The 60,948-nt window shown below is 44.3% G+C and overlaps 6 protein-coding genes across 6 annotated transcripts; 5 read left to right on the top strand and 1 right to left on the bottom strand.

The window, feature by feature from the left end:
* Positions 1–2,101: 2,101 nt before the first annotated feature.
* LOC114595313 (vitelline membrane outer layer protein 1-like) lies at positions 2,102–5,746 on the top strand. Its single transcript, XM_028725618.2, has 3 exons — positions 2,102–2,309; positions 4,082–4,185; positions 5,364–5,746. The coding sequence occupies exons 1-3, from the start codon at positions 2,139–2,141 to the stop codon at positions 5,656–5,658; spliced, it is 570 nt and encodes a 189-aa protein (XP_028581451.2). The 5' UTR covers positions 2,102–2,138; the 3' UTR covers positions 5,659–5,746.
* A 4,307-nt stretch (positions 5,747–10,053) lies between these two features.
* LOC114595312 (vitelline membrane outer layer protein 1-like) lies at positions 10,054–12,500 on the bottom strand. The gene is made up of 3 exons (XM_028725617.2): positions 12,259–12,500; positions 11,223–11,317; positions 10,054–10,425 (listed from the first exon to the last, which is right to left on the bottom strand). Exons 1-3 carry the CDS (start codon positions 12,406–12,408, stop codon positions 10,131–10,133), a joined length of 540 nt encoding a protein of 179 aa, XP_028581450.2. The 5' UTR covers positions 12,409–12,500; the 3' UTR covers positions 10,054–10,130.
* Positions 12,501–15,888: 3,388 nt separating this feature from the next.
* LOC114595311 (vitelline membrane outer layer protein 1-like) lies at positions 15,889–19,431 on the top strand. Its single transcript, XM_028725616.2, has 3 exons — positions 15,889–16,126; positions 18,080–18,183; positions 19,049–19,431. The coding sequence occupies exons 1-3, from the start codon at positions 15,956–15,958 to the stop codon at positions 19,341–19,343; spliced, it is 570 nt and encodes a 189-aa protein (XP_028581449.2). The 5' UTR covers positions 15,889–15,955; the 3' UTR covers positions 19,344–19,431.
* A 4,941-nt stretch (positions 19,432–24,372) lies between these two features.
* Positions 24,373–26,505, top strand: LOC144327375 (vitelline membrane outer layer protein 1-like). The gene is made up of 2 exons (XM_077926720.1): positions 24,373–24,543; positions 26,052–26,505. The coding sequence occupies exons 1-2, from the start codon at positions 24,373–24,375 to the stop codon at positions 26,430–26,432; spliced, it is 552 nt and encodes a 183-aa protein (XP_077782846.1). The 3' UTR covers positions 26,433–26,505.
* Positions 26,506–28,349: 1,844 nt separating this feature from the next.
* LOC114595310 (vitelline membrane outer layer protein 1-like) lies at positions 28,350–32,629 on the top strand. Its single transcript, XM_028725615.2, has 3 exons — positions 28,350–28,783; positions 30,357–30,451; positions 32,247–32,629. Exons 1-3 carry the CDS (start codon positions 28,610–28,612, stop codon positions 32,539–32,541), a joined length of 564 nt encoding a protein of 187 aa, XP_028581448.1. The 5' UTR covers positions 28,350–28,609; the 3' UTR covers positions 32,542–32,629.
* Positions 32,630–56,767: 24,138 nt separating this feature from the next.
* On the top strand, positions 56,768–60,070 carry LOC114595461 (vitelline membrane outer layer protein 1-like). Its single transcript, XM_028725736.2, has 3 exons — positions 56,768–56,965; positions 58,556–58,653; positions 59,773–60,070. Exons 1-3 carry the CDS (start codon positions 56,795–56,797, stop codon positions 60,068–60,070), a joined length of 567 nt encoding a protein of 188 aa, XP_028581569.2. The 5' UTR covers positions 56,768–56,794.
* The last annotated feature ends 878 nt before the right edge of the window (positions 60,071–60,948 follow it).

Genomic DNA, 60,948 nt, shown 5'->3' with positions numbered 1-60,948 from the left:
TACAGATGCTTCAGGTTACAGACTCCGCTAACCCAGAAATAGTACCTCGGGTTAAGAACTTTGCTTCAGGATGAGAACAGAAATCGTGTGGTGGCACAGCGGCAGCAGGAGGCCCCATTAGCTAAAGTGGTACCTCAGGTTAAGAACAGTTTCAGGTTAAGAACGAACCTCCAGAACGAATTGAGTTCTTAACCCGAGGTACCACTGTAAATACTTCCAGGTAGGGCAACTAGGTCAGGCACTGGCTGTAAGGCCCAGTGACTCAGAAGGACCTCTTACTGGTCTGACCCAACTGTGCCACCTTACTGTCCTCTCAGGGCCAGACTAATACATTCTGGCACTTGAGGTGAACTACAGAATCATGCCCCATTCCCTGCCACCACTTGGAAATATAAGAATAGTATGTTGGATCAGGCCAATGGCCTATCTAGCCCAGCATTTGCTTCTCACAGTGGCCAACCAGATACCTGTGGGAAACAAGGGAGCAGAACATGAGCTTTCCAGCAACTGGTATTTGGAAACATGGCTGCCTCCAGCTGTTGGAAGAAATTTAGTGAGGTGGAAGTGATGGTGTGGAAGCAATTCTACATGCTATTAGCCTTCCAATTCTTATACCAAGAAGCTCTTATACCAAGAATCCCAGCTTTCCCATAAAGCTCGCATGGCCAGCTTGAGCAAATTACAACTGCTCATCCTAACCTACCCTACTGAACTTAGTGGGACTTACTTCTGAGTAGACATGTAGACAGTATAAGGCACAATTTACAATAAAGGAACAAACACTCCACATGTTCCCTACAAAACCACCAGCTGCTGAACCATTGCAATTAAATAATTTAAAGTGTATCTGAAGAAGTGTGCATGCACACGAAAGCTCATACCAAGAACTAACTTAGTTGGTCTTTAAGGTGCTACTGGAAGGAATTTTTTTTGTTTTGACTATGGCAGACCAACACGGCTACCTATCTGTAACTTAAAGTGAATTGGTTATTTTTCCCTTCAAAATTAAAGGGAAGAGTAAATACAAAGTGCTTCGTACATCAGATTCACAATTTCCCTTCATTTGGTGCAAGTATTTTGTTTTCAGTATAAACAGGACTCCATTTTTGTAGCTGATTGTATGCGGCAATGCCCTCTTTGTGTACTCACATTGTGTAAACATTTCTGTTGTTTGTTAGATCCCAGCTTTAGGCACGTGCATGCATGCAAACACACACACACACACACACACACACACACCCTACACATACAAACACGACACACCTAAGCATCAGGGAGAAAGTGGGGAGCATCTCCCGACATTGCGCAGGCCGGTGTGGCCTACTGGAAGAATGCACTAGCCTGCGTGGTGTTGGGAGATGCGTGTGACATCACAAAACCTGCAGTGTCTCCTGACATTGAGGGGGCCAGGCACCCTTCAAGCAAAGAAACCTCAGCCCCCTAGAGTCAGTGAGCCTGCTGTGCGGCCACATTGCAGGCAGCAGATTCCAAAGGCACACTGGCCAGCAACAGTCTTTGTGGTTGTACAGCAGCTTAGTCAGTCAGGGCCATGGCAGTGGTGATGGTACAGGGTAGCCCTGAGAGCAGCAGATGGGGGGTGGGGTGGGGTGGCACCTGATTCACATGATTCACCCTAACCCTAACCCTCACCATCTTCCATCTAATAATTGTAGGTTCACGAGGGGATGCGGGTGGCGCTGTGGGTTAAACCACAGAGCCTAGGACTTGCTGATCAGAAGGTCGGCGGTTCGAATCCCCGTGATGGGGTGAGCTCCTGTTGCTCGGTCCCTGCTCCTGCCAACCTAGCAGTTCGAAAGCACGTCAAAGTGCAAGTAGATAAATAGGTACCTCTCTGGCGGAAAGGTAAACGGCGTTTCCGTGCACTGCTCTGGTTCGCCAGAAGCGGCTTAGTCATGCTGGCCGCATGACCCGGAAGCTGTACGCCAGCTCCCCTTAACGCTGTAGTTGCTATTGACACGTAATGCACATTCAATGCAAATAAACCTACTAGTGGTCTTCCTTTACCTTTTACAAGTTTAGAAAATATTTCATTGTCTCAGGATATGACCTGGCTCAGACCTCTGGGCTATAAATTCCCAAGACTGCTTTCCTTCAACTAGCTTCAGAGCAGAGATACCATGGATCTCACTGCCTCACCTGCGTTCTTCTTGATCCTCTGCTGCTGCCTTTGGTCTGTGGAAGCCCGAGACTTTAATTCCGTCCTTTCTGTGACAAATGGAGGATCTTGGGGTACCTGGGGGGTAATCCAGTTTTGCCCTCAGGGATATGCTTTTGGTTTCTCACTGAAGGTAAGGTTTCCTCCAGGGTTGCTGTCACCATTGGCTCACTTTGAAGTTCCTCCCTCCCTTTCTTTCTGAACACCTTCTGAAGATGGGGAAACAATATGGAACTGATGGACTCTTAAGTCTATTAGTCCAGAGGACTAATATGGGCAATAAGGGCCTCTTATTGCCCTAATATGGGCAATAAGAGGTTGAGTAGCCAGATGGTAATTTGGGCCACCAAGTAAAATATATTAGCAACTTATGCAGCAGTGCTATTTTTCTAGAAAAAGAGGTGTCTTGTTCTCTTAGAACGGCAATAGTGCCCGCTTGAGAGCTGCCGGAACTGAGTTCTGGCAAGTTCTGGATGGGAAAAAAAAAGCTCTGGTATGCGGGCAGATTATTTGGTGGTGGGGCAGTGCATCCTGTTTCACTGCTTGAGGCAAAAGGGGAAGATCCACTTCGTCCAACTGCTGCTGTCACTACCACCATGACCTAACTACTTCAGCTGACACCGCCTGCTCTGCTTCCACTGTGCTCCCAGCCATTGGGCTATGGGGGCAAGATTATGCCAATTTGGGGTGAGATCTTGCCCCAAATGTATGTGGTCTTGCTCAAAATCAGTGCCAATGGTGCTTCTCTGCCAATAGTGGAGACAGCAAGGGATGTGGGGCACCCTTGGGCATGCTACATTGGGGGTTTCTGGCACCTGAAGCAGCAGCCCCACCCTGCCTAATGACTGGGCCGGCTCTGTTTGGTGGGACTGCTTACATGTAGGATGTTTTCCAACATATCTCCAGATATGTTGGACTCCATCTCCCATCAACTCCAGCCAGCAAGACAAATGATCTGGGATGATGGGTGTTATCATCCAAAACATCTGAGAGGGATCAAAGTTGGGAAGCCTGCAGTATTGGAAGTGATTGCCAGTCTTAAAAAAAAAAATCACTCAAGGTTTATAATTACGGCTGAATGCAGTGTGTTTCATCGCTCACCCACAAAGAATTGGATTGTGCAATTCAAAAATAAACAACAAAAATACATACACTCACACACATACAAAACAATTGTTTTGCAGCAATGTCGTGTTTTGGTTTGCATGGTGCGCTTATCTTTTAGATCTACTAGCATGATTCTCGTCCAAGGTGAAGGAGATCCCGACTGAATTCCCTGGCAAGCAGTGAAAAAGTTGTAAAGAAGAGCACAGGACCTTTAACTAATTTTGGCTGTGGGGGAAAGGCAGTGCTTGGAATGAACTAATTTGGTTTAACCAAGCTGATTGAGTTAATGCAAAAATCTGCACATGAAAGTGATCCCCATAATTGCCAGGAGAACGAAACATGAATTAAACTATTTACATTCCAGTGTGTGCTTTTTTAAATGTCTTCAAAGATTCCTGAAGTATGTTTTATACTTCAGGACAGCAGCTTGCAACATTCTGAATGCTTAATTTTTATTATTTTTTTGCTGACGATCATTTCAAGGAATGAGTTTCACATGGGCTGTATGGCTGGTGTGATAGCTCAGTTGGTTGGGCATGAGACTCTTCATCTTAGGGTTGTGGGTTAAAGCATCATGTTGGGCAAATAATTGCTGCATCGCAGGGGGTTGGACTAGATGACCCTTGTGTCTTAAGAGACTTAAGAGAATGGATAATTCTAGCTGAAAACTGTTGCATCCATGCCACGTTAATTGAACTTAGATCTCATTGAATTCATGATTTACTTTTGACTTTGATTTTTGCAATCCTTGGTTTATCCTCAGATTTAACCCAGTCTCTTCATCTCTCTTCCCACTAGGTAGAGCCACCCCAAGGTGGTGGTTCTAAGGAGGATGATACAGCCCTAAATGGAATTCGCCTGCACTGCACTGACAGTTCAGTAATTGAGTCTGCAACTGGATCGTGAGCATCTCTCTGGATTTCATTTCTTTTTGGTTGCAATTTTTGGGAAGGTGTTGGTGGGAGGGGCTGAACTGAAATTTGTTATGCTAGGTTAGACCAGCACAAAGAAACCATAGGGTTCACCTTGCTTTTTCTGACCTCTGAAAGGGCACCAACTCTAGCTTTTTGCTGGCTTCCAACTCAACTTTGCAGTTGAGTTTTAGAGGTTGGCACTGTTGGTCACTTGCCAATCCCTGTATCCCAATAGGGGGCCCAGTACAGACACCTTGAGCTTCCTTTCTTAGTTGCAACTCTTGCTCTCTTTACAAGTTCACTGAATCTCTTTGAGCAAGGGACAGGAGGAAGGACAGGGAGCAGCAGCCTCTGGTTATCTTGCCCTCTCCCTCTTGGTCTGCCATAGATGTTGGACTCAGAGAAGCAGCTAAGTGAGAGGGCAGTGATGGGAATTAAGGAGGCAAACATTTTACCCAAGACTAAACCTGGATCTGTCTCTGCCTCATGGAAGCCAAGAAACAAATAGAGATAAATGGAAACTCCAAGTCTGTTCAAGAGAACAAGGATTTTATTCAGAAAACACCATATTCCAGTCGGGAGGGATCAGATATTTGTTTATTTAATATTTACAATCCCCAACATTTCAAAAAGCTCTATGCAGTATACAGTCTAAAACGCCAAACAATATATCCTTAAAACATAAAAGAAAACCTAAAACCAATAAAACAGGAAGGCACTATGCCTCAGAAGAGTTCTCTAGCTCAAAAGAGGTTGAGCCCCAATAAATGGATAATTGTGTGCTTTTTGAGACTCTCTCCTCTTTTCCAGTAAACAAATAATTGTTCTGGACCATTTCAGGCCCAGAAGATCTTAGGCTGTGTTGAGCAATACTTATTGGAAATGATACATTAAAGTGACAATTAACTGTTTCACAGACTCAGACAGCAACAATACCTGCTTCTGGGTTCCCGGAGAACTGCTTCTGCCCTCACCGGGAGAAGCGAGTGTTGGGGCAGAAAGGAGGGGCAGAGGAAATTGCTTTGTGATACTTTGGATGCAACAATGCAGAGCCCTTGAGACATTGGGGGCATCCTCTTGGAATATTCACATGGAGCTAATCCATTTAGATGTAAGCAGAAGGCTCTCCATGTTTTAATAATTAACACCAGTGTCTTCTTTGACAGGTGGGGAACCTGGACAGGGATTCAGTATTGCCCTCAAAGCAATCTGATCTCTTACTCTCTGAGAGTGGAAGGATACCAGGGCGATGGTGACGATACGGCCGCCAACAACATCCAGTTCACCTGTCAAGACGGAACTGGGCTGATGGGCCAGGGACTTAACTGGGGTAATTTTGGCCCATGGAGCAATCGCTGCTCCTCTGGTTATATCTGTGGGATCCAGACAAAGGTGGAGTCTTACCAAGGCAACGGCGATGACACAGCACTTAATGATGTGAAGTTCTTCTGCTGTGATTGAACCCAATGTACCTCCGCCCCTTACGGCATATCTCTGGTACTATTCGGCATTTGTGAAGGTTAACAACAATTAAATATTGTCTTCAGAATTCTGTGTGATTCTTTTGAACAGAATTCTGCACCTATCACTTCTGGATGAGAAGCAATGAAAAGTATTAAAGAAGGGGCACAACTATGCAGGTGTTGATTAACAAACAAAGACACAGGGTGCTGAATCACAGTCTGAATCCTTTCTGTTGGCCCCGAGACCTGACTCAAAAAGAGGCCACAGACATAACTGGTTATCCTCCAAATCAAGAGCCAAAACCTGGGTAAATAAAAATGCTTTTGTCTAGCACCAAGAGGGCTTCCTTAGCCCCACATTGAAATTTTGGGGTTTCTTTTTTTGGGCCTAGAACTGAACTTGTTTTTTTGTGGGAGGGGAAAGCAGTGTCATGGCTCTGCCAAGGCTTCGGGAAAGCTATTCATTCCCTGGTTGCAACAAGAGCAGAGGAAACAAGGTAGAGTCCTTCTTAAATGAGTTTTAGTCAATCCTAATAGCGAGAGACAAAAGAAAGCAACAAGCCTAAATATGGCATTACTCCAAACTGGGCTCCTCCTCCCACCTCCCTTACTGTGGCCACTTGTGGTCAAATGTCTCTGATTCCATTGTTCCTGCACTTTTAACAAACATCGTGTTCTGGGAGAAGGGGGATCAGAAATACTCTCTAGTGACAGCATGTCATCTGGCTGCCCTGCTACAGTCCCCTCCACTTCTTCTAACACTGCCCAACTCTCTTGTTCATCTATCTCTGAGCTGTGATTTCCCTCAGACTCCTCAAAGCCCTGCTGTAATTCAGTGCTGCCTCCCCCTTCTCCTGATGCTGCAGGAGAAAGGTGTGTGTGTGATCTCCACCACTCCTCCTCCTTCATCTCGCCCTCTTGAGTCCAATCCCTGACAAGCAGGGAATCACAATGCCTCTGTTTCAGATTTGAAAATAATCTGTGAGAGGATGCTTTTAAAGATGCCTTAGAAATGTCAGCTGGCAGAATGCAGCCGCCTGCTGGGAGCCAAGATGTTGGCACACGTAATATCAGTGCTGTATTTGCTGCGTTGGCATGCCCTCCAACATTCCTCGGATGAAAATAGAGACATTTTTTCTACATCAGTGTGCCCCCTCTCCTGATGGAATACGGGGAAAGAGCAGGGATGGCTGAGCTGCCCAAACAGCTGTTACCAAGAGGTGTATGTCACAATACCGTACTGGCAAATGTCTTGGTTATATGATACATGGTAAAACAACATGGTAAAATCAACCAGCTTTGGGTGTCAGAAAAGGCTTCTGCACCAGATGTTTCAAGGCAGCAATTTCTGCACCAGCAACATAGTCTCTATGGTCAGCAGCTATGACCCCTGCGCACCTGCGTGAGCCAGGCACACTTAGGCCTGTTGCTAATTGCAGATTAATTGCACTGCAGAAGGCATGCTGGGGAGACCACACATTCAAGAAACACAAAATAACTTTTGCTAGGTTTTAATAGCAAAAACAAAAACTCCTTTTACACTAAATTAAAATATAAAAATAAGCATGACCCATCCACTAGGGCACAGGCAGAGCTCCATACTGCTCTTTATATACCATACCCAACAGCTTAATTACCAAAACTTAACAGCACCTGCCATACTGCTTCACAGCTGTAAAACTAGGTCACGTGATTTGCTCTGGCCTTTAAAGAAATACACATCTTGTGAAGCAATAATGAACCCTCAAATTTAAAGAACCCTCAAATTCAACAAGGCCGCTCCTGCCACTACCATCACCCTGATCAGATGCGTTGAGCAGTATCAACTGGTGGAGCTGAGAAGTGGAGCAGCAACAACAACAGCTGGTGCCCAAACCCCTCTCCTTCCTGCAGGTCCCAGTGCATCACTGTGAGGGGTTGGGCCATCTTCTTCCCACACACTTGCCCTTCCCCACTCCCTTTCCCTGCTTGTAGAATTTGGGACTCTGTGCAAGGCTGGATTAAGTTTTAGGCAAAATAAGCACACGCTTATCAAGAGAAGGGGGGCACCACCGAAATTTTCCATTGCCATGGACCATATATTGCAGCTGAGGGCAAAAGGCTCCCACAATAAATGGAAGAATTACAGGTATATATACTACCACAATAGCAGTAAATAATAATAAACAATAATAAAATAGTAATAATAGAGATTAATCAATACAACAAAATTAGACTCTGGTAACTGGTAAAATGCCACTCGTTCCACCGAGGCTCACATGTTTATATTTTGAATGAGATATGTATGGGGGCACTCAAATCTTTTAAGTGTTTAGGGCAGAGCTTTCCAAACTTTTCATGTGGGTGACAAACTTTTGAGACTTGCATCGTTTCACAACACAACAATTCAGTTTTACTAGCAAACTAGCCCCTTTCCAGCCCTGGGAGGAGCGCGGGGAGCATTTGCGTGACATACCTACTGTCATGCGTCCAGGTTCCTGGCTTGATAGCACAGTAAGCGTCGTTAATTAAAAAGGAGGAATTATTGCAAAAACAAACAGATAGCTCCGGATTCCTGTAACATAGCCTCTGGCATCATCAATCAAGATGACCCTTCTGAAGTCTGTTTCTGGGTTTTGCAGAAGATATTGAATCTTTGGACCTTGCATCGTTTGTTTTGTTTCCTGTCTAATAGCCCACCCCTTAGCCGACTCTTAGGAGAGACTGGGTCAGCTCCAACCTCTTCCCGGTCTGACAGACTACTTCCTTCTCTGTTCCTGCCTGATTGACTTTGGCTGGGTTCCAGCCTGCTCACAGTCGTCCCCTTATCAACTGGCATTCCAAGGGGGGCGGGAGCTAGCTCTCTCTGCTCTTCCTCCTGCACGAGAGTAAACCCACTTTGTTCCTGGCTGCTTTCCTCAGCTGACTGCAAATCTTCACTGGGAGTTGTCTCATTCTTGACACCTACACACCGCAGCTGACAAACTAACGTGTCACGACACAAAGTTTGGAAAGCTCTTGTTTAGGGCTTCTAAAGGTCTTAATCTGGCCCTGACCCTGTATGACATAATGAAACTCTGAGATGGTTTAAGGGTTTTTGTGGTGGTCTCAGCATTTTCAGGGCAGTTGGAGACTGTGCATTGGTGACCTATTCATTTCTAGACCATTTAAAAAACAGGACACCAGCTTTAAAGCTCTAGTAGGTTTGGGACCAGGTTATCTGAAGGACTGCCTGTAGCCATTTGAATGTGTCTAGCCCTAGAGATAGGTTTCTCCCATTGAGATATATTGCATCTGTGGGCCGATGCCTGTTGGATTCTCTCAGTAGGCACCTAACTAGTGGCCCTAGACAAATTATTTATAATCCGGGGGGAGGGGAGAATTATACAGTGTCAGCTAAATTCTACATATCTTGTGTACATTTGAAAGAATGTTTGGTGAATTGTATTGAATAGACTTGTCTTTGATTTGTACTTCTTTTCTTTTTTCAAAATACCATATATAATAATGTAATGTTGTCAAGCAAATTTAATAAAACAAACAAACAAACAAAAAACAAAACAAAAAGCGAAACAAAAAATGGCTTCCTAAGACTATTGCCAGGCAATAAAATCTAAGACAGAAGAGAAGTCAAAACCTCATAGAAGGCTCATGAGGCTCTTTAAGGGAAGCACTCTTTTCGCATTTAGAAATGGAAAACAAATGAATCAATAAATGTCATTCATTGAGGCCCATATTTACGTTTCAGGACAAAATGGCTTCAAATAAACAAATAAAATCAGCCCATGAGTACTGAATGAAAACATTAAAACTGATCCAGCTTCCCCTTGGTTTTTATTGTTAGAGGGTATGCTACAATAGTTTCATAATCTGTATTATATTATACACAATAGTCACACGCAAGCAGGAAGTATCTTCTGCAGACAATTTGTGTGTTCCTCCATCATTTATTGTCTCTGTGGCTTGCTCATCCAAACGCCAATCTGTGACTTTACTCACTGGCTAAAAATTGGAAGCAGGCTTATTTCTCACTAAGTAGTTGGACAGAATAGTGCCTCCACTTTCCCCCTCATATCTTGTCTTCTGGATATGCTAGATATGCTAGATCGGAATCCAGACTAGCTAATGGTCTAACAGGAAGTCAGTATGGCCATTGTATCAGATCTTCCCACTTAGCCGTGATGCTCACACCATGACCTTTGGCCAGTCACTCCCTCTCAGCCTAACCTACCTCACAGGGTTGTTGTGAGGATAAAATGGGAGGAGAGGAAAATGTCTGTGCCCCCTTGAGGTACGTGGAGGAAAGCTTAGAATTGGAGTGTGTGTGTGTGTGTGTGTGTGTGTTTCATTGCTTCCCACCCAGAAGTGATAAGTGCAAAATTAAGTAATTAAAATGAAAAGAATCACACACTACTTTCATGCCAATATTTAATTGTGGTTAACATTCACGACTGCTGAAAAGCAGCAGAGATACAGGGAGGTACTTGTGGTTCAGCCGCTGCAAAAGAACTTCACATCATTGAGGGCTGTGTCATCGCCCTTGCCTTGGGGAGACTCCACCCTTGTCTGAATGCCACTAATGAATCCAGTGTAGCAGCGACTGCTCCATGGACCAAAATTACCCCAGGAAAGTCCATGGCCCATCAGCCCAGTTCCATCTTGGCAGGTGAACTGGATGTTGTTGGCTGCAGTATCGTCACCTTTGCCCTGAGGTTTTTCCACCCTCAGAGAGAAAGAGACTAGATTGCCACGGGGGCAATACTGAATCCCTGTCCAGGATCCCCACCTGCCAAAGAAGACACTGACCGTTAATTAGAAATGGGACAGGAATCTGCTTGCTCCAAAAGGGATCAGGCCATTACTAGCATTGCAAGAGGAGGCTCTTAGTGTCTCAAAGGCTTTGCATTGTATTCAAAAGGTACCTGCTGCTCCTTCCTTCCCTTCTACCTTCCACTCCTGGTGAAGGCAGAGAAATAGAATCAAGTATTATTGGTGTGTGAGTCTATGAAACTGTTAAATTTCGCAGTCTGCAATAAATATTGTTTGACACAACCTAAGATCTTCAGGGTCTGAAATGACCCAGAATAATTATGTGTTTACTGGAAAAGAGTTGGGAAACCTGAAAGGGGGAGAAGTATCAGTTTATTGGGGCTCAACTTGTTTGTAGCCAGGTAGCTCTTCTGAGGAAACAGAACCCTGAGAGGATGTTGATAGGACACCAGAAGATGCAATGTGGGGCATGGGACTTTGGCCCTCCACTTCTTTCTCAAGAAGAATCAGAAACAGCAACTAGGGACTGGGCCAGATTCAGGGATCTCCTATCAACAGGATCTTGGAGAGGTATGGAATGGTGGGTAAGCGATACTATCTTAGAAGACAGGTGGTAGACACTTGATGTTGGTTGCCACTGCTCAACCACCCCCCAAAAGAGAACTGGGTAGCCATGTTGACTTGCCCTCCTATCTGGTGCTGATCTAACCCAGCCTAACAAATTTCACTTCAGCCCCTTCAACCATTATCTTACAACAATTATCTTACAATGAATTGAACCAAAGCGGAGAAGAATGCAAGAAAGCCACTCACAGTCCAACTGAAGACTCAATAACTGAACCATCCGTGCAGTGCAGGCGGATTCCGTTGAGGGCTGTGTCATCACCACGACCTTGACCTGGCTCTACCTAGAGGGAAAAGAGATGCAGAGTGTGATAAATTTTAACTGCTGAACTACTGACATCAATCTAGTTTATATTTTGGGAAATGGTTTTTCCATTTGTATGCTTTCTATGAGTATGGCCGCCTCTTGAGATATTTTCACCAAACCTGGCCCTAATGGTTCCTGAAGTGAGGGTCTTTGTGGAATTTTGGGTGCCAAGTGCCATTTTGAATCTAAATGGCAGACCAAAACATGACTTGATAATACAGCATTACATTTTTTCTGTGTTCCAAAATTTTAATAATTTCCATTCCATTCCACTGAGTTAAAATAACCCCTTATATAACAGCTACAATCTTGTGATTTCAATTAGTGTTGATATAATAGGTAATTTATAAAGTTTCAAGTGAGGAACTTTAGCTGTAATCCTTATTCTTTCCTGCCTGTGACAATTTTTCCCCATGATGCTTTCCCATCCATATATGGTGTTGTATCCTTTATTCCTGCAACTGTTCGTTGTTCTGTCATGTCTCGGGAGAAGCTGTTATCTTACAGTTTCCAAAACTCACTGCATCGCTTTGTCCCGTGATTCAGCTTCCAGTAAACAAGTCGTCTTTGCTGTTTTTCCATCCTCGGAAGAACAGTCTGAATCCAGACTGCAGATAGTTAATCCAAAAATTTCTCTTCTTGCAGCTGGCAGACTCCTTTCCTCCCTGCCTCTTATTTATGGCCATTCATCCTTATCTCCTTAACACATTCCTTTGTGGATAATCGAGGTTAGGGAGCATTTGATAACAATTCTGGCCATTTGGCCTAGCATCTCCTTAGTTAAGAGTCCATCCCTGTCCTATTGCTTCCCCACATTTCTTGTTGAGTTCAAAAACTGTGTTCTGGGGAGTGTTCAGACAAAAATGAAGGAAGGAGAGAGAGATCTGATTGTGAAAGCAACCCAACAGCAAACCTTACCTTCAGTGAGAAGCCATGAGCATATCCCCGTGGACAAAATTGGATCGTCCCCCAAGTGCCCCATGGTCCTCCATTTGGCACTGTGAGGATAGAGTTATAGTTCTTGTCTTCTGCATGGGCAAGGCAGCTGAAGAGGATCAAGAAGAGCATAGTAGTGATGGTGAAGTCAATGGAAAGCAATCTATTCTGAATCAAGGTAGAAAGAGTCCATCGAAGAATAACAGCCTTGAGAATTTATAGCCCAGAGACTTGGGCTGGGTCACATCTGGAAAACGAGGAAAATATCTCAGAAATAATAAACAAGGCGGCACCACTTGTAGATAGATTTGCATGAAATACCTATTGTGTGTCAATATTGGCTACGGAGTTAAGGAAATAGTTTGATTCTGATAAGCTTCTCAGAGTAGCAGGGTATTTGAGTTGGAACCTCTTCAAGCCAAAATAAACCTGTAAAAAGTAAACTATTCTGTCTTGATGACGTCCTGCAACTCACTTGGGTACTATATCCGTTCCCTTAGAACAGCTACAATGAGAATTCAGGACAGAGGAACTGTCACTAGATGCTGAACTTAGGAGGTGTGAACGTTCAGTGGAGACAGCCAGGAGTGGCCCCATATTCAGTCACTTAGATAGTGGCAGACTGAATGGCCAGCCAGCCAGCCAGCGGATCATGGGGCCACTGTTGTTGCTGGCCAGTGTGTCTTCTCAATCTGCTGCTTGCAAAGTGGCAGTGCAGGTCTCCTTCAGGTCCTTCCACCCCATAATTGCAATGAGAAATCAAGTAGGGGAGCAGTAGGTTGTCCCAGACTAGCAACCTTTCTTAACTTCTTACATGCTTATATAATGCAGCCATTTCCAGCCATTGTATATAAACACTTACATAAAATGGTAACACAGGCATTCTTCAGGGCGCCCTCACCCACAATGCCTCACTCTGAGGAAGGACCTGACGGAAACCAGCACTGCCACTTTGCAGGCAGCAGATTGAGAAGGCACACTGGCCTACTCTTTCCCCCTTCTAAAGGTAGCACTGAGTGGTGCAGCGGAAGCGGCAGGGATCTCATGCACTGCCTACCATTCCCGGTATAGATCATCCACCAAGGCCATTTCAGTCTGTTTGCGGGACTGAAAACCAGTATAATTCAGGAATCCCTGGAGTTGAGTCTTCACCTCTTGCTTGAACGCCTTCTCCCAAAGTGATATATTGAAGATTGGTCCTGCATCAGCCATGGCAGCAGTTCTAGCAGTAGAAGAACAAATGGCATGAAAATGGTCCGTTCTGGAGTCAGTTTGGGTGTACCATGGATTCTGTAAAAAGAGCATCTACTTTCTCTCCTCCACACCCTTCCCTCTGGCTGCAGGAGCTGCAGCGCAGATGTCATTAGATGTGTCGTGCCAGCTGAATTTACAGGTTTCTACTTGGTGTGCTTGCAGAGATCCTGCTGAAGCAGAAAGGATCAGGGAACCAGGGAGCAGAACTTGAGCACAAGAGCACGCTCCTCTTCTGTGGTTTCCAGCAACTGGTATTTGGAAACATGGCTGCTTGCAGCTGTGGATCAAATTTAGTGAGATGGAGGTCATGGTGTGGAAGCAATTTTGCTTTATCTGAAAAAAAGAAAAAGAAAACCAGACTTCTTCTACTTCTTCTTCAAATAAACACAAATTAGTAAAAACATATCTGTATGAGGAGATTCTCCGAATCTTGAGACTTCCCCCCATCCCATCCATGGAGTCTTATTTTAAGCATTTACAACTGCATATTCATTCATCATGAAAGCTAAAGGCTAACTGACATAAAACAACTTTTACAGTGAGTAGTACTAGTTTAATATTTGAACAATATCCTCAACAGGAGAGAGGGAGAAATATTATCAATTTCTGGAAAGATAAAAGTATTGCACCATTTTCAGCTGTTGTGAAATATGTTTGCAGAACTTCCTTCCCCATTGAAGGGGGAAAATAATCTTATCAGCACAATTGCTAAATATTTTTATTACTTTTTGAGTTTTGTAAGCCATAGTGACTTTTCATTTTGGAGCAAGCCTCTTAAAACGGGAAATCATGAGCACGATCAGGCAAATAGGGGAAAGTTAAAGGGTAAAGGGACCCCTGACCATTAGGTCCAGTCAGGCTGACTCTGGGGTTGGGGCGCTCATCTCGCTTTATTGGCCGAGGGAGCCGGCGTACAGCTTCTGGGTCATGTGGCCAGCATGACTAAGCCGCTTCTGGCGAACCAGAGCAGCGCATGGAAACGCCGTTTACCTTTCTGCCGGAGGGGTACCTATTTATCTACTTGAACTTTGACGTGCTTTCGAACTGCTAGGTTGGCAGGAGCTGGGACCTAGCAACTGGGGCTCAACCGCCGACCTTCTGATCAGCAAGTCCTAGGCTCTGTGCCACCTGCGTCCCTTGATCAGGCACATACCAGAGAGTAAATCCTATCAAACTCAGTGGGACCTACTTCTGAGTAGGCATGTAGACAGTATAAGGCAAAATTTACAATAAAGGAATAAACACTCCACATGTTCCCTACATAACCACCAGCTGCTGAACCATTGCAATTAAATAATTTAAATAATTTGCCCTTCAAAATGATAGGGAAGGGTAAATACAAAGTGTTTGTATGTCAGCTTCGCCATTTCCCTTCGTTTGGTGTAGGCATTTTATTTTCAGTATAAAACAGGACTTTGTTTTCATAGCTGATTGTATGCAGCAATGCCTTCTTTGTGTACTCACATTGTGTAAATATCTCTGTTGTTCGCTAGATCCTAGCCTCAGGCAGGTGTGTGCGTGCAAACACACACACACATCCCTACACATACAAACACAACACACCTAAGCATCAGGGAGAAGCTGGGGAGCGAAGGGTTGTGTGACGTCATGTGCGTCTCTCGACACTGCACAGGCCAGTGTGCCCAGTGGAAGGCTGCACCGGCCTGCATGGTGTTGGGAGATGCGTGTGACACCACAAAACCTGCAGTTTCTCCTGACACTGAGGGGGCCAGGCTCCCTTCAAAAAAATATTGAGAGGGCCAAAGAAACCTCAGCTCCCTAGAGTCAGTGAGCCTGATGTGCAGTCATATTGCAGGCCGCAGATTCTGAAGGCACACTGGGCCAGGAACAGTGTATGTGGTCAAATGGCTGCTTAGTCAGTCAGGGTCATGGCAGTGGAGATGGAACAGGGCGGCCCTAAGAGCAGCAGATGGGGTGGCAGCCATGTGAGATTCACCATCCCTCACCATCTACCATCTAAGAATTGTAGGTCAGTATGGTTCACTACAGGGACAGGCCCAGCAGTCACTACTTGAGTTTCACACATCCTGTCCTCAGCTTGTAATGACAGTTTCTTCCTCCTTTCACTTATTATAGCAGTTCTAAGGAATAATAATGCCCAAGTGAGCAACATGATGTCATCAAGAGGTCATTTTCTTCTGGTTTACTTTGCCTCAGACCAGTTCCAGCCAAAAATAACCTTGCAGCTCCGAGAGGTTTAGCAGAATCAAACTGCTTCCTTAATGCCATAGTCACTACTGACACGTAATGCACATTCAATGCAAATACACCTACTGGTGGTCTTCTTTTACCTTTTGCAAGTTTCGAAAGTATTTCCTTGTCTAAGGGTATGACCCGGCTTAGTCCTCTGGGCTATAAATTCCCAAGGCTGCTTTCCTTCAACTAGCTTCAGAGCAGAGATACCATGGATCTCACTGCCTCACCTGCGTTCTTCTTGATCCTCTGCTGCTGCCTTTGGTCTGTGGAAGCCCGAAACTTTAATTCCGTCCTTTCTGTGACAAATGGAGGACCTTGGGGTAGCTGGGGGGTAATCCAGTTTTGCCCTCAGGGATATGCTCATGGCTTCTCACTGAAGGTAAGGTTTCCTCCAGGGTTATTGTCAAGATCGGCTCACTTTGAAGTTCCTTCCTTCCTTCCTTCCTTCCTTCCTTCCTTCCTTCCTTCCTTCCTTCCTTCCTTCCTTCCTTCCTTTCTGAATGCCTTCTGAATGCAGATCTAGAACTCAACAAAAAAGATGGGGAAACAATAGGGAACTGACGAGCTCTTAAGTCTATTAGTCCTCTGCTTTATCTAAATTATGGACAATTTAGAGGTTGAGGAGCCAGGTGGTAATTTGGGCCACCAAGTGAAATATATTAGCAACTTATGCAGCAGTGCTATTTTCCTAGAAAAAGAGGTGTCTTGTTCTCTTAGAATGGCAATAGTGCCCACTTGAGAGCTTCCGGAACTGAGTTCTGGTACGTTCTGGCTGGAAAAGAAAGGCCAGATATGCAGGCAGATTATTTGGTGGTAGGGCAGTGCACCCTGTTTCACTTCTTGAGGCAAAAGGGGAAGATCCAGTTTGCCCTACTGCTGCCACCACTACCTCAACCACCTACCTTGCCCAAAATCTGTGCCAGTGGGGGAGGTGCTTCTCTGCTGATGGTGGAGGCAGCCAGGCAGATGGGGCACCCATGGGCATGCCACCTGGGGGGCTTCTGGCACCCGAAGCAGCAGCTTCACCCTGCCTAATGACTGGGCCGGCTGTGTTTGGTGGGACTCCTTACATGTAGGAGTTGTCCTACATATCTCCAGATATGTTGGACTCCAGCTCCCATCAAACCCAGCCAGCATGACAAATGGTCTGGGATGATGGGTGTTATCATCGAAAACATCTGAGAGGGATCAAAGTTGGGAAGTGTTAATCACTCAAGGTTGATAATTACGGCTGAACACAGTGTGTTTCATCACCCACCCACAAAGAATGGCTGGTGTGATAGCTCGGTTGGGCATGAGACTCTTAATCTCAGGGTCGTGGGTTCAAGCCCTATGTTGGGCAAATAATTCCTGCATCGCAGGGGGGTTGGACTAGATGACCCTTGTTTCCCCTTCCAACTCTGATTCTTTAAAAAAATTACGAATGGAACACAGTAACCAGGTTTTACTTGGTGTAGAATTCTTGAAATTAACACACCTGAGTCGTGTTATTACTATCAATGGGACTGCTCTGTACAAATTTTAATGGAATACTACCCTACGCCCTCCCTCTTAGTCATCTGCCCAGGGAAAGAGCTTTATCTCTATTGCTGCATGGTTAGAAATGGGTTGCATTCCTATCTCAGGCATGGAAAATCTACCCTGGACATGGTAATAGTAATAGTATCCAGGTGAGGCTGCAGACTTAAGGGCATGGATAATTCCAGCTGAAAACTGTTGCATCCATGTCAAGTTAATTGAACTTAGATCTCATTGAACTCATGATTTTGTCAGACTTTGGGGAATCGGATCCCTCCCCTGGTGGTAGTAAGTAAGCAGATCAAATGAAAGGAGCGTTCTTACCAGATAAGTTCTTTAATAATCACAGCGAGAAGCAAAGGGCTGTATGTCTCTCTAAATATTGGCGTTGCTCCCAGTAAAGGTTCACCCCCTCCGTCAGCATTAATCTACGCCACTCCTACATTGAGTAATCTGAGTTTGTTGCTGTTGCGCTTTCTTTTTTATCACTTTCCAAGCCTTAGGCGAAGTAGGGTCAGTAATGCTGTTCAAGGACACTGAATCTGCCAGCTGTCTCTTTCCTGGTGTTTCCTATTCTAGCTGTTCCTCACCCAGTATTTCCAAGCTTTTCCCCTCTGGGCTATGCCCCTCTGCAAACCACTGTTCTAAATCAATACTGTCCTCCTGCCCTTGGGGGCGGACAGATAAATGGGGGGGGGGGCTCCCACCATTCCTCCTCAGTCCAGTCCCTGACAGATTTACTTTGACTTTGATTTTTGCACTCCTTGGTTTATCTTCAGATTTATCTCAGTCTCTTTGTCTCTTCTCCCACCAGGTAGAGCCAAACCAAGGTGGTGGTGTCAAGGATGATGATACAGCCCTAAATGGAATTCGCCTGCACTGCACTGACAGTTCAGTAATTGAGTCTGCAACTGGACCGTGAGCATCTCTCTTGATTTCATTTCCTTTTGGTTGCAATTTTTGGGAAGGTGTTGGTGGGAGGGGCTGAACTGAAATTTGTTATGCTAGGTTAGACCAGCACAAAGAAACCATAGGGTTCACCTTGTTTTTTCTGACCTCTCAAAGGGCACCAACTCTAGCCTTTTGCTGACTTCCAACTCAACTTTGCAGGACCCCAAAATTGATAGCAGGCCTGGTTTTAGAGGTTGGCACTGTTGGTCACTTGCCAATCCCTGTATCCCAATAGGGGACCCAGTACGGACTCCTTGAGCTTTCTTATTTAGCTGCAATTCTTTCTTGCTCTCTTTACAAGTTCACTGGATCTCTTTGAGCAAGGGACAGAAGGAAGGACAGGGAGCAGCAGCCTCTGGTTATCTTGCCCTCTCCCTCTTGGTTTGCCATGGGTGTTGGACTCAGAGAAGCAGCTAAGTGAGAGGGCAGTGATGAGATTTAAGGAGGCAAACATCTCAGGCCCAGATGATCTTAGGTTGTGTTGAGCAATATTTATGGGAAATGATACATTAAAGTGATAATTAACTGTTTCACAGACTCAGACAGCTACAATACCTGTTCTTGAGTTCCAGGAGAACTGCTTCTGCCCTCACTGGGAGAAGGGAGTGTTGGGGCAGAAAGGAAGGGCAAAGGCAGCTGCTTTGTGAACCTTTGGATGCAACAAAACAAAGCCCTTGAGACATTGGGTTTCCCCAGCCACTCTGGGCGGCTTCCATAGAAACCAAAAAACACTAAAATATCATACATTAAAAACTTCCCTGAACAGGGCTGCCTCATGTGTTACTAAGGCTCCTCATGTGTTACTAATTAACACCAATGTCTTCTTTGACAGGTGGGGAACCTGGACAGGGATTCACTACTGCCCCCAAAGCAATCTGATCTCTTTCTCTCTGAGAGTGGAAGCACCCCGGGGCAAAGGTGACGATACGGCTGCCAACAACATCCAGTTCACCTGTCAAGATGGAACTGGGCTGATGGGCCAGGGACTTAACTGGGGTAATTTTGGCGCATGGAGCAATCGCTGCTCCTCTGGTTATATCTGTGGGATCCAGACAAAGGTGGAGGGTCTCCAAGGCAAGGACGATGATACAACACTTAACGATGTGAAGTTCTTCTGCTGTGACTGAACTCTATGTACCTGCACCCTTTACAGCTTATATCTGCTACTTTTTGGTAGTCATGAAGGTTAACGACTATTAAATATTGTCTTGAGAATTCTGTGTGATTCTTTTGAACAGAATTCTGCACCTATCACTTCTGGATAAGAAGCAATGAAAAATACTAAAGAAGGGGCACAACTATGCAGGTGTTGATTAACAAACAAAGACACAGTGTGCTGAATCACAGTCTGAGTCCTTTCCATTTGGTCCCGAGACTTGACTCAAAAAGAGGCCACAGACATAACTGGTTACCCTCCAAATCAAGGGCCAAAACCTGGGTAAATAAAAATGCTTTTGTCTGGGGCTAAAAACAGACAACGTTGGCACCAAGAGGGCTTCCTTAGCCCCACACTGACATTTTCGGGTTCTTTTTTGGCCTAGAACTGAACTTGTTTTTTGTGTGTGTGTGGGAGTGGGAAGCAGGGAATCACAATGCCTCAGCTTCAGATTTGAAAATCACCTGTGAGAGGATGCTTTTAAAGGTGGCTTAGAAATGTCAGCTGGCAGAATGCACCTGCCTGTGGGAAAGTTGTGGGCAACAGGAGAGGATAGATTGATTAATATTATCCTTCCTAACTTGCGCTAGCAAATTTCTTCATATAGCAGAGTACATTCCCATATCACACAGCAGGAAGTTGGTTGCAGACTCGTTAGAATCTCTTAAAATAATAAGCAATTCAATCTGGCTTGCCCAGATTGGGATATGTTCCTGGTAAGACCCCTTTAATCCCTCCTAAAAGAATAAAGACACAACAGTCTTATTCATAAGTAACAAAAATAAGCTTACTCATGATCAGGCAGAGCACAGTGTGATCCCTGGAGGCAGGCTTTAGGCTTAAAGTTACAGATACATAGAAATAGGTTTACCCCATATGGGAGATAACCCAGGGACTGCTGGCTGAGAGAGCCAGCAGTGCAGTTCAGGTGAAGCAGGAAGCAGGCAGGACGAAAAAGAAGGGAGGTGGCTACGTGTCTTGGCCTTTTACCAGGTCTGGAAAGGTCACGCCCACCTACTGGTCACATGCAAAGGAAAGGATGCCCCAGCCAGGTATAACAGGAAGTTTAAACTGGCTGGACCAACATTCCCCTGCATGTCCACTCTAGCCAAACAGGTAATGTTGTACTTGACTGCTCCAGTGGATTCCATCCCCCTCCACCCCCCATTGGAATACGGGGAAAGAGCAGGGCTGGCTGAGCTGCCCAAATGGCTGTCACCAGGAGGCGTAAGTCACAATACTGTACTGGTAAATGTCTTGGTTATATGCAGCAGCCTTTGATGATATATGGTAGAACCACAAGGCTTCCATGAACCAGCCTTGGGTGTCAGTAGAGGCTCCCGCACCAGATGTTTCAAGGCAGCACTTCTGCGCCAGTAACATAGTATCTATGGTCAGCGGCTATGACCCCTGCGCACCTGCCTGAGCCAGGCACCCTTAGGCCACTCCTGCCACTACCATCACCCTGGTCGGATGCGTTGAGCGGTACCAACTGGTGGAACTGAGAAGCGGAGCCGCAATAGCAGCAGCTGGTGCCCAACCCCCTCTCCTCCCTGCAGGTCCCAGTGCATCACTGTGAGGGGTTGGGCCATCTCCTTCCCACACACTCGCCCTTCCCCACTCCCTTTCCCTGTTTGTAGAATTTGGGACTCTGCACAAGGCTGGATTAAGCTTTTTCCTTTACAGGGAACCAGACAGGGGGCCTGCTCAGTAGCGGCGCCCGCTCTGTGGAACGCCCTCCCTTCAGATGTGAAGGAAATAAGCAGCTATCTTATCTTTAAAATACATTTGAAGGCAGCCCTGTTTAGGGAAGTTTTTAATATTTAATGCTGTATTGTTTTTAACACTCAATTGGAGCCGCCCAGAGTGGCTAGGGAAACTCAACCAGAGGGGCGGGGTATAAATAATAAATTATCATTATCATTATTATTAGGCAAAATAAGCACACGCTTATCAAGAAAAGGGGGGCACCACAGAAATTTTCCTTTGCCAGATTTATCATGGACCATATATTGCAGCTGAGGGGAAAAGGCTCCCACAACAAATGGAAGAATTACAGGCATATATACCACCACAACAGCAGTAAATAATAATAAACAATAATAAAATAGTAATAATAGAGATTAATGATATATATTGATACAACAAAATTAGACTAACTGGTAAAATGCTACTCGGCCCACCAAGGCTCCTCACCAAGGAGCATGGGAAGCATTTGAGTAACACACCTTCACACGGCAGCTGACAAACTAATGCATCATGGCATAAAGTTTGGAAAGCTCTCCTTTAAGGCTTCTAACGCTCTTAATCTGGCCCTGACCCTGCATGACTTAATGAAAAGCTGTGATGGCTTAAGGGTTTTTGTGGGGGTCCTGGCAATCTTTTTAAAAAGTCCGTATTGCCTTTATCTTTAAGTCTCTCAGTTATCTTAGCCATTTCAGTGTATTCCATCAACTTTTCTTGCATTGTTCTTTCGTTGGTATTTCATCGCTTTTCCGTCTTTGAGCTAGTAGAATTCTGGCTGCTGTTGTTGCATACATAAATAAATTCTTGTCTTTTGGTAAATCTTGACCTACAATACCTAATAAAAAGGCTTCTGGTATTTAGCAAAGGTTATCTTGAACATTTTTTTTCCAATTCATTATAAATCATATCCTAATAGTTTCTAATTATTTTACAATTCCACCACATATGAAAAAAGTACCTTCCTTTTCTTTGCATTTCCAGCATTTGTTGGAGCTTGTTCTATACATTTTGGCCAATTTCACCGGTGTAATATACCATCTATACATCATTTTCATATAATTCTCTTTCAACAGTATGCAGTCCGTAAATTTTAAATTACTTTGCCATAACTTTCCCCAATCTTCCATTTGTATATTATGTCCTATATCTTGTGCCCATTTAATCATTACTGATTTTACCTCCTCATCTTTTGTCTCCCATTCTAACAATAAACTATAAGTTTAATAATTTACCATTCTCTTCTATTATTTCTCTTTAGAATCTAGATGCGGTATAACTAAATCATGTCTTCTTTTTGCAGGTTTATTTTGGCTTGAAGAGGTCCAACTCAAATACCCTGCTACTCTGAGAAGCTTCTCAGAATCAAACTATTTCCTTAACCCCCTAGCCAATATTGACATACAATAGGTATTTAATGCAAATCTATCTACAGGTGGTGCCTTCATGTAGTGGCACTTTCTCTTGTCTTTCACCTTTCCTGAATTCTCATTGTATCTGTTAGGGTGCTCACTGGAAGGACAGATCTTAAGAGTAATTTTTTATTAACCGACCAATCACATCAAATCAAACCAAATTACATAAATTCCAAATTACATAGCCGAATTTTAAATTTTTGTTGGGGGTACCCATATTTCAAGTTCTGAAGTGGATCCAATCAACTTCTTGCTTCTTACTGCTGTTTTAATGTCCACAAATCTAACCTTATGATGTTCACAGTACTATCCAGTCCTTTCTTCTTGTTTTTCCACATCTCTTGTTGTTATTTTCATATATTTTTCCTTTCTCTTTGTGACCTCTGATAGTCTCCACAAGCTGGTTAGACAGTTTGTAAACTGGCGTGGATATATATATATATATTATCCAGTAGCCATATCCAGACGTTTTCCATGTAACATCACTTCCATACATCAAAACAGTCTTAGCGTCATTAATCTTCACCAATCTGCCTCCTTTCTCAAAACCTCTGAGGAGATTCACCAGGAATGCAGTCTGAAAACAAGTCCGTTCCTTCTCTCGGCTATAAATCCTTTGGCAAGATGGCGACTCCGAATTAATTGCTGCGCCATTCCAAAAGCTCTTATTGCTTCTCGATCTCCATAAAGCATACTTTTGGTTAAAGTTTATCTCCACACAGACCTTAATCATCCTGCTTGGGTCAGTTCAACCGACGATTCTAATGAGGAGGGGTTCTTGTAAATCACATAGAAGGAAAGTAAAAAAGGTCCCCCCCCCCCCCATTCAGTCCCGTTGTCAACATACCCAGCCTTTGGTGTATCTTCATCGTAAAATATTCCTGTTTCTCCAACCTGTCGTCTTCTTTCGCAGAGGTCACTTCAATTAGCAGACTTCACTCCCCTTCTTCACTTGAAATATGTGCATTTGCTTCTTTTGTAATTAATTATTCCAAATTGCTGCAGCTAGTGCGCGATCAGAGACAGCGTCCAGGAGAGCCGAGGTCCACACGGGGGCATTCTGCCTAGGGCCCTCACCCCCTTCTTTCGAATTACAGGGTTATTTATGGGCACAGCAGGCAAGGGCAGTGTTCCCTATTTCCTTGGGGCAACAAGGGAGGCTGCCTACTCCCATAACAGCCTCTTAATTACCCCGTGTGGGTCGGAGAGATGGTATTGTCAGCCATCTTCCAATGCACCCCCTAGTGGCCCCCCACTGGAAGGACAGATCCTGAAGCTGAGGCTCCAATACTTTGTCCACCTCATGAGAAGAGAAGACTCCCTGGAAAAGACCCTGATGTTGGGAAAGATGGAGGGCACAAGGAGAAGGGGACGACAGGAAAAGATGGTTGGACAGTGTTCTCGAAGCTACAAACATGAGTCTGACCAAACTGCGGGAGACAGTGGAAGACAGAAGTGCCTGGCGTGCTCTGTTCCATGGGGTCAATGAAGAGTCAGACACGACTAAATGACTAAACGACAACAACAGAATACCCAAGTGTGTTGCTGTACACAGTGGAGGCAGAGGAGATTAATTTTTGCAAGATTAATTCCCTTTGGTTGAGTTCAAGATCAGATTCACAGTAACCCTGGGTAGTTCAGTGGAATCAACCTGTTTCACAACGTTCCTTGCCACTGCTGAAATGATGTGGTTTTAACGAAACTCTGTCTACAGGTGGTGTTACCTAATCTCTTACTGTGTTCTGAAGTAAGTGACACAGCTGAAATTTCTGGGCTATAAATTCTCAAGGCTGCTATTCTTTGATGGACTCTTTCCACATTATTCAGAATAGATTGCTTTCCATGGACTTCACCATCACTACTATGCTCTTCTTGATCCTCTTCAGCTGCCTTGCCCATGCAGAAGACAAGAACTATAATTCTATCCTCACAGTGACAAATGGAGGACCATGGGGCACTTGGGGGATGATCCAATTTTGTCCACGGGGATATGCTCATGGCTTCTCACTGAAGGTAAGGTTTGCTGTTGGGTTGCTTTCACAATCAGATCTCTCTCTCCTTCCTTTGTTGTTTTTTTTGAACACTCCCCAGAACACAGTTTTTGAACTCAACAAGAAATGTGGGGAAGCAATAGGACAGGGATGGACTCTTAACTAAGGAGATGCTAGGCCAAATGGCCAGAATTGCTTTCAAATGCTCCCTAACCTCGATTATCCACAAAGGAATGTGTTAAGGAGATAAGGATGAATGGCCATAAATCCATAAATAAGCGGCAGGGAGGAAAGGAGTTTGCCAGCTGCAAGAAGAGAAGTTTTTGGATTAACGATCTGCAGTCTGGATTCAGACTGTTCTTCCTAGGCTGGAAAAACAGCAAAGACGGCTTGTTTATTGGAAGCTGAATTGGACAAAGCGATGCAGTGAGTTTCGGAAACTGTAAGATAACAGCTTCTCCCGAGACATGACAGAACAACCAACAGTTGCAGGAATAAAGGATACAACACCATATATGGATGGGAAAGCATCATGGGGAAAAATTGTCACAGGCAGGAAAGAATAAGGATTACAGCTAAGGATAAATGGCCATAAATAAGCGGCAGGGAGGAAAGGAGTTTGCCAGCTGCAGGAAGCCTCTAGGCCCATTAGAATGAATGTTTTGAAGCAAGATGTGCAGGCAGCTTTCAAAAAATAAAAAAACCCTTTTTTTTGCTGTACTACAACAACCACAATCCCTGAGAAGGCCGTTATGGGCTAACATGCCTTCCTTAACTTCTATAAAGCAGACATTGCAAGTTTATATAAGATCTTAGGACAGGTGTTCTCCAGGCTGACATAATCCACAATGCCTCACTTTGAAGGAGGGTCCTGGGCTCCCACCATGGCTATCCATAGAAGTGGCTGCATGATCAACTGGCATGGTGTTGCTGATGGTAGTGTGTGGTCCTAGGAGCATTGGAGTGGGCCTGCATGATCCACTAGCCCATGTAAGCTGCGTAGGTGACAATGGCTCAGGCTGGGACCAGTCCTGGCTGTCCCTATGTGAGATTCACAATCCCATCCTCGGCACGTGGTGGCACTTTCTCATGTCTTTCACCTTTCCTGAATTCTCATTGTATCTGTTAGGGTGCTCACTGGAAGGACAGTTCCTGAAGCTGAGGCTCCAATACTTTGGCCACCTAATGAGAAGAGAAGACTCCCTGGAAAAGACCCTGATGTTGGGAAAGATCACAAAGATCAAAAGCACAAGGAGAAGGGGACGACAGAGGACGAGATGGTTAGACAGTATGCCAGCTCCCTCGGCCAATAAAGTGAGATGAGCGCTGCAACCCCAGAGTGAGCCACGACTGGACCTAATGGTCAGGGGTCCCTTTACCTTTACCTATACCCATGTACCAATGATACCTAATTCTGTGCTCCTGGCCAAGGGCCACTACCTTCACTGGGAGGAGAGAGTGTTGGGAAAGGAAGGACAGGCAGAGGCAGGTACAGTGTGAACACATGAATGAGACTTTTGGAGCATCCAGTTGGAATGCTCACAAAGGCTTCATCCTGTTTTGAGCAAGCAGAGGGATGTTTGTGCATTTCTAATTAACATTGATGTCATCTTTGACAGGTGGGGATCCTGGACACAGGCCCAATATTGTTCCAGAGGCAATCTGGTCTCTTTCTCTCTGAGAGTGGAAGAAGGCCGGGGCATAGATGATGATACAGCAGCCAACAACATCATGTTCATCTGCAAAGATGGAGAGGTGCTGAAGGGTCATGGACTTAACAGGGGTCATTTTGGCTCACTGAGTCGTCGTTGCACTGGTTCTATCTGTGGGATACAGACAAAGGTGGAGGATAAACAAGGCCTGAGTGATGACACAGCACTTAATGATGTACACCTCTACTGCTGTTTCTGAACCTTCTGCGTCTCCACATCTTACCATGTTTCTCTGCTATTTTCAGTAGCCGTGGATGTTAACTATCATTAAATATCAGCTGGAGAATGGGGTGTGTCAATCTGAATTGTGTAACTCTGCACATTTCCCTTCTGAATGAGAGGAAATGAAAAAAAGAAATTAAACAAGGGGCACAACTGTGCAGGTGTTGCTTAACCAACATACAGATATTGTGCTGAGTCACAGTCTAAATTCATCTTGCTGGTTCTGAAATCAAACATAGCACACTCTGGCGTTTCCAACCTAGAACTGAAATTATTTTGGTGGGTGGGGAAACATATTTAAATCCAAATTTAGAAAGTAAAATAGCTTGCATTGTCTGTGGGGCTGCTTTTGAAGGTGTTAGCTGGTACAGAGTGCATCTGCTTAGTTGCTGGTGGGGGACAGGAGTAGCTATACTGACTGTTGGAGGCAATATGCCTCTGAATAACACTTGCTGTGAATCACCAATGGGGAAAGCACTGGTTTTTGATTTTCCATAGGCAGTGGCATAGCGTGGGGGCCGGCCGCACCGGGCGCAACATCTGGGGGTTAGGGTTAGGGGGCGCAAATCCACGGGTTATGGGGCGCAAATCCACGGGTTAGGGGGCGCAAATTACTTGCCTTGCCCCGGGTGCTGACAACCAACGCTACGCCACTGTCCATAGGCACTCGGTTGCCCACTGTGAGAACAGGATGTCAGATGAGATGGCTGGTGGACAGATCCAGCAAAACTCTTCTTATGTTAAAAGATCAGAGCACATAATATCTATGCTTTATCAGTGCCATTGCTTACCTGTTCATTTCTGGACTCAGTATAAAATGCTGCAGATTACCTGTAAAGCAGCAAGTGGTTTGGGGCCAGGTTATCTGAAGGACCTCCTGCACCGAAATTTATATGCCCAGGCCTTGAGTTTAGCTTCTGAGGCCCTGCAGTGGCATCTGTCATTCATATCTATTTGATTAGTCAGGCCAAAAGGGGGTGTGTGTGTCTATGTAGGGCCTGCATACTTGTGAAATTCCCTCACTAGGCAACTATCTTGTGACTCCAGGGATGTTTATTATACAGTGGTACCTTGGGTTGAGAACTTAATTCGTTCTGGAGGTTCGTTCTTAACCTGAAGGTACCACTTTAGCTAATGGGTCCTCCCGCTGCTGCCTCGCCGCCGGAGCATGATTTCTGTTCTCATCCTGAAGCAAAGTTCTTAACCCGAGGTAATATTTCTGGGTTAGCAGAGTCTGTAACCTGAAGCGTATGTAACCTGAAGCATATGTAACCCAAGGCACCACTGTATCTGCGGGAAGAAATCATAGGGCCACAGTTGAGGTCCTATGTTAAGGGTGAATCAGCTAAACATTGCCTGTTTAGTTCATCAGAGGATTCCCATCTGGCAGTTAGAGAAAAATGTGGAGGCACTATTCTGCCCAACTGCTTAGTGAGAAACAAGCCTGCTACTCACTTTCAGATTATTTAGCCAACGAGTAAAGTCCCAGATTTGTATTTGGGATGGGGGTAGGAAGTACAAACCACAGAGACCATAAATCCCCCCCCCGTCCTATTCCTGGTTTGTGTCATTACCATATACTGTTAATTTTTATTTTGGGAATCTTAACATGTGGCACACAATTCTCCTGCCTAGAACTTATATGTTACCCCTCATTCCACTGGAATTTTCTTTCTTTCTGGTAGTGGTTTTTTCCATGATCTGCAGCCTGCGAACTGTAGGTCAGAATGGCTCATTAGGGGCCATCCTGTGCCCCACCATGTATAATTTACAAATCTAGACTCAGCATTTAGTGACGTTTCTCCCTTCTTTCACATCTCCTGAATTCTCATTGTTGCAGTTCCAAGGATGTGGATATAATACCCAAGTGTGTTGCGGGACATTGCAAAGATAGAGAAGAGGTTAAATTTTTGCAGGATTATTTCGCCTTGGATGAGTTCCAGCAACTCTGAGAGGGTTTGGGGAATCCAACTCTTTTGTAAACTTCCTGGCCACTTTTTGACATGATGCGCATTTAATGCAACTCTGTCTTCTGGTGGTATTGTCTGACTTCTTACTGAGTTCTGGAAATAGCAGCACAGCTCAAAGTCCTGGGCTATAAATTCCCAACTTTCTTTAACTTTCTGCACCTCGATTCAGAGCAGATTACTTTCCATGGATTTTACCATCCTGGCTGTGGTCTTCTTGACCCTCTCCTGCTCCCTTGCGCCTGCAGAAGCCAGAAACTATAATTCTATCCTCACAGTGTCAAATGGAGGACCGTGGGGTATTTGGGGTGCAATCCAGTTTTGTCCAGCAGGATCTTATGCTCATGGTTTCTCACTGAAGGTAAGGTTTGCTCCTGAGATGTTGTCACATTCAGCTCTCTCTAAAGTTCTTCCCCTACTTTCTTTCTGAATGCTTCCCAGAACATAGTTTTAGACCTCTGTGAGAAGGGGGCGGGGAGCATAGGCAATGGCTGTACTCTTAAGTCTATTATTCTTCTCCTTTGTCTAAAAGGTGGAGAAGTGTTAAGGAATGATGGGCAAGATATCAGCAACCAGGTGATGGGCTGGTTTCCTCTTCGCCTACCCTGAGGTTGATCAGGAGAGATTCTGTTAAATTCATTTCTTTACTGGGAAAGTATTCTAGCATGGTTTGTTTCCGTGTGTGTGTGTGTGTGTGTGTGTGTGTGTGTGTTTAGGGGTGCAAGTCCCCCTCAATGCCACAGGTTGTATGTAAGTGGTTGCATCCTGTTGGCGACTGGGGCCAGTGACCTTTGGGCCAGGTATGGTCAATGAAGCCCTTCCAACTGTCTCACAAGGCAATATCTTTTGGAGGTACTGTATTCAGCTCAGCTTTACTCAAGAGAAGCCTGATGCAATTAATAGACTTTAGTAGTGTTCATTAATGGGACAAATCTGTGTAAAGCTTAGTTGAATACCATCCCTATTTCCCCCACCCCCAGTGATCTGTGCAGGGAATAAGAGCTTTTTCTCAATGGTAAGATTGTTTCCTTTCTGTGCTATGTGGTTAGAATGGGACTCCATGATATTATTGAATGCCACCCCAGTCTCTGAGTGGTGCAAGATTCCAGAGTTTCCGGGCATTTAGCTGGGGTTCATGTTTTCTTTAGAGTGAGGCTGCTCCTCCTGCTCCGCTGGCACACATGGAGTAAAGAGATCTATTAGCAGCCACTCTTCATCTCCATCCTGCAGTTTGTCCTCCACTGAGGCACTTTTCTCCTGCACCCCATTTTCCACAACAGGCTCCCAAGGGGTAGAGAAATCAGTCATCATCAGCTCCTCAGGTAGCTGGTCTCACTGCTGCACTAACTGCTGCTGGAGCATCTACCTGACCTACTCCAGGGAAGTTGCTGTTCCTCCCCTTCATTTTGGCATGGGCACACCTTCCTCACAGGTCCACCTCCAGGAAACACAAATCTCACCTTCTGACACCACTGTCGCATACCAGCCCAATTTCCAAGTGGTGCGAGATTCCAGGAGTTCCAAGTGCTTACCCAGGGTTCAGGTTTCCTTTTAGAATAAGGCACAGTGGAGACTGTGTTGTCTTTATGATCTATGGTTTAATTTGCACATGTATACAACCTGAGCCTACAATGGAGAGGTTTACAGCATTACCTACAAAAGGTAGGTTCTCTCTCTCATAGCCACAGCCTTGGATACAAACAGAAATCAAACATTATTCTCTAGCCCTCTGCTTGCTGCTGTTCTTCTACCTCACACCACCAAAAACTCTGCTCTAAAACCCAGGCTTGTCTTTCTAACTATCTAAGAGTTGAAGGATGGGTCCCACCCATTTGGTGTCTGGCACAGAGCCCCTTTTCCTTTGTTCTCTGAATGGGCCATCACCCAGATAATCACCTCATGAGGAAGCTAGCCTGGCATATTTTTCCCAATAGGTAGAGCCAGTTCAAGGCATTGGGGATGATACAGCCCTGAATGGAGTCCGTCTCCACTGCACTGATGGATCAATAATTGAGTCTTCAGTTGGACCGTAAGTAGCTTTCTTGCTTTCATTTATTCTTTGGTGTAATTGTTTGGAAGATGGGAGGGGCTGACAGGAAATTACTTATGCTGGGTTAAATCAGCACCACCAAAAGGTGAACATCAGGATTCATACTGCCTGTTCAAAACTCTCAAGTGGTATCAACTCTAGCATTTTCCTGCTTTCGAACACTACTTTGCAAGACCACAGAATTCATGGCAAATCCAGCTTGAGGGGCTGGCACTGTTGGACACTTGCTGAGGCCTGTACTCCAGTAGGGGACCCTGTACCAACCTCTGGCTCTTCCTTGCTTAGCTGCTGCTCCTCCTTGCATGTTCACTTAACCTCTCTGAGCAAGTGAGTAGTGCAAGGAGGAAGGAGGATGAGCAGATTCTGTTCTTCCTGCCCTCCTCTTTTGCCATATGTGTTGGACTCAGAGAAGAAGGCAAATGAAGGGGCAGTGATGACACTTAAGGAGGGAAACATTAAGGCAGAGCTTTCCAAACTGTGTGTCACAACACAGTTGTGTGTCAGCTGCAGTGTGTAGGTGTGTCGCGTGAACTCTCCCCACACTCCTTCATGAAAAGTTTGGAAAGCTCTGTATTAAGGGGATCTTACTCAAGGCCAAATCTGGACCTGGCTCTGCCTCATGGAAGCCAACAAACGAATAGAGACAGACTCCAATTCTATTCAAGAGAACCAGGATGTTCTTAGAAAACACCATATTACTGTCAGGGATTAAATAACTGGAAGGACTAAGTGAAGTTATTTGTTTGGGGGTTGCATTGAGTTCAGTGAGACTTACTTCTAGGTAAAGTGTTTGTCACTGGAAGGACAGATCGTGAAGCGGAGGCTCCAATACTTTGGCCACCTCATGAGAAGAAAAGACTCCCTGGAAAAGACCCTGATGTTGGGAAAGATGGAGGGCACAAGGAGAAGGGGACGACAAGAGGACAAGATGGTTGGACAGTGTTCTCGAAGCTACAAACATGAGTCTGACCAAACTGCGGGAGGCAGTGGAAGACAGGAGGGCCTGGCGTGCTCTGGTCCAGGGGGTCACAAAGAGTCAGACACGACTAAATGACTAAACAGCAACAAAGTGTTTGTAGGATTGCAGCCCAAGTCAGTTATTGTTTTTCCTTACAGGACCACTAATTATTAAAGTACTAGCCCACATTTCCTCCACATTAAAATAAAGTACTTTATTTTAAAAGTACTGTTAAAACAAAACATATTCGAAACATTTGAAAACAATTTTAAACTATCTAAAGCCTACCCCTGTGCCCAGGCATATGATACCCTAGTTGTTGGTGTTTTCTTCTTGACAGCAGGGATGGAGGATCATAATCCTATATCCCACATTACATCCTCTGAAATATACTGGTTGTTTTGCTTCAGGAGAGTTCTCTAACTTAAAAGAAGTCGAGCCCTAGTGAACTGATCTATGTGCCCTGTCATCTCTCTCCTTTTCCAGTAAATATATAATTTTGCTAGATCATTCTACCAAGCAAGATTTATTGTAAATGGAACATCAAAATGATATCAAACAGTTTCGTAGACTTACTAGCTCTACCTAATTCTGGGTTCCTGGCCATGGACTACTGCCTTCACTGGGAGGGGAGAGTGTTGGGGTAGGAAGGAGGGGCAGAGGCAGGTACATTGTGGACATTGGAAGGCAGCAATGGAAAGGCCTTTGAGGCTTTTGGAGCATCCTCTTGGAATGCTCACAAGTGCTTGATCCCATTTGGAGCAAGCAGAGGGATCCTTGTGCATTTCTACTTAACATTAGTATCTTCTTTGACAGGTGGGGATCCTGGAAAGAAATTAAATACTGTCCCCAAGGCAATCTGGTCTCTTTCTCTCTGAGAGTGGAAGAACACCAAGGCAAAGGCGATGATACAGCAGCCAACAACGTCCAGTTCACCTGCCAAGACGGAACTGCACTGACAGGCCAGGGACTTGCCTGGGGTAGATTTGGCTCTTGGAGCAGTCGCTGCTATTCTGGTTCTGTCTGCGGGATCCAGACAAAGGTGCAGGGTTACCAAGGCGAGCGCGATGACACAGCACTTAATGATGTGGAGCTCTTCTGCTGTCGCTGAACACTATGGTGTCTCCTTATCATACAGTGTTTCTCTGCTACTATCAGTTGTCATGGATGTTAACCACAATTAAATATCAGCTTGAGAATGGTGTGTGTCTATTCTGAACCAAATTACTTAACTCTGCACCTATCACTTCCCAATGAGAGGCAATGAAAAATATTAAATAAGGGGTGCCCTTATTATGCAGGTGTTGATAGTGTTGGAGGCACTGTTCTGTCAATTTGCTTAGTAAGAAACCAGCCTGCTACCAACATTCTGTATTTTCAACCAATATGTGGGGTGGGGTGGGGTGTGTGGAGAAGTGCAAGTCACAAAGGTAATAAACCAGGCATAGGCAAACGTGGCCCTCCAGATGTTTTGGGACTACAATTGCCATCATCCCTAGCTAACAGGACCAGTGGTCAGGGATGATGGGAATTGTAGTCTCAAAACATCTGGAGGGCCACGTTTGCCTATGCCTGTAATAAACTATGGGGGAAACACAACAACTGCCTGCAGAAAGGACTTCCCAGTTGTGTGCGAACATCAGTGTACTTCCTGGTGAAGTGACCACTGTCCCAAATAGCTGTGTGATTGAGCAGCAACATTTATATTTCATAAGCAAGAGGGAGCACCAAAGGCAGATGTTCATGCTATTTTTAACTTGGGTCTTCCTTCCTTCCAGGTGTGTGTGTGTGTGTGTGTGTGTGAGAGAGAGAGAGAGAGAGAGAGAGTCTGTATACATTTTTAAAATCACCCAGTCAACACATATATAGTCCACCATTGTACCTATATTGAGGAATGATGACCTTAGTGTTAATGTTTCATTGTCCAAATGGAAGCCTCTGAACAGGAGACAATTGCCTGCCCCAATACAGAGATAGACAGCAAGGTGCATCTCTCTGTGTCTAGGCCTGTCAACAGTGAACCTGATTTTCCCTTTTGATCATCTAGTTCCATTGAATTGAATGGATGCATCTTTAGGTGTGGATGAAAGTGCAGATTCTCATTCATGGCCAATACTTAATGCATGCGAATATTTTTCTGTGATTGGGGCCAACACCACACATGGCTGATCTTGCCTGATTATTACAGTTGCTGCTATGGCAACTTGCCCAAGAAGCCCTTTGTTAGGGAGACTATTGGTTAATGGTGCATAGTGGTCATAACTGTGCATCATGCATATTTGACAATGTTCTTATTGTTATCATTTTTGATCACCACTTCTATAATGCTCAGATGTCAACATTTGCTTCATCATCTGGGATCTGCTGGCATATGGAATATCAGGTTTATCAGGCTATGCCCAGTTTCTTGATAATTGACAGTGCTCATCTAATGCTGTGTTCTTCTTGGAGTTTGGTAAATATATTGCAGCAGTGTGCAGAAAGAAATTGTCTGGTAGGGCTACTGGTTGAAAGGATAAATAAAAGTTAAGATTTTTTTGTTCATGCCAAGCAATCCAGTTCTAAGTGAGAGTTTTTCATGTGGCCAAGATGGAGCCAAAATGTTAAACACTGGAACATGCTAGTTCATACTGTTACTGTCTGAACCTGGAGATGGGATGGGAAGGAAATAAAGCTTAAGTGGAAATGATCGACTTTGCTAACAAGTAACTACTAAAAGAGAAGGAACAAGTGAGAGAATAATAGGTTCCCTTTCTATCGCCCCATACTGGCTCAAGGTAACTTGTTGCAAGCATTGTTACTTTAATCCCAACAATTCTTAGGCTTTCCTTCCAACACTACACAGCCAAATCTGGGACACCATGTACTGAGTCTGCACTTGTGTGTGATCACACCAAATCGCCCTCCGAAAGGCCTTTTGAGGGCAGAATGCCTTGAAACATGCATTTTGGAGCACCACACAAGATCACTGCCCCCCCAAAGCATTTTTTGTGGGGCAACGATCTTGTGCAGCAACCCAAAACATGTGCATTTGGGCATTGTGCCCGAAAAAAAGTGTAGTCCACAATCTCACAAGATTGCGGCGGCCATTTTGGCCTCTGTCCTCTCTTTAAAAAGGCATGTCCCATTTTTTTTCCTGGGCAGTTGATGGATATGCTTAGGCAGAGGAAATCTGTAGTTGACTATGTGTTGGTACAAGGATTTTGGATTGTGCCCTTACCAACTTCCTATCCTTTCCATTCTCCTGAAATCTGGAAATGCAGATTGGTTCTCATCATCTTTAAAGGTTTTGTAACTTTAGGTTTTCTGGAAGATCTCCAATAAGGTACTTGCCATAATGTTTGGCCTTCCCAGCAACAAGTTGAGAAAAACGCCCTCTGGTAAACAATATGACTGCGGTTGCTGGTTGCAGGGACAGAAGTTTGTCACAAGCACAGTTGCTCCAAGTTCTGTTTGACATACAGACATTTTAGAAAAACAACAACAACAACAACCCCAAAACAAAAAACCCCACAATCTTTTCATGAAGTGTTACAGATGGTGGTGGGCGGTCGACACAAATAAATCTTTGGTACTGCATAGAATGCAGCTTATGTAAATTAGAAACCTGGTTGGTTGTGATTTACCATGTGAGTTCTAAGCTCGCTTGCTGTCCACACGTGGTCCTTTTGGCACAAGGTGGTGCTGTGGGTTAAACCACAGAGCCTAGGACTTACTGATCAGAAGGTTGGTGGTTTGAATTCCCGCGATGGGGTGAGCTCCCGTTGCTCGGTCCCTGCTCCTGCCAACCTAGCAGTTTGAAAGCACGTCAAAGTGCAAGTAGATAAATAGGTACCGCTCTGGCGGGAAGGTAAACGGCGTTTCCGTGCGCTGCTCTGGTTTCACCAGAAGCGGCTTTGTCATGCTGACCACATGACCCGGAAGCTGTACGCCGGCTCCCTCGGCCAATAAAGCGAGATGAGTGCCGCAGCCCCAGAGTCGGTCATGACTGGACCTAATGGTCAGGGGAACCTTTACCTTAAATATCTTTTTATTGACACATCCACTTTAAGGTTCCTTCTTTGGGTGCCTCCACCAAGTAAGGTGTGATGGGTGGAAAGAGTCTTTTTGGTAGTGGCATCCTGGTTATTTAATGCCTTGCCCAGCTAAGCTTATTTGGGTGGCCCCAATACTATTAAGTGAAGACCTTTCCATTTTCCCAGGTGTTTTACTTTTTTAAAGCTATTTCAGTGCTTTAGGGCTGCTTGGTATGGTTTGCTGCTGTGATTTCTAACTGTGATTATTTGTTCCCGGTAACTATTGAACAATATATGAATGTTGTCAATAGGATAAAGAAAGACATACATTCATGCTTCCTCAAAGGGACTGGTTGCATTCCACTGGTTGCAACAGGCTCAGAGCCAAATTCAGGCAAAATGAAGGACAGGAGATTCTCTTCTCAGGGATATACTAGGTACTGTACCTTACTGCAAGTACCTCAGTAATTTATCATTCATTAAGTAGCACAAGGCTGCTCTGGTTTTGGATTTTAAATATATCACAAGATGTTCCTTCTTAAATAACAAGGTGTACCTTTCTTTTGAGTGGCTTATCTTCTTTCCTTCCAAAGGAAGCAAATGAGAAAAGGGAAATGTATGCTTTTCCTTCACAAGACCCATGAATTCATTCAAAGGGTGATTCTTGCTTAAACACATTGTTGATTATTACAGTCTATACTTATTTACCGTATTTTTTGCTCTATAAGACTCACTTTTTCCCTCCTAAAAAGTAAGGGGAAATGTGTGTGCGTCTTATGGAGAGAATGCAGGCTGCGCAGCTATCCCAGAAGCCAGAACAGCAAGAGGGATTGCTGCTTTCACTGCGCAGCGATCCCTCTTGCTGTTCTGGCTTCTGAGATTCAGAATATTCTTTTTCTTGTTTTCCTCCTCCAAAAACTAGGTGCGTCTTGTGGTCTGGTGCGTCTTATAGAGCGAAAAATATGGTATGTTTCTTGCAGACACATGTGCCAGAAATCCATAGGCCAATCAAGTCACTGGATGGATAGCAAGAGGGAAGTAACCAACTGCATTACGTACAAAAGAATGAAAAGGGAAAGGGTAGAGTGCCAAAGTACACTCTAAGGCTAATTGGTTTTGGAGGCACATACTCAAGGAAACCAGTGTTGGGGATGGGCAAGTCATAGAAACTCTATAGTTGTTCCTCTGCTCTCTGCTCAGCTATGGATAGTGAAAGGTGAACCTGTCCATACCAGTTTCTCACTATTTCAGTCTTAAGCTAATTCTTCACACTTCCGTATCAATTTGCATTTCTTTCTTTCTTTCTTTCTTTCTTTCTTTCTTTCTTTCTTTCTTTCTTTCTTTCTTTCTTCTCAAGAAAATTCACCAGCATTTCAGTACATTTTCCTCCCAATATACACATGTAAATTTTTGCATGTCATGTCGCCTAATACAGGCAACTCTGCAGAGCAATTTTCCTTAATATAATGTGTTTAAAAAAACTTTCCTGAACAAATTTGTGCACATAAGTTATTTAGGAATAGTGAAAATAATAATAGAATCATAGAGTAATAGAGTTGGAAAGGACTATCAGAGTCATCTAGTCCCATCCCCTGCAATGCATGATGTAGGGTTCAAACCCACAACCCTGAGATTAAGAGTCTCATGCTACCCTCTAAACCAGGCATGTACAACATGTCATTTTTTTTTTTAATTTTTATTAGTTTTACAAAATTTTAAGAACAAACAGACACTTAAAAAGACATACAAACACGTATAATTTCATAATGTTTTTCATAAACCTCTTTTCTGAGACTCCCCCGTACCCCCCCTTTTCTGCATCTCAATGTCCATAGTTTTATAGCAACTCCCAATTGTTACTTTCCAACCTCTGTCCTTAGTTATCTCTGTAATCTGACCTTATATCACTGTATCCCTTTGTTCCTAAAAACCATAACATTCTAACATTCATCAAGTTTATAATAATCCTTAAGATAACTTTTAAATTTTCTCCATTCTTCTTCCACCGTCTCTTTTCCTTGGTCACGGATTCTGCCTGTCATCTCGGCCAGTGTCATATAGTCCATCACTTTCGTCTGCCATTCTTCCAGAGTGGGTAGATCTTGTGTCTTCCAATACTTTGCGATAAGTATTCTTGCTGCGGTTGTAGCATACATAAAAAAAGTTCTATCCCTCTTTGACACCAATTGGCCGACAATGCCCAAGAGAAAGGCCTCTGGTTTTTTAAGAAAAGTACTTTTAAGTACCTTTTTCATTTCATTATAGATCATTTCCCAGAAAGCCTTAATCTTCAGGCATGTCCACCAAAGGTGATAGAAGGTACCTTCTGTCTCTTTACATTTCCAACATGTCAATCATGTATGTACAACATGTCAATCATGAGACTCCCAGTCAACCGTGGGGTTGTTTGTGGTCAGTCGCAGGGCCTTTCTCTGCAACATCAGATGCAGAAGTGCAGGCGCAGGAGGCGGGCTTAGCGGGGTTTTCCCAATGGGGAAGGGGGTGTCTGCTGGAGACAGAGGGAGGCATGAGGAGGAGCCACGTGGGAAGGCTCCCTTTGACAGGGAGGGAAGGAGGAAGGGGGAGGGCAGGCGCTATTGGGATCCACATCAGCTGCCTGGCTCCTGTTGACAAGGGGGAAGAGAGATCGCACGCTGTTTTGGGGGTGTGAGTATGTTATGTACTAAGCTTGGATCCTAGAACAATAGGCAGGTAGGATCCTAGAATGCAACAACTGATTGGCCTGCAGGAGAAGACCCATCAGGCTCCAGGAGGGAAGCAGAATCAGCCAATCAGACGGGACTCATTGTGTAGATAACGTATATAAAGACCCAAGGTTGTTGTGTTTTTTTTTTTTGTTTTTTTTTTTTTTGGGGGGGGGGAATTCAATCACTGTTTTACAAGCAGCAATAAAGAGCACGAAATCACTGCAGGACTCCAAATATATTTCAGGGTAGGAGAAGTTTCGCACAGGACAGCTCCGCAGCCCAACTGGTTTGAGGGGGGGGGGGAGAGAGAGAGCTGCTGGGGGAGGGAGGGAGAGAGAGAAAGAAAGGGCTGGCTTGGGGGGGGGAGACAGCTAGGTGCCAGCCCACCCTGCACCCACCCCTGCCACCCACCCAGCATCCATCCCTGCCCCCCTCGGGGGAAGCAGCCAGTACCTGCCTTCCCACCCTTCACCCATCCCTGGGTGGTAGATCACTCCCTGTTTTTGATAATGGATCATAGAGCAGCAAGTTGCTGAATCCTGTTCTAAAGCACAGTGCACAGTACTGGTCTTTGGCACTGACATGATGTCTTCACCCTTCTGACAGCCCTCCCCACTCTCACAGGCAAATGGGTTCTGGTTGTGGAGGCATTTCCTAAAGGCACTGGTAATGGGGGGAGGGGCAGGACAAAGAAGATTTCATAGCCTGCCCAATGCTCTGCTTTGTGATGGCTCAGAGGAGGTGTTGCTCAGGACAGAGAGTTCCTACACTTCATTGTCCCGCCCCCTATAAATCCCCTGCTCACATTCATATTTCCTCACTCGGCTTCAGGACGCTTTCATTCTGCCTGGCAGCTGAGAGACAGTAAGTAGAACTACCTTGCTCTGCTCTAAGAAGTTTGGTAAGGGAAGAAAAGGGTTGCAACATGGCCAGAATTACAGAGGCCTGATCAGTAGCCAGTAACCAGTGGAGATCCAGTCAAGCATTCTTGTTAGTGGTATTAGGCCCTACTTTTTGTGAAAAGTGTACCCCGCTTTTCACAAAAGATTTCAGGGTATTTAACGATGCATTCCTTTGGAAGTGTTGCAAATCTATGGCAGCATCCCCCGACCTTGTGATCTCTAGATGTTCTGGACTACAATTCCCATCAGCTGGAACCAGCACCGTGTTTGCTGGCTGGGGATGATGGGAGTTGCAGTCCGGAGCATATGGAATTTACCAGGGTGGGGAAGGTTGGCCTAAGGGGCGCTGCAAGCCTATGCCCTTTCCATGTAAAAATTTGTAGATCAATGTTGCAGGAGGTCCCAGGTATATCCTCCAGCATTTCCTAGTAGGGCTGGGAAGTCCCCTGTCTGAAACTTTGGAGAGTAGCTCTAGTGCAGACAGAACTAAGCTACATAACCAATGGCCTGACTTAGAATAAGGCAATTTCCTGTGTTCCTGATCTTGGAGGCACATAGTCCAAGCTGAATACTTTTTTTGTTGTTGTTGGCAAAAAATGGCTATTATAAAGAGCTCTGCAGAAGAAATATATCTACTCCCTCTGTGTTGTCTATCCCTCTCCCACCAACACCAGACTTTAGTAAGACCAGCAGAATACTGGTGCCTTCAGAAGCTCACCGGTATTTCCCACTGTCCCCTGCAAAGCCATGGGAAAGAGGGCCGGTTCATCTCTTAGGAACAGTTTCCAACTGTTTTTCAAACTGGTGCTCTGGTGTGGAATTAATAATGCTGTGAGTTTGCTACCATAAGTTCCAAGATGCTTAAGGATGGGTTGGCTACAGGGTACCTCATCCCTGTAGAGCTGGTGGGAAGGTGATTGGCTCTGCTAAGAGCCTAAGGCATTAGGCAGAGACAGAAGTATGGAAAACTCATCCACCTTCAGTTAGGCACAAGTCTTTAGGCTTATGCACACATTACACTGGGCAGAGGTGTATCCTTTCTCTACACTTATACTATTGCTTGTGTGAAAGAGTGTACACTGATTGATTTGTGCACCTCAGCTACAGTGCACACAGGTACGCAGAATTACACTTACAGGAATACACTGAGGGGACACCCCTTGAGGTGAAAAACAAGAGCAGGCTGGAGCAAGAAAGACAAATGTAGCGGAAGTACTTTCCTTCATTTATGTCAGGGAACTGCCATCGGAGGAACAGGTGGTGGAGGGGCTCAGGGAGGCTGGGAGAGACTCAACAGCTGAAGCAGGAACCAGCCGGGGGAGGAGTGGATCTCTGAGGGAATGCGAGCAGGAGGGAGGGCTCAGAGACGCTTCCAGCGAGAACAGTGGGGAGGTATCTGAAGCTCCCATAGGGAGACCCATGCCTCGCCGGAAACTGTCACGCCGTGAGTCCAGAAGACGTGTTTCCGTTAAGGAGCTTTTATGCTGGAAACGATTCCGAAAGCAACCACTGTCGGAATCTGCAAGTGACTAGAGCAGCCATGTCTGAGGGGCTCCGTCACAGACAGAGGTTTGTGAACGTGCACAGACTCTGAGGGACTACGCTTTTACGCACAAGCAGCTCATCATCCCATCACAATTTATTATTCATTCATTCATTCATTCATTCTTTCTACTTGCTAGTATGAGTATCTGCCAAATAAATTGTGATGATGGCAGGTAGCTGAGTGGAGTCTCCTATCAATTCTATTTAAATGTTACACCTGTCTTCACCCTAAATCATTTTACTTTATTGAACTATTTGGGGCTGATAGGAAGTATGTGTTTATTTCTTTAAAGACTATCTACAGAAACATTGTAAAATTAATGAATGTTAGAAGGATGTTGGAATGAAGTTATGTGGTTTTAGCAGAAATGTCATAAAGGTTTAGGAAAAAACAGACTGTTAATTGGTGAAAGGAGGGAAAGTAAAGTTACATTATATTAAGATAAATTACAGGACAAAAATTGGAAAAGATGGAAAGGATTTGCTGAAATGTTAACTGAACTAGAATACAAAAAAGGGAGGTGTGAGGAGGTCAATGAAACAAGTAAATGAAAGATAAATTAAGAGAAGATTTGCTGTGGTTTTTTTTATGGAATTTATCTTTTTGTATTTTTTTGTATTTTTTCTTTTTCTTTTTTATTGTGATGTGTTGTTTTGTTTTTGCTTACTTTTTCTTTTTGTAACTTTTAAAACTTCAATAAACATTATTTTAAAAAAAGGAATTATGTGTTTATTTCAAGTTAAATGACAATTTGTATTTCCATCCCTAGGTGTTACAATTTCTCCCTTCTATCTTACACCTGAGACTGTGCGTGTGTGTGTGTGTGTGAGAGAGAGAGAGAGAGCGCGAGCGAGAGAGCGAGAGAGCGCGAAATCCCTTAAGAAAAAGAGAAACAGAAATTGGAGGGGGAGTTTTAATAGGAAGGTCAAATTGCCAAGACATAGGAAATACAACAACTTGGTTGTTGAATGCCTTGCGACTTGAACGTTTTGGCTCCTGAATGCTGCAAACCTGGAAGTGAGTGTTCTGGTTTGCAAATGTTCTTTGGAACCCAAACATCTGACGGGGTTTCCGTGGCTTCCTGTTGTTGTTTAGTCGTGTCCGACTCTTCGTGACCCCATGGACCAGAGCACGCCAGGCACTTCTGTCTTCCACTGCCTCCCTCAGTTTGGTCAGACTCATGTTTGTAGCTTCGAAGACACTATCCAACCATCTCGTCCTCTGTTGTCCCCTTCTCCTTGTGCCCTCCATCTTTCCCAACATCAGGGTCTTTTCCAGGGAGTCTTCTCTTCTCATGAGGTGGCCAAAGTATTGGAGCCTCAGGACTTCCGGGTTAGCGCGATCGGCTAATGGCGGATTCCCTCCGAGCTCCGGAGGGAATCAGCTCTGCTGGAGACGGGTCTTGCCGCGACGGCGATGCGGAGACCCTCAGAAACCGCAGGCGCTGAAGCCTGCGGACTTGGTGACTCGGCGGGCACCTTAAGCGCCCCCCGACCCATGAAGAGCCTTTTTAAAGGCTTCGGAGAGGGTACGGAGAGTGGCGTGGTGCTGTGAGTAGACCGCTACTTCAGTGGAGCGAAGCCACGAGCCATGGCCGGAGAGCGCTGACTTTTTCCCCTAAATTCGGACCCGAAAAGAAACAACCCGTGAGTAGAACGGAATTCGGACTTTAAAATTCTTACCCTTGAATTCGGTACGACCGGGGGATGTGCTAAAGGGAAGTCCGCACCCCCACTCCTACAAATGATCTAAAGCAAGAACCGGAGAACTAAGGTGGAGAGACTACTTTTCTCGGTGTGAGACAAAAGATATTAATTTCCATGATTTGATAAAAGAAGTTTTGTGCTGGAGTGTGAGAGCGGAATTTTAGAAGTTTTTTGTGTAACCCCCCTCCCGGACCCGGGAGCGTCCTGTGTCTGAGTCTGTTGAAGAGGAATAAGGAGTTTGACAGCTGTCAAAGCTGTCAAACGGGCAGTTTAAAGCTAAAAAATTTGTTATTTAATATCTCTCTGGACTAAATGAGTTACAATTGAATTAAAGTTGTTGGAAACAAAGAAGAAATAAACAACGAGGTAAAGGATTGTTGGAAAAAGACTACTAAGTAACCAGAATCCCTCTAGGGGGAATTCTGAGACATTACAATGGCTGCAGATGGAAAATTACAGGCAGAGATAGAAAGAATGTTTCTTCTCGTGGGAATGTTGCAAGAGCAGAGTTTGGCTATGAACAAACAACTTACGACCTTGACCTCTGGAATAAGCAGCTCTGCTGAATGCACTAAGGACTTGACTGAGAAAAAATCTGCAGCTGAATCAGAAGAGATATCTCAAGAACTGGAGGAGAGCAAGGAAGGAATGGAGAAAGCACAGATGGAAAGTACCAACCAGAAGCCTACACTAGTGGATTATAAGGAAGAAGACCTTTGGATTACATGGATCACAAATCTGCGAAAGATGCGAAAGATGAAGGAGGGGGCCCCAGGAGTATTTGGAATACAGGAACTTAAAAGAAATAAGAAATATGATTGAAGAAGAAGAGTTTGGATTTGATATCCCGCCTTTCACTCCCTTTAAGGAGTCTCAAAGCAGCTAACATTCTCCTTTCCCTTCCTCCCCCACAACAAACACTCTGTGAGGTGAGTGGGGCTGAGAGACTTCAAAGAAGTGTGCCTTGCCCAAGGTCACCCAGCAGCTGCAGGTGGAGGAGCGGAGACGCGAACCCGGTTCCCCAGATTACGAGACTACCGCTCTTAACCACTACACCACACTGGCTTCCACTTTGAATATGAAGGATTGGTGGATCTTTTGCAGCAGCTGTCATCAAGTATTCTGGTGGGAAGAAAATCTGGTTTGATTGTGATAGAACTCCTTCGAGATTCGATGACCAACACAAAGGATTACCAACAAAACCGGCAGAGAGGGACTGAAAGAGACTTGAAGGCCTCGGACGTGAGGAATACAGGCTAAGAACTATTATTGTGGACATGTACTTGGGAAGGGACTGAAATCGGGGAAGGGAGGGAGGGGAAAACAGAATCTTAAAAATGTTTATGACTTTTGGGTTTAGTTAGTATGATCTATATCTAATATAAGAATGGGAAATCTGTGGAAGGGAACTTGGGTCGACCTTAGGAAAGAATTTAATTTTTATAAGAGATGTGGATAAGGAAATTTGGCCAACTAAGAAGAGTTAAGTTAAAAAATAAATATTAATATGGTAAGGAGGAGAGATAAGAACTTGCTGACTTAATTATGGGAATTGGGATGTATGAAGGGGTGGGGGTGGGGGGAAGTCAGGGAATAAGGTTAAGAAAGTAAGGATCTGAAATTATACATGTTTTTTTGTCTTTGTCTTTTTTTTGTGTGTGATGTCTTTATAAAATGTGAAAATCCAATAAAAATTTATATAAAAACAAAACAAAACAAAAAAACAAAGTATTGGAGCCTCAGCTTCAGGATCTGTCCTTCCAGTGAGCACTCAGGGCTGATTTCCTTCAGAATGGATAGGTTTGATCTTCTTGCAGTCCATGGGACTCTCAAAAGTCTCCTCCAGCACCATAATTCAAAAGCATCAATTCTTCAGCGAACAGCCTTCTTTATGGTCCAGCTCTCACTTCCATACATCACTACTGGGAAAACCATAGCTTTTACTATACGGACCTTTGTTGGCAAGGTGATGTCTCTACTTTTTAAGATGTTGTCTAGGTTGGTCATTGCTTTCCTCCCAAGAAGCAGGCATCTCTTAATTTCGTGGGTGTTGTCACCATCTGCAGTGATCATGGAGGCCAAGAAAGTAAAATCTCTCACTGCCTCCATTACTTCTCCTTCTATTTGCCAGGAGGTGATGGGACCAGTGGCCATGATCTTCGTTTTTTTGATGTTGAGCTTCAGACCATATTTTGCGCTCTCCTCTTTCACCCTCAATAAAAGGTTATTTAATTCCTCCTCACTTTCTGCCATCAAGGTTGTGTCATCTGCATATCTGAGGTTGTTGATATTTCTTCCAGCAATCTTAATTCCGGCTAGGGATTCATTCAGCCCAGCCTTTCGCATGATGAATCCTGCATATAAGTTAAATAACCAGGGAGACAATATACAGCCTTGTCATACTCCTTTCCCAATTTTGAACCAATCAGTTGTTCCATATCCAGTTCTAACTGTAGCTTCTTGTCCCACATAGAGATTTCTCAGGAGACAGATGAGGTGATCAGGCACTCCCATTTCTTTAAGAACTTGCCATAGTTTGCTGTGTTCGACACAGTCAAAGGCTTTTGCATAGTCAATGAAGCAGAAGTAGATGTCTTTCTGGAACTCTCTAGCTTTCTCCATAATCCAGCGCATGTTTGCAATTTGGTCTCTGGTTCCTCTGCCTCTTCTAAATCCAGCTTGCACTTCTGGGAGTTCTCGGTCCACATACTGCTTGAGCCTTCCTTGTAGAATTTTAAGTATAACCTTGCTAGCGTGTGAAATGAGTGCAATTGTGCGGTAGTTGGAGCATTCTTTAGCACTGCCCTTCTTTGGGATTGGGACGTAGACTGATCTTCTCCAATCCTCTGGCCACTGCTGAGTTTTCCAAACTTGCTGGCATATTGAGTGTAGCACCTTAACAGCATCATCTTTTGAAATTTTAAACAGTTCAGCTGGAATACCATCACTTCCACTGGCCTTGTTATTTGCAGTGCTTTCTAAGGCCCATTTGACTTCACTCTCCAGGATGTCTGGCTCAAGCTCAGCAACCCCACTACCTGGGGTGTACGAGACATCCATATCTTTCTGGTATAATTCCTCTGTGTATTCTTGCCACCTCTTCTTGATGTCTTCTGCTTCTGTTAGGTCCTTACCACTTTTGTCCTTTATTATGGCAATCTTTGAACGAAATGTTCCTTTCATATCTCCAATTTTCTTGAACAGATCTCTGGTTCTTCCCAGTCTGTTGTTTTCCTCTATTTCTTTGCATTGCTAGTTTAAGTAGGCCTTCTTGTCTCTGCTTGCTATTTTTTGGAAATATGCATTCAATTTCCTGTATCTTTCTCTATCTCCCTCGGATTTTGCTTGCCTTCTCTCCCCCGCTATTTGTAAGGCCTCATTGGACAGCCACTTTGCTTTCTTGCATTTCCTTTTCATTGGGATGGTTTTCGTTGCTGCCTCCTGTATAATGTTGCGAGCCTCCATCTATAGTTCTTCAGGCACTCTGTCTAGCAAATCTAAATCCTTAAACCTGTTCCTCACTTCCACTGTGTATTCATAAGGGATTTGATTTAGATTGTATCTGTCAGGGAACTGCCATCGGAGCCAGGAGTGGAGGCAAGGCTCCCAAGCGATGCCGGAGAAGGGCCCAGCAGGGAGAGAGGGGACTCATTGGCCGGGGAAGGAAATCAGCGTGACACCAGGGAGAAAGGGGGGCAGAGGAGGGCTTCGGAGAGATGGCTCCAGGACTGTTCGCCAGAGACCAGCGGGGAGAGCACGGGTCCTCCGCTGCCCACACCCACCCTGCGCAGAGGACTTCCGCGCAGGGAGGCTAGGCGGAGACTTGGCGTCAAATAACTTTTATGCTGGTAGAAGTTCAGGAAACGCCCACTGACGGATTCTGCCAGTGACTGAGACAGCCGCGGAGTCAGGGCTGTCCAGCCAGGGAAAGGTTTAACCAGGCAACCTTGTCAAGAGTGGCGGCAACTTACGCACGAGCAACCCCAATTTCCATTACAGTATCTTACCGGCCTAGAGGTTTTTCCTACTTTCTTCAGTTTAAGCTTGAATTTTGCTATAAGAAGCTGATGATCTGAGCCACAGTCAGCTCCAGGTCTTGTTTTTGCTGACTGTATTGAGCTTCTCCATCTTTGGCTGCAGAGAATATAATCAATCCGATTTCGATGATGCCCATCTGGTGATGTCCACGTGTAGAGTCGTCTCTTGTGTTGTTGGAAATGCGTGTTTGTGATGACCAGCTTGTTCTCTTGACAGAACTCTATTAGCCTTTGCCCTGCTTCATTTTGCTCTCCAAGGCCAAACTTGCCAGTTGTTCCTTTTATCTCTTGATTCCCTACTTTAGCATTCCAATCCCCTATAATGAGAAGAACATCCTTTTTTAGTGTCACTTCTATAAGGTCTTGTAAGTTCTCATAGAATTGGTCAGTTTCAGTTTCTTCAGCACCAGTAGTTGGTGCATAAACTTGGATTACTGTTATGTTAAAAGGTCTGCCTTGGATTCATATTGAGATCATTCTATCATTTTTGAGATTGCATCCCAGTACTGCTTTCGCCACTCTTTTGTTGACTATGAGGGCCACTCCATTTCTTTTGTGGGTTTCTTGCCCACAGTAGTAGATATGATGGTCATCCGAACTGAATTCGCCCATTCCCGTCCATTTTAGTTCACTGATGCCCAGGATGTCAATATTTATTCTTGCCATCTCATTTTTGACCACATCCAACTTACCCAGGTTCATGGTTCTTACATTCCAGGTTCCTATGCAATATTTTTCTTTACAGCATTGGACTTTCCTTTCGCTTCCAGGCATATCCGCAACTGAATGTCCTTTCGGCTTTAGCCCAGCCGCTTCATCAGCTCTGGATCTACTTGTACTTGCCCTCCGCTCTTCCTCAGTAGCATGTTGGACGCCTTCCGACCTGAGGGGCTCATCTTCCAGCGTCATAACTTTTATATGTCTGTTGTCTTTGTCCATGGAGTTTTCTTGGCAGGGATACTGGAGTGGCTTGCCGGTTCCTCCTCCAGGTGGATCACGTTTGGTCAAAACTCTCCACTATGACCTGTTCATCTTGGGTGCCCTGCTCGGCATAGTTCATAGCTTCTTTGAGTTCTTCAAGCCCCTTCGCCACGGCAAGGCAGTGATCCATGAAGGGGCTTCCTATTGAGTGCAAGAAGCTCCTGCAGCCAATCAGAAGCCGTGCCTTGGTTTTTAACGTTTTTGGAAGTTGAACAGGCTTCCGGAACGGATTCTGTTCAAGAACCAAGGTACGGCTGTACATTTTGGCAAGGGTGAAGGGTGGGTAAGAAATTCACATTTTTGTTAGTTAGAAATCAAAAGGTGTAGTCAGAAAAGCCATCAACTGATTTTACTCCATCAACCAAAAGTAACCACACTTCCCTCCAGAGGAAAATGCAAATTTGGGACCAGAGGAAAGAGCCACTATTCCTAAGGAATAAATTCTTAATGCTGTTATTCATCCATTTAGTTTTTGCAGCTAGATCTGGTGCAGATCACTTTCCATGGAGCTCCCTGTCAGCGCTGTGGTCTTCCTCTTCTTCTCCTACCATCTCTGTGATGCAGAAGACCGAAAACATAATGCAGTCCTCACTGTGTCCAATGGAGGGAAGGATGGTATATGGGGAAAACCTGAATTCTGTCCCACGGGATATGCAAATGGATTCCAAATGAAGGTAAATGCCTATCTATAGTCTGAATTTTGACACCCTGATGCTAAGTCGTGGTCACAATATTATACAGACGTATGAAAAGCACAAGCAAACAAACACCTTTATTTAGAAAGAAGGGCAGGGAAAGCAGCAGACAGAATGAAAAATGCAGCCTCTATCACAGAACCCACGCAGGGTCCCAGAAACACCAAGATGCCAAGTCTGTTTCATCTAATATATAGTTCAGTTTACTAATTACTGAATCCCAGGCATGCCAACAGGATTTTCTGTCCCCAACACACAGTATATGGCCTGGGTCCTCATGTTAGGTTTCCGTGTGTTGCCACTGTGCAGTGCTTGGAGTCACAAGACTCTGTTTTGCATTCCAGAGATTCGAGGCTGTTGGAAGTCTCACGGAAGATGGGAGACGGATGTGATGTTACTGGTTTCCTGTTCCTTTGTTTTCCAGTTGCTCTCTGCTTTCACAGAGAGAGGATGTATGCTTTTCTGTATGCGTAACTAGAAATCAAACTCTTTGCAATGTAGCTCATATTTCTCGTCCTTCCCTGCTGCTGGATACTCTGCGTAATGAGGGAACGTGCCTGGAGCCTTATCAGAGGCTCAGGTCGTTAATCATCGTCGGAGGCGATTCCAGAGGACTCGACTGGAGGATGAGCTTTTCCAGCTCGGTCGTAGCGGAGGCTCCGACACCTCTGAGGACAGCTTTTCATTAAATTTGCATATGCTTTGTGTAGTATGCAAATATTGTCCTCTTTTGAGGGTGGAGTAGAGTGCCCCAAAATAAATCAGTAACCACAAATATAATAAAAAGTCTCACAGACAGAATACAAACAGCTTTTCCCCATCATTGTATTTCATAGAAATTTGCACTGAAAAAATGTTGTTTTGCTCACACATAAATGTTGCCAGTACTGCAGATGCAGATTGAAGCACCAGTCTTTCCTCCCCTCTGTTCTCCACCAGTTTCGCAGAGATGTAAATGAAGCCTATAGAAAAGATTTCACTCTGAAGGGCATCCGTCTCCACTGCACTGACGGGAAAACAGTAGAGTCTAAAAGTGGAAAGTGAGTAGCTTTTTGAATTTCTCTTCCTTTATTAACTTGTTGCTTGGAAGTTTGGGGTAGGAGCGGGAGGGGTAGATCGAAATATTTCATGCTAGATTAAAGGCAAATGGTAATCTGGACACACTCTGAGTTTAACAGCCCCAAAATATACATGCTTGCACAAAGTCCTGTGAAACTTACTTCTAGGGGTGGAGGCAAAATTCAAATTGGTTCACATTTGAAGGCGAATCTGTTCTATACATCCTTTCTGAAAAAAGCTTTTTGCTCTAATTTGGAATTATATCTCTGGAGAGACTTTAAAAATAAAAATACATTGACAAAGTTGTGGTATATAAATTTCTATTTAGACATTGCCATCCTTGTCCTTTTCTTTACAGGCTCGGGGAATGGGTTGCGGTTCAGAAATGCCCCCAAGGCAACATGGTGTCCTTTTCTTTGACTATTGAATTACCACACCCGCTAATTCCTCATGCAGTCAGTAACCTTGAGGTCCTCTGCAGTGGTGGGGCTAAAGTGAAGAAAGATATCTTTCAACGGATGGAAGAGGGCAAAATGAGCAAGCGCTGCCCTAGGGGCTTCATATGTGGCATCCAAACAAGGGTGGCGAATGAGAATCAAATGCTTGGTAAAGTAGAACTTCGTGACGTGAAGATGTTCTGTTGTGACTGATCCACCACCCTGCTGCACAGCCCTCTTCCACTGTCAACAGAGGATGACAGGGTGGAGTGGTGGTGCTTACCTGGCCTCCTGACAGCTGAACTGCTGCTGCTTGCTGGAAGGGAGAGAGGCAAGTCATTGGGGAGCTTGGTGTGGTGCAAACACACTGGCAGAGCCAATCCAGTACTCCTGGTGGTGTGTTTGCACTGTGCCGACTGCTTCTCTTTCTGTCCTTCCTTGTAAGCAACAGTGACTCATCTGTTGGAGGGGTCACTGATTCCCCACCCCCTGAATGAGGTAAAGGGATTGTATTTAGACAGAATATAGCATGATTTTGGAAATCTCTGGGGTCTCTTTCAACTTTCAAGTATATTTAGGCTGCTTTAAAAAAAAAAATCAAGCTTGCTTATAATGTAGTAGTCATGCACCAGATCATAAAAACCAGCTAAGTGATTCTCTTGTTTCAATTAAGTCTTAAAATATTACACACGCTAACCCTCATGTTATGTTGGGGGGAAATGTTTGGTTCATTCTCTGTATCATTTGAGATACATTTCGTTATAGTTCACTCTTTTGTTGTTACAGTAAAACTCATTGAAAATATTAATAAAAAAGACATTCACCAGACAAATATATTGAACGCCGGAATGACGTTCATTTATGAATCACCGGAATACTAAATTTTCTGACAGCATAGACTATATATGTTATTTTCTCTTATTGAATTCCTTTTGATTATTTCTCTCATACGCAAGTACAGGAGAGTCATCTTTCTATAATATCATTGATTGCCTGTTCTGTTCTTTCACCAATAAAAATGAAACGAAATGAAGAGTAAGTGTGTCCCTTCTTATAAGTTGTGAGAGGAGCAGGAAGAGGAGATACAGGCAGCACGTGTGTCAGAGTGTGTGCGAGCAAACTAGGGGTGACAAGGTGAAACATTCACTTCTTGTGGTTGTGGCAGACAGAAGTGGGTTAGGAGGAGCTGCTTCCCATAGTGCTCAGCCCTAGGAAGATGAAGAGGTCACCTGGCTAAGAGGAGGAAAAGGCCTCAGAATGCAGAAAGCCGGAAGTGTGCTCAACTGCTTCCTAAAGTGAAATGAAGAGGTGGGGGAAGAGATGTTGCCAAAAGAGAACTGGGATATGGCGATGCCCTCCCTAAAATGCACTAATGGCTCGTTGTAAGTCACTTTGTGTTGTTCTGGGCAAACACATTTAATTAATTAAAAAATAAATCTCAATAGAATCAGCCCCCACACTCCAGCTTTAAAAAGCAACAGTTTCAAGATACTATCAAGAATGTATAATTTGCTGTTAAAATGGAACACTCAGGATGAAACGGTTAAATCTGCTATGATTAAATGGGCACAGGATGTTGGACATAACATTATGTTTGCTGACTGGGAACAGTTGTGGACCACAGGTTTGAGATTTACGGCATGTAATGCCTTAAGAGAGAATATTATGAAAATGATATATAGGTGGTACATGACACCAGTCAAGCTTGCAAAAATCTAGCATTTGCCTGATAATAAATGTTGGAAATGTAAAGAGACTGATGGTACATTCTTTCACCTTTGGTGGACGTGCCCAAAGATTAAGGCTTTCTGGGAGATGATCTATAATGAAATGAAAAAGGTATTTAAATATATCTTCCTGAAGAAACCAGAGGCCTTTCTCTTGGGCATGGCCGGCCAATTGGTGCCAAAGAAGGATAGAAACTTTTTTATGTATGTGACAACAGCAGCAAGGATACTGATTGCAAAGTATTGGAAGACACAATAACTACCCACACTGGAAGAGTGGCAGACCAAGGTGATAGACTACATGGAATTGGCAGAAATGACCGGCAGAATCCGAGACCTGGGAGAAGAGTTGGTTGAAGAAGATTGGAAGAAATTTAAAGACTATCTGCAGAAATACTGTAAAATTAATGAATGTTAAAATGACGTTGGATTGGAAATAAGTGACGTTGGTAAATAAGAGTAATAAGAATATGTAAATATGGATTGATAATGGATGAAAATATATTGTTATAGTAGGTCATGATAAAAAGTCAAGATAAATGAAAGAAGGCTAGGATTTGCTGAACCAACTATTTAAATGGGAATACAAAAAGGGGAGGTGTGAGGAAGTCAAGAAAATAAGTAAATGAACCTACAAGCTCTGAAAACTGGATTGGTTTTTTAAATTTTGCATTTTTTTGTTTTTCTGGGTTTGTGTATGTATTTTCTATCTGTATTTTTTCTTAGTTTTTCTGTAATTTCTATCTTTTTTTTTCAACACTGTAATTTTTTGTTTGTAATTTTTTTTAGTTCATAAATCTATGTGTATTCTTTGAAAAAATTAATAAATATCTTATTTTAAAAAAGCAACAGTTTCAATAACACAATATAAAGATGAATATACAACATCACAAAAAATATACACAGCACACCTAAAACCCTGTGAATTCAAAGGTTCAGTTTTAAAACTTTGGACAGTAAACATCACAAAGATGGCACCAGGTGGGCGTTTCCAGGGAAGGCATTTCATAACCCGGCTGACACCACCTATAAGACCCTGAATCCAGGAGCACTGGAAGAGAGCCTCTGATGATGATATTGGGGTCCAGGTAAGTAGACCTGGGAGGAGGTGATCCTTGAGGTAAGCTGTTCCTAGGCCATTTAAGGAGTAGACAATAAATCACTAGTGCAATATAGTGAAATTGTCCACAAGCCCTTTAAGAGCCTTTATACCCCATGCAGAACTTTCTGTACAGTTTTCAAAGTCACCCCATGCATAACTCACTTCAGTTAATCTAACAGGAAGATCATGGATAATGGACACAAGACTACCTCCAGCCCTGTAACATTATAGTGTATCAGATTAAGATGATAAAAATTCATTTCAATGAATGATTCATTTCAGCAAAAAAAATGGTGAGAGGGACAGTTCAGCAATTTGTTTCAGTGCTTGCCTTCAAGCAGCAGTTGGTTTCAGCAGTTAGCTTTGGTATTTGGATTAGCCAGTTTTCTAGAGTCAATAATCTGTTTTAGAAATTAAAGGTCATGGATGTACTTGAGTGGAGAACACTCCCTTGAGCAATGGGACTTCCTTTCCTCCCTTTGCATCCCCTGCAGAACCTCAACAGGGGCTCCAAAGGGTTGGGGAACCGTCCAGAGCAGATTTTTAGGGGGGGGGGGGATGAGGAGCTGGCAGAGGAAGAAAAGAAACGAAAAGTCCCATTGCACAAACAGATTTCCGATGTCCATGTGAGTGGATCAGTGTTTCATTATCCTCCATCTTTCTTTTTAAATCCCAAACTTTGCTTCCAGAATGTCCATCCATATATTCATATGCTTCTGTTTAGACATCAATTGCAGAGACATTTCTTCCTTCAAAGCATTCACTAAAGATGTTGCAGCTCTTGCTGTTGTTCCGTTGGAGGGCTTTTCATCCCGAGTAGGCACCAAGTTTTTCAGGTCTGCTTCCTTGTCTGGATGTGTCCGTATCTGCCTTCCATTCAAACAAAAGTGCTGCTGCTGTTGTTGTTGTTGTTTAGTCGTTTAGTCGTGTCCGACTCTTTGTGACCCCATGGACCAGAGCACGCCAGGCCCTCCTGTCTTCCACTGCCTCCTGCAGTTTGGTCAACTCATGTTTGTAGCTTCGAGAACACTGTCCAACCATCTTGTCCTCTGTCATCCCCTTCTCCTTGTGTCCTCCATCTTTCCCAACATCAGGGTCTTTTCCAGGGAGTCTTCTCTTCTCATGAGGTGGCCAAAGTATTGGAGCCTCAGCTTCAGGATCTGTCCTTCCAGTGAGTACTCAGGGCTGATTTCCTTCAGAATGGAGAGGTTTGATCTTCTTGCAGTCAATGGGACTCTCAAGAGTCTCCTCCAGCAGCATAATTCAAAAGCATCAATTCTTTGGCAATCAGCCTTGTTTGTGGTCCAGCTCTAACTTCCATACATCACTACTGGGAAAACCATAGCTTTAACTATACGGACCTTTGTTGGCAAGGTGATGTCTCTAAGTGTCCCTAAGTGCCTTCCATTCAAACAACAGTATTGGGCAATATTGCTTTCATTTGCTGAAGTGGTGCTTGCTGATTTTCCAAACCTAAAGGCACCAAGTGTGGTATATCTTGGCCCATTATTTTGGCTCGTAGGGATAGTCATTGCTGTATGCAGATAGGAAGCACTTGCCTCATACCACCATCTCCCCACTCCTCATAAACATTTTAAAGACTTTGCAGCTCTGCATTAGCCTTTCTTTCTCATGATTGTTTGTGTCCTCCAACAGGTCTTTGTAGGTCTCTAACAGTATGAGGCTTGCTGTAAAAGTCTGAAGGGTACTATGAAGCTGATGGTGAAATTCTGCCGTTCTAGTTATCTGTGGACATACGGTATCTACACCACAAAGGTATATTACATTTCTATCAGGTGAACTGTCATGGCTTCACCTGAATGGTTTTGTGAACAGCAGATTGATAAGGGAACTAACTCTCCCTTTGAGAAAACTAATCCACACATACAGTGGAGCTACAGTTATCAAGATACAAGACACCTTCTTTTCCCTCTCTCTGACACCCTCTTCTGTATGTGTTGCCCTCCCTCCCCATTTCCTCCATGCTTAGTGGTTTCCCATGAAAAGGTAACATCACTTTTGCTGGAAGTCTGAACTCCCTGCTTGAGGACTTGTGGCAATTAGGCTGAGGACCCGCATGTGGCTGAAGAGTGACAGTTTGCCCAACCCTGTCCTAAAGCAAATTGTACGGTCCTGGTCTTTGTCCCTGAAATGATGTCCTCACCCTTCCGATAACTCTCCTCACTCCCCCTTGCAAATGGCTTCTGCAGGCACTTCCTAAAAGCCACTGGTAATGGGGGTGAGGTAAGCACAGGACCAGGAAGACTTCATAGTCCTCTCCATCTGCTCTGCTCTGTGATGGATCAGTGGAGCATGGGAGGTGTTGCTCAGGACAGAGAGTGCCTACATTTCATTGTCCTGAAGCCTTTAAATTCCCTGCTCACGTCCATGTTTCATTACTCAGTTTATGGACTCTCTCTTTCTGCCCGTAGAGTAATTGTCAGCTGAGAGACGGTAAGCAGAACTCCAAGTGAGGGCAAAGAAAGGCAAGGGTTGCAATGTAGCCAGAATGATGTAGGCCTGGTCAAGTGTCAGACTTGAGTGAAGTAGAGCTGGGTGGGGGATTCAGCCAAGTATTCTTGCTCTTGGCATTAGGCCCTTTTTGTGAAAAGTGTACCCCACTTTTTGCACAGGTTTTCAGGGTATTTAAATATGCATTTCTTTTGAAGGGTTGCAAGTCTATAAAACAGAAATGGAGGGAGTTTGCATAGGAGAGACATTTTAGCATGGGCAAAGGGTGGGTAAGAAATGCACATTTTAGTCCCCCCCACAATATTTTTATTAGTTTTCATTTACAATCCAATAATAGCCTCATTATAACAATACCAGTTTATAATACAATTATTGATATCAATAATTTAAATATCGAATTACAGTGGACTCTTAGGTTGTTAATGTTATCTGTGTGGGAGGCATGTTCGCAACCCGCATTCCAAAATCTTATTAATTTTCATTGCATTCCGGTCATAATAACAATACTCCCTTATATAACAACTGCAATATTAATAATTTCTGTTTGTGTTGACACATTAAATGATTTATAAATGTACAAGTGAAAAACTTAAACTATATCTTTGTTCTTCCTGTGTGTGGCAATTATTCTGTCCGTGGTTTTTCTTCCTGTCCTTGTGAGATATTATGTCTTTCTTTCCCCCAGTTGTTGCTGTTATCCATCATGCCTTGGGCAGAACTGATATCTCGTTGTTGTTCTAGAAATTTCTCTGTTGCTCTGTCCCATGCTTCATTGTTTTGCAACTTTAACAACAGCTGCAAAAGTCACTCTGTCCCAATAAATAACCCATCTTTACCATTTTTCCTCTCAGCCTGGGTAGAAGAGTGGTCTGTTGAACTGCAGATGACTCAGTAATGAACCTTATCAGTTCCTTGGCCAGTTCACAGACTCCTTTCATCCTCCCTTCCAACTGAAGATATATGAGCAATTACACTTCCAATTAAATTAAACTCCAAGTCCTTCAGTTATTCAGTTCACTTTGTAAATAATAAAGGATGGGGAAGAGTTAGCTCTATGTTTCCATCGTAAACCTTTTGCAAAATAGAGCTTCCCTCCCTTTCTCCTCCCCCACCCCAGTTCCATCTAATATTATATTCCATATCTATAATCCAATTTCTTCCATCCTTGCTTGAACAAATATAATTTGAACTAACACTCAGAGGAGGGTTGATGAATCATAAATGTAGAGAAGAAAACTTTAAATAAAGAAGCCGTAGGCCCCCCTCCCCCCACACCATCTTTTGCACCAGATGAAGTCTTCTCTCAAGTATTAACCTTAAAGTCATTGTAGTGGGTTTCGTTCTGCAGTTTGTGATCTCATCTCTTCTAGCATGAGCCTGTACTTTAGTCCAATTAAGCTGTAATTAACAGGAGAACCTCTGCTTCTTAATGGAGGCATTGGAGGGTTTTCAGCAGGCAAAGTGCTTTTGCACTCAGCACCTCCCTGCTATGCCGGAGCGAGAGCCAGGTACTGAGACGAACTGCGAGTGAAGTCTATTTCCCTCTGTCCCTGGGGGGAATTTGCAAGGATAATTACCCTCAACCATCTTTGTTTTTCCTTTGCCAACAGTCTCCCACTGCCATGGGGTCTGCTTCCAGAAAGGCAGAACGGAACTGGAAGCTGCACATATTAGTTAGTTAGCTTACATCAGCCAATTCCTGCCATCCTGCCTTGCCTTTCTGTTTGAGGAATTGATCTAGCCCCAATGTCCAGCAACTCTGAGATGTCTTTTGAAATCAGAAGTGTAGTCAGAAAAGCCATTAATTGGTTTTACTCATCAACCTGAAGTAATCACACTTCCCTCCGGGGGGAAACACAAGATTCAGGAAGATTTTGAGCAGAGGAGAGAGAACCACACTTTCTGCGGAATAAATTCTCAAGGCTGTTATTCTTCCATTCAGTTTTTGCAGCTCAATCTGGTGCAGTCCACCTGCCATGGATCTCTCTACCAGTGCTGTGGTCTTCCTGTTCCTCACCTACCACCTCTGTGAGGCAGAACATCGAAGCTATAATTCAGTCCTCACGGTGTCCAATGGCGGGGAGTGGGGAGAATGGGGAGAAATTGAATTCTGTCCCAAAGGACATGCATACGGATTCTCACTGAAGGTAAAGGCTTATCTATATCTTCTTTTTGATACCCTGATCCCAAGGAATAGTCACAATAATATAATATATATATATATTTCAAGTTGCTTTCCATCTTTCTTTCTGAACCCATTGCCTGCATATTGCTGCCTGCAAGGTGCTTTGAAGTGTTGACTGCCATGCTTAAAGATTTAATAGCTCTAAAAAGTCTCCATGCCACTTTGTCAATCCACACTGGAGAGGCTTAGAGTGAATTGCATTTTACATAAAAGAAAACTACCATGAATCTGGCCTGGAGGAAAAAAGGGACAAGGATACAGAAAGGTTTGGAGTGCAGTGAGCTGGCAATATTGTGGTCAGGTTTATCTTCCTGAAAAGTGAGTGTCCAACTGGAAAATACAAACTAAATGGTTAGTGTGGAAGCAACCCAGGTGAGTTCTGGTGCTTTCTAGAAGGGTTGCCATAAATCCGTATTTTCCCTGACATGCCCATGATTTCAACAACTTTTCCCTAAAAAGCTCAACAACTTTTTGTGTTTGGATTCTTACTTCTTGAAATAATATGGCAACCCTAACTTCACAAACTGGAGGAAACCTGCTGTAGCATATGAAGACATAAAAGAGTTATTGAGGGTGCCTTAGCCAGTCATTAGCAAGATCATTGTTTCCTTATTATTATTATTATTATTATTATTATTATTATTATTATTCCTATTATTATTATTTTGCGGGAGGCAGTGGAAGACAGAAGTGCCTGGTTTGTCTGGTCCATGGGGTCACGAAGAGTCAGACACGACTAAATGACTAAACAACAACAACTTGGGGCCCATTGGACTGGTTGCATCAAAAAGCTACTGTCTTTTGATGCAGTGGGGAATGTAAATCTCAATCCATAACCAGTAATACTTGTACACAAGTAAAGGTAAAGGAACCCCTGTCCATTAGGTCTAGTCATGGCTGACTCTGGGGTTGTGGTGCTCATCTCTCTTTATTGGCCTAGGGAGCCATTGTACAGCTTCCGGGTCATGTGGCCAGCATGACTAAGCTGCTTCTGGTGAACCAGAGCGGTGAATGGAAAGGCCATTTACCTTCCCGTCAGAGTGGTACCTATTTATCTACTTGCACTTTGAGGTGCTTTTGAACTGCTAGGTTGGCAGGAGCAGGGACCGAGCAACGGAAGCTCACCCCATTGCGGGGATTCGAACCACCTACCTACTGATTAGCAAGTCCTAGGCTCTGTAGTTTAACCCACAGGGCGAACCACGTCCCAACAAGTAGGGACATGTAATTATGAACAGATAACTGCTTATTTAGGTTGCAAGCTAGTACTTTGGAAAATTCAGACTGCAGACACAGTCTGAATTTGAGTGTTGTCAGAGTCCTAGTTTGGTTAACTACAGTTAAAACCTCCCATTTTATAACATACACAATATCTTTTTTCTGTTTTGTTTTCTACATGGGTACTATTTCTTTTTTCTTTTTCTTTTTTGTGCCTGGTCTTACTCTGTGCACTTGTAATTTTGTACTTTTTATTTTTCAATAAAGAATATAAAACAGAGTCCTAGCTTGCAAAAACAGCTTTATTGCAGTCTCTTTCTCTCTTTTCCACCAGGTACAGGAAATGCAAGGATTGACTGATGATGATACTTCCCTCAATGGCATCCGTCTCCATTGCAGTACTGGTGCAGTTGTTCAATCCACTGTTGGACCGTAAGCATCTTCTTGATTTTTCTCTTTGCTGCTTGGAAAGTGATGCTGTGAGCGGATGGCTGAAATCTATTATGTTTCAGCACCAGGGCAGGATAATGTCAGGGTCTATCATCCTCATTCTTAGCTCTCAGACTCTAAGGATACCAACTCTAGGTTGCCTTCCAAATTTCAGAGGAACCCAAGCCCCACATAACAAAGAGAAAAGAGACTGCAACAACAGAGTACAAAGGAAAGGAAAAGCAGAGTTTCTTTCTGAGGACCACACATGCCAAGGAAAGAGAGAGCAAGAGGAAAGCACCATCTATCCTGAGAGTGGGGAACCTCAAGCCCAGGGGTCAAATGTGGTCCCCCAGGCTTCTCTGCCTGGTCCTCATTACTATCTGTGATTGTCAGGGGTCAGGACCTCAGGCAGGAAGGAGAGGCAGCCTGAGTATGAAAAGGCCAAGACCTACCTAACTAGTGGCTGTGCCTTCCTGAGAGAAAGTAGGCACAATACTGCAGCTCTCCTTCCTGGCAGATGCACTGGCCTAAAATATCAATGCCTCTGCTCAACAGCTGTTTAGCAGAGACCTTGATCCTGTGGGGTGCAGGTGCTGCCTTGCCCGTGGCTTTCTTGCAGGAAAGTTGTTACCACTTAACTTAGTGGATGCCATCCTGCATGGTGCTGGTCACTGGAGTGCATGAAGAAGCAGCAGCACCACACAGAATCAGGCCGATCTGCTTAGCATCTATTAGGCAAGAGTAGAAAATGCTACGTGGCACCGATGTACCCTGACCTTACAAAACAACCCCATTCTTTACAGAAGATTGGGGTTTGAAACCCCTTTAAACATTCTTTAGCTCCATCTTCCAGGGGGAGATTGGGAGGGTGTGGTGTGGGTGGACCCTGGGTGGCACAGGGCAGATCCACCTACTCCAGGGGTTACAACACACAGCCCTACTTAGAAGTTGAGGTTTGGTAGACACACTATACCTGATGAGGTCTACAAAAGACGCCTTTTAAAAATCTAAGGAGAGAACTACCCTCTTGACTTTCGTGGTGGAAAGCAAATCATTCCAATTTGGGTCGTCTTTCCAGAGAGGCAGACATTACCATATTGTCTTTTTTTCTTTTTCCAGGTTGGGAAAGTGGACAAAGATTAAGGAATGCCCCAAGGGCTACCTGGTCTCCTTTGTTCTGAATGTGGAAGCCCCACAAGGGCCAGCTGATGATACGGCAGCCAACAACATCCGGTTCAACTGTGGAGATGGGACTGGACTGGAGGCCAAGTCCACCGACTTCGGTACTTATGGCCGCTGGAGCAAGCGCTGCAAAGCTGGTGCCATCTGTGGGATCCAAACAAAGGTGGAGGCTTACTATGAACATTTACGTGATAACACAGCACTTAATGATGTCAGGTTCTTCTGCTGTGACTGAATCACTTGGGCTTCATCCTGCCTGTGTTCTAATGGTTTGTTGTCATGAAACTTCACCAACAATAAATCATAACCAAAGAGTTGTGTGTACCTTTTGGAGCTTTATCCCTTCCTGATCTCAGTTCCTTAAGTCTGCATGAATTGGTTTTGGATTGGAGGCCAATCCAATCCAATGTTAAAGAGGGGACCATCCTAGAGCCGTAGTGCAATATCTTTAGCCCATTGATCTTGCCAGGCCCACCAGCCTCTCAGTTTGTCCCATGAGGTTGCTTTGAACAAATTGCACCCACTTGCCAATCACCAGCCATCTCAGGCACAGAGATCTCTTATGTCTGATCTAAGCACCAGGCGGTAAGATTTCAGAATTTGAAGGAATCTGAGCACCACGCATAGCAGCCAACTCCTAGGAGCCAAGGTCCCTTCACCTCCCCCATAAGCTATTTAAGGGGGTCACTCCTCCCCCCAAGTTGATGGGCACTGCCATTCTAATGGTGTGCATCATGTGATCAAATATGTGGGGGGGAGCTTACCTGCCTCCCCCCATATTGTATTCAAGTCGGCACCCCTGGCACCAAGCACCACCAAGAGCTCAAAGTGCAAGCAGAGTCTTATCCCGAATTTTAGCACTCTGCCCGACAGTGCTCAGCTCAGAGATAAGCCTCAGGCTGTTATTTGAGAGTAGAAGGCAACAGGAGCGTGGTGGAGGAGGTTGCAAATGCCTTTACTCTTAAAGTGCAGGCAGCATTTCACTTACCTTCAATCTTTGCACAATGCTGAAACCAGAGAAAAGACTCTGCTTGCTCTTGGAAAGTAAAAAGCTGTTTTTTATTCTTAAAGGTTAGGGAAAGGGATCTCTGGCTTTCTGAATGTGTGTATGTA

Source organism: Podarcis muralis, chromosome 4 (genome assembly GCF_964188315.1).
Source record: "Podarcis muralis chromosome 4, rPodMur119.hap1.1, whole genome shotgun sequence".
NCBI lineage: Eukaryota > Metazoa > Chordata > Lepidosauria > Squamata > Lacertidae > Podarcis > Podarcis muralis.
The sequence above is the reverse complement of the archived record's forward strand: the minus strand, read 5'-3'. Positions and strand labels throughout refer to the sequence as shown.

What these genes read in the sequence shown, in the direction of transcription:
- LOC114595313 (XM_028725618.2), top strand. Translation starts at nt 2,139, where the DNA reads ATGGATCTCACTGCCTCACCTGCGTTCTTCTTGATCCTCTGCTGCTGC. An exon ending in CTTTTGGTTTCTCACTGAAG is followed by an intron (nt 2,310 to 4,081) that starts GTAAGGTTTCCT and finishes TCTTCCCACTAG; the next exon opens with GTAGAGCCACCCCAAGGTGG. An exon ending in ATTGAGTCTGCAACTGGATC is followed by an intron (nt 4,186 to 5,363) that starts GTGAGCATCTCT and finishes CTTCTTTGACAG; the next exon opens with GTGGGGAACCTGGACAGGGA.
- LOC114595312 (XM_028725617.2), bottom strand. Translation starts at nt 12,408, where the DNA reads ATGCTCTTCTTGATCCTCTTCAGCTGCCTTGCCCATGCAGAAGACAAG. An exon ending in CTCATGGCTTCTCACTGAAG is followed by an intron (nt 11,318 to 12,258) that starts GTAAGGTTTGCT and finishes TTTTCCCTCTAG; the next exon opens with GTAGAGCCAGGTCAAGGTCG. An exon ending in ATTGAGTCTTCAGTTGGACT is followed by an intron (nt 10,426 to 11,222) that starts GTGAGTGGCTTT and finishes CTTCTTTGGCAG; the next exon opens with GTGGGGATCCTGGACAGGGA.
- LOC114595311 (XM_028725616.2), top strand. Translation starts at nt 15,956, where the DNA reads ATGGATCTCACTGCCTCACCTGCGTTCTTCTTGATCCTCTGCTGCTGC. An exon ending in CTCATGGCTTCTCACTGAAG is followed by an intron (nt 16,127 to 18,079) that starts GTAAGGTTTCCT and finishes TTCTCCCACCAG; the next exon opens with GTAGAGCCAAACCAAGGTGG. An exon ending in ATTGAGTCTGCAACTGGACC is followed by an intron (nt 18,184 to 19,048) that starts GTGAGCATCTCT and finishes CTTCTTTGACAG; the next exon opens with GTGGGGAACCTGGACAGGGA.
- LOC144327375 (XM_077926720.1), top strand. Translation starts at nt 24,373, where the DNA reads ATGGACTTCACCATCACTACTATGCTCTTCTTGATCCTCTTCAGCTGC. An exon ending in CTCATGGCTTCTCACTGAAG is followed by an intron (nt 24,544 to 26,051) that starts GTAAGGTTTGCT and finishes TGGAGCATCCAG; the next exon opens with TTGGAATGCTCACAAAGGCT.
- LOC114595310 (XM_028725615.2), top strand. Translation starts at nt 28,610, where the DNA reads ATGGATTTTACCATCCTGGCTGTGGTCTTCTTGACCCTCTCCTGCTCC. An exon ending in CTCATGGTTTCTCACTGAAG is followed by an intron (nt 28,784 to 30,356) that starts GTAAGGTTTGCT and finishes TTTTCCCAATAG; the next exon opens with GTAGAGCCAGTTCAAGGCAT. An exon ending in ATTGAGTCTTCAGTTGGACC is followed by an intron (nt 30,452 to 32,246) that starts GTAAGTAGCTTT and finishes CTTCTTTGACAG; the next exon opens with GTGGGGATCCTGGAAAGAAA.
- LOC114595461 (XM_028725736.2), top strand. Translation starts at nt 56,795, where the DNA reads ATGGATCTCTCTACCAGTGCTGTGGTCTTCCTGTTCCTCACCTACCAC. An exon ending in CATACGGATTCTCACTGAAG is followed by an intron (nt 56,966 to 58,555) that starts GTAAAGGCTTAT and finishes CTTTTCCACCAG; the next exon opens with GTACAGGAAATGCAAGGATT. An exon ending in GTTCAATCCACTGTTGGACC is followed by an intron (nt 58,654 to 59,772) that starts GTAAGCATCTTC and finishes TTCTTTTTCCAG; the next exon opens with GTTGGGAAAGTGGACAAAGA.